Genomic DNA, 71,900 nt, shown 5'->3' with positions numbered 1-71,900 from the left:
ATAAAATAGGCAATGGGAAAAAAAACACAGAGATAGATGTGCTGGGGCTCGAACCCAAGCCGTCAGCGCCAATACTCAGTGCTCTACGTCCAGGCTACACAGCCAGAACGGCGGGTTCGTTTTAGCAGCCGCTCAAAAGAATAGCGCGCAGTGACATCACACATGTCACGTGGGTGCTCTGTACAGCGAAGCGTTTGGAAACACGCAGCCCGGCTATGCCAGGATATACGTAGCGTGAGCTAAGCTTCAGCTGGTTATTGTTACCTTTCGTGGTTGTCTACAATTAGCTTGATTACCATGGGATTAGCTTAATTATCATGCTTGCTGCTGCTTCAATGACACACAGATGGTATACGCTATATGTGACACATGTATATTTATTTTTTCTCAACGTCTGGCTGCTTCTCTATTGCCACAAAGGCGGCATAGTGGTTCGGCACAGCGTCAGACTTGGCTACTGCGCAACGGAGGCGCACAGCTGGGCACGCGCCTGCGCCAGTTCGTCTGCAGCGGCTGTGACGTCACTCCTCTGGAATTCGCAGATCGACGAGGCGTGCGCGGCGGCGGTGGTGGCTCCTCGCTCCAGCTGTGTGCCGTGTGACGTCACTGCTCCTCGCCGATGCGCATCACGGTTCTCCAGGAGCCACGCGAAACTGCTCAACCTCGGCCAGTGTAGCTCACGCTACAAAACAGCCGGTGTCCAACTGCAAGAAAGACGTGGAGGGGGAAACTCGGCCTGAACGGAGGAGGGTAGTGCAGCGCCCGAGGGGACAGAGAAAACCACGGGCGCATTCCAACGCGGGAACTTGTCAAAGAGGAAACACGGGAAGGGAAAAACTTACGCGTATACCTGTTTTGCTGCATACCGGTCGTCCAAAGGTCGTCCCACGTGGGAAAATTGAAATGACTTAAGCAAACCTCCATGGCGTTGATTTTAGGAGGAGCGAGACCGAAGGGCAAGAGGGTGAGAGGGGCCCGGGCGGGGGAGATAAGGCGGCATTTACGTGGCACGAACATCATAAGACTATCGTCTTTGGACGACCGGTTTCAGTGCTCACGTTCAAGATGTACTCCTGCAACTGAAGGAACAGGTCATTGATCATCTTAGCCGCACCACCCCAAAAGCAATACTGGCACTCGACGTCAAGGGTGCATTCGATAACGTCACCCATCAAGCTATCCTCGAAAATCTTAACCAGACTCACTGCGGATCCAAGGCTTTCAACTATGTGAAAGCCTTCCTTGGCAACCGTACAGCCACCATCAAACTTGGGCAGCTTGTGTCACCTACATTTAATACGCCTGCGAAAGGCACGCCCCAGGGCTCTGTAAGTTCCCCTCTACTTTTTAATATTGCGCTACTGGCACTTCCCGAAAAACTTAATGCAATAGCAAATCTCAAGCATGCATTATATGCCGACGATTTAACCCTCTGGACAGTCGAAGGTTCCAGCGGGGAGCAGCAGGACGCCCTCCAACAGGCAGTGGATGAAACTATTTCATACCTTCAACCAAGGGGACTGACATGTGAGCCTTCTAAATCAGCACTCCTCATCCTCAGGGCAAGAACGCGAGGACGCCCACCCCCTCGCACTCCGGACCCAGACGTCACAATTTTCGGGCAGCCCGTTCCCAAAGTGCGAACACTTAGAATTCTTGGCTTACCTTTCCACCATGATGGTTCGGGTTCGGCCCTGTTACCGCAACTTCACAGAACCGTGACCCAACTTACTCACCTCATACGCCGAATAAGAGGCCAAAAGCATGGTCTCACCGAAACTGACACATGCCGATTGGTACAAGCCCTTCTACTTAGCCGGATAACATATGCGACTCCCTTTATTGAACTCAAACCTCAAGAGATCAGCAAGCTGGACGTCCTCATACGGAAAACATACAAAACGGCCTTAGGCCTCCCCACTTCACCCCCAATGAAAAACTACTCCGGTTGGGGCTACACAACACTCTTCAAGAGCTAATTGAAGCCCAGCGAAATTCACAACTTCATCGCCTAACACTTACTCCTACAGGGAGGAAGGTGCTTCATGACATGGGAAGACCAAGCCCAACCACCAACGACTTACCTCAACGAATCCCGCTACACATACGCAAGAAACTCAAGGTTGCTCCCACTCCCAAGCATATGCACCCAGCCTTTAATCGAGGCCGCCGTGAGGCAAGGGTCCGCCAGCTTACGAAGAAATATGCAGACGACTGTCATACCCGATACACGGATATCGCTCAGAATCCCAAGATACCCGGCACCCACCTGGTCACGGTCGATTCCAAAGGAGAAATTGCCACTGCAGCAACGTACTTTGATTTATCCAGAAGATCGGCAGAAGCTCTAGTTATAGCCCATACAACCACCACTCACCACAATCAACCCTATCTTACCATCATCTCGGACTGTCAGGAAGCCTGCCGAATGTACCAAGCTGGGCTGGCACCACCCCAGGCCATCCCGATCCTACAGCGATTGCCTGAAGACATAGAAGTATCCATTGTCTGGACTCCTGGTCACTCGGGTCTTGCTGGGAACGAAGCGGCACACGCTTCCGCCCGAGAACTCCACTCCCGGGCATTCCCATCCTCAATGCAAGCTACCCTGAGGGGCACGGAGAGTGGAGCTACCCACCTGGCACCCCTCGACAACAGCTACAGCTCACTCTTGTCACATTACACCCACACGAGAAGAACATATCCTCCCCCCCACCACACGTTATCTAACTACGAGGCATATATCTACCGCCGACTACAAACTGACACCCTTTACAATCACACCATCCTCGCACACATATCTCCATCCACATACCCCTACAACTGCCCGCATTGCGACACTCCTCTCACAACCTATCACCTCGTCTACTCCTGCCCACGCCACCCTGACCCCGTCCCCTCCCCTTCCCCTGAGCAGTGGGAGTCTGCGCTGACCAGCTCGGCACTGGAGCGCCAAAAAGCGCTTGTACAACGGGCCCTGGAATCAGCAAAGGCTCGCGGCCTCCTGGACGTAGGAAGCTGACCACCACACCTCACTCCCGCCCTTTTGCTCAATAAATGTTTACTCCTCCTCCTCCTCCTCAGTGCTCACGTGCCATGTATTGAAACCTTTTTGTTACTGTCAGACTTTGGCGCTGGATATTTTAGTGCGCAGCACTTAAGCGCCCACTCCTGCGCTTTCACGGCGTCCCTCATTGTTACTAGCGTCAGTAAATAACCTACGCTTAAGAGTACCGCCACTTCGTGCACCGGGAAGCGTCTGGGAGCCATTTTGTTTCTTGCTTGCAGTGTTGCCATCTCTCCCAACGAAACCGCCGGCGGTTGTGACTGGCAGACTGTGACCGGCCGCTGTAGCTTTCGCGCAGCAGAGAGATAGAGAGAGAGAGAGAGAGAGAGAGAGGAGAGGCGCCCAGCACAAAATGGCTGCGCCCATACGTAAAGATATCACATGGTGACGACCGACCAATGAAAACCCTGGTGCACATATCAATGAGAGAAAAGAGTGGAGATATTCTAGAAGCCTTTATTTAGTGACACTATAGTTGTAACCGAGTGAACGAAGGGGACACTGAAGACAAACGAGATAGGGGGAGGAGGAAAGCGGAGGAAGAAAGTATGGCGAAAGTGTGAGGAGGACGGCGGTATTTCGAGGCAGCGCGAGACAATTCTCCGGCGGTGACGTGCTACGAGATCCGAGAGAACGAACAGGCCACCGAAGGTAGAGCGAGCAGGAAAGCGGAGGGTGAACGTTTGGTGAAATGCGGGAAAGATGGTCCGCCGCGGCGGCGCCCTACGAGGCAACGCCAGGGTAATCGCGCGTCTTCGTGCGTTCGCTGATGCGGCGATCACTTGGTGAGACGCAGCAGGCATGCGCCGTCACCAAGAAGGACTGCACACAAATTTTTGAAAATTCCAAAGGTTGCCGTACACGATCGTGAGGGGCCGTACACCTTCGGCCGTACGCACACGCCATCATCAGACGCTTACCGCGGACCCGGAAGTGCTCCCGAGACGAAGCGACGGCCATCCAGTGCGCATAAACTTGTTTCGTGGGCACGCGCAGCACTACCAACCCACGTATATGCACCGATAAACTACCAGACCTCCGCGGGTCAGCTTCGAGCACTGCATGCCGCAGCTAGTGGCGTTCTGAGCGACCCCCGCCTCTGTTGGAAGTGGACGCCAGCGTGCCAAAGTCAGTCCCTCCGTTTGAGGAGATTTCACAGCATGGAACTGGCTTCAGTTTCACAGGCGTAGAACTGATGGAGGCTTTTATGGGACGAGCCGTGGTAACGCGGGCTCAGCGATGTGGGGATGGCCTATAGCCAGTACCGGCCTTACCTTATTCGGCGTCCCATGCGAACTACTGCCAAGGCCGTCAAAGTCATTTTTACAGTGAAGCTGCCTGCGACTGGGATCCAGCAGACCCCCTCCGACTGCAGAGCGGTGTAGACAAGACTACCACACGAGAGTAGCGCCACATTGCGGCGCCCACCAAAATCCTTGGAATTATAACAGAAGTACGACGGGAGCAGAACCGGAGCCATGGCTGCCCATTACGGGGATTTACTGGCAAGGTAAATTGATGGGATGATGATGATGATGACTGGCGCATAGCCAGCGAGACATTTACAGCCTCCCTCGAGCGCTGTAGAAGCGCGGTTCAGCACACCGTACTTCCTAACTAGTCGACAGCTTCTCCGACTCGACCAAGCTGTCTCGACCAACCTGCGGAGACGTCCTCTACCACGTCTCCCTTTTCATTTGATGATGCTTTAACAGTGGGTCCGGGGTTTAATCACATGCTTGAGCGTCAGTTGGGCTCCTCTTAGCACTACGCGCCGATGCCGTTCTTCGACATTTCTTGAACGTCTCCGTACTACGACGCAGCTTGAACACGCGGATCTGGTACATTGGAGCTTCACAACTCTGGAACTTTCCTCTGCGGCCCGGGCTGGGAGTTCACCATCCTCCGGGCCTGCAAGATAGTTTATGGTGAGTAACCAATAGGTCCATAATCCTACATTTCATTCCCCAAGGTTATTCCTCGTACAGCTGTCGGCAAACGCTGTCCCTTTTTGTCTCCAGCGGTGCTTGCGGCGTCTTTCCGCTTTTATGACTGCCAAGCGCCGACACGATGACGCGGACGACAACCGAACTCTGCGCCCTGCTTCTCGAAAGAATTCGTGTCCTTCGGGCTTGCTGCAATTGCCCTGAAGGTGAGGGCGGGCAACCTGGAGTGGCTTGCCGTCTGGCGGTGTTCTTAGATCAGTTTTGTGCCTTGCTTGGGTTCTCTTTTCAGTTACTCCCCTCCCTGACGAGAGCATTTTCTTGATATGTGTCAACTGACAACAAGGCCCTCCTGCTTGCCCACCAGGCCTGGCTTTCTCCGCGCAATGACAAGAAATGGTCAGCAAAGGTTGTTCACCCTTTGTGTCTTCAGGTACACGAAAGTAAACATATTTGTGTTTGGATGCAACCTCCAGTACTACGTCTACGATTGGAGCCAATTGGCTTTCCCGAACGTCCGGTAACAATTCACCCCCCCCCCCCCCCATAAAGTCGGGAACATGTAGGATGTACTCGAACTCAAACTCGCACGGTGGCAGCTCGATTCTGTCGTTCGCGTCCTTTACTTCGCGTGTTTCGCTGTCTACTTGGGCGGGTCAGCTGAGTTGTCCTTGAGAGAGGCTGGCGTAGCCTCGCGTTTTTCATAGTTGTTTTCCGCTGGAACGCTCGACGCTACCTCGTAGCTGGCTCTAACCTGCAAGCCTTCGCGCTCAGCATCGTCTTTGGCACTTTGGAATGCTGAATCCTGCGCTGCTGCGAGACGTTGCTGCACAAATTGCTGTCAATCGTCGTTTCGTCTCCTCGTAGGGCTGAAGCCAGTGAGGGCTCGGAAGGATTTGTTTTGCTCCTTACGTTGACTAGGTCGCGAAGGATCAGGTTCTTCTGGGACGTCACGACTGACTTCGGCAGGACGACTCGCCAAGTCGACGGGCGCAAGCCGACGTGCGAGGGGTCGTCTGGGCGGGGTGAAGTGCCCTTGCCGGTAAATTTAATGTCGGGTGCCCGTAGATCGTTCGGTCGATCGCAGCCGACTGAGGGCCCCGCGTATCCTTTCCCGGTACTGCAAAACGTCGTAATAATCGTGTTGAAACTCGTCTCCTTCCAGCAGCTCACCTATCATCTCGTTCAGCAGGTTAGGTTCGGTGTCTTTTAGGGGCGAAGCTCCTAAAGCCGTGGGTCTGTCCATCCCTTGTGTCTCGTGGTACGTGACCGCCTAGTTCGATGACTCACTCGCAGGTGGCGCTACGTGACCGCCTAGTTCAATGACTCACTCGCAGGTGGCGCTGGTGTGAGTGACGTCATGATGAAGTCACTCGCACGTGACTGACACTATAAAAGGCAATCGCTGCTGACGCGCTTCCTCTTTCGCAACGAGTCACCGGGTGGAGGAGGTGGTTGTTGACAAGGCTGCGAAGCGGAGGGCGCGCAGGGCGGCGGTAGCGCGCGCTCGCCGACAGGATCCCGCCATGCGCGAAAGAGAGGCCGAAGCATCTCGTCTAGAAAGTCGCGCGCTTAAACCGCGCGTCGGCAGCTTCGGGCTGAGCTCGCTTGATGCGTTTTGCAGCCGCCTCACGACCTCTCACTGAATCGGGGTTTGCCTGCCGATACGAGCGCTTGCTTGCAGCCTCACGAACCCTACAACAACAACAAACGAACAAGAACAAAATAAAAGAACAAAATAAAAGTTGATTTGTACAATGTACGCACACAGTCTTACGTCTTTCTTAATGATGTAATGGGCGAACTTTCACGGGAGAGTTACGGTTACCGATGATCTCCCCCTCTCGAGCTTCGCCCCACTTATCATCATTCATTGCGTGGATATGGCGTGATTTTTTTGTTCGAGTTCGTTGATTGCCTCCAGCAAGTCGAACGCAGATGGTAAAGGGGCCTGCCGAAGCTCGGTTAGTGCCTTTAGCAGCCTCGTAACGGCTGCGCGAAGAGCCTTCCGCTACGAACGCAGAGTTCCCTGGTCGTCACCTTCTTGGTACTTGGGAGACGTACAGTGGATCCCAAGCATACGTGGTACCCTGGACGTGGCGTCGCGTGTCTGCGTCCTGATGAAGGTTCGGGTCGATCGTAGGGGAGCAGTCAGGGCCAGTCATCGCTGAGGGATGGGGTGGGCGGTCAACGGCGGTCAAAATGGCGGTCAAAATGGCGGTCAAAATACTTCATGCCGCAGGGGACGACCTCCTTCGTATCACACATTCATTATCCCGGGCTTAACAGCACCAAAATATAACGGAAGAACGACGAGAGCGAGACCGGAACCATGGCTGCCCGTTACGGGAATGATCAGTTTACTGGCACGGTAAATACACAGGATGATGATGATGACTGGTTCATAGCCAGCGGGAGATTTACCAGGTATCGTAAAACTTTGCGCCACACCTTCAGCGCAAGGAAAGATTCATAAAACTAACAAAAACGGCCGGAGCCTTTCATATTTTGATATAACACGGCTTATATTGCCCCTGAAGAGATGTCTTCTCAGCAATAATTTTGTGCTTAGAGGTGCAGACGACTTTATTGGTCCTTAATTGTTGATTGATTGATTGTAGGGTTCAACGCGCAGACGCAACGCAGGCGACGCAACGCACGCCGTAGTGGAGGACTCCGGATTCATTTTGACCACCTGGGGATCTTTAACATGCGCCGAAATCTGGTCCTTAATTGTAAGCTGGTTTTCCGCGTTGTGTTCCACAGTGAATCATCTCCTTCTACGGGGGGACTATGAGCAGAAAGAACGGCTAAACCTCCCGTTTCATTGAAACTATATCAAAATCCCAAATTTCGTTTACGTTTCAAAATTACATACTTCACAGTGAAGTTGTAAATATTTTGAAATTCCCGCCTGCTGCCAATACAATGGCTTCTACGGGACCGAAACGGACGACCTATGCTTGTCCGCTGGAAGAAAAACTGTAGTCGTTCCGAGTTTCATTACGGTAATTAACTAGGAAGTATGCTCAATAGCATTTTGAAGGACTCTGGTGTGAATTAGTTAGTTCATGTACATGAAAAAACCCCAACAGCGCGAGTGAAACAGGACCGAGGAAAGAAACACGTAGAACACAAACGGGCGCGAGCTGTTTGGGTTTTATTATGCTCAATAGCAAATTGCAAAACACGTGCTTTGTTTTGCGCACTCCTTGACTGCGTCCCGGTGAAAAGATATTGTCGCTCCCGTTGAGGCTCGGCACCACCGCCTCGCAGGTCATCCTCCCCCACAGAGAGGAAGGACACTGAACTTTAGGGACGAAGCACTTTGAGGCCGAGGCTGTGTCGGGCGCCCGTGCTCACGGCACAGCATTGTGTGAATCGAAACATCTGTGAACAAAAGGTTCACAAAAGGTTAACAAGAACAAAACAAAAGGTTCACAAAAGCTTAGAGAGAGAGAGCCGTGCTGCGCATGCGCGAGGAGCATTGAACTGGATTGAAATAGATTGGATTCGTTGATTGATTGTAGGGTTTAACGCGCCGACGCAACGCAGGCGATGAGGCAATAGATTGGATTCGATTAAATTGAATTGTAGTGCACTGGATTGGATTGGAAATCGTTTCAGCAGCAGTAAGTACTCTCACGGGTGCTTCGCCCACTCGTCATGATTTACTTTTCTTTAAAGCGAGAGCTTTCTTTGTGGGAGCGATGATGGCGTCCTGTCAAACATACAGGGTGTTTCAGTGAACACTTACAAAATTGGGTGGAGCTAGGAGATAGGCTTGGAGCTACGCTTTTGGAGCTAGGCTTTTCAAGAAAAATAGGAATTTCAAAATAGGCTTTTCAAGAAAAATAGGAATTCGCTTAGGGAACAAGCTATAAGGTTCGGCGGACATCAGCAGCTATAAGAAACATGCGATTACATAGTTAATTAAGTAAAATTGTCTAATTAACTTCTAATTAGCGAAGTTTGGCGGTTATTGCTAATGGCGAGTTTGTAGCCACGGAGACGACGATAACCGATCAGTTTTTAAAGCAGAGAAAAAGACACCCTGTAGAGCCCTGCAGCCCGCGAAAATCAAGTATTTTTCCCACATGAAACCGAAACGAAGCGCACATGGTGCGCCAGAAGTCTTGTGCAAACGCAACATCGGCTGATGACGTGTTGCTTGCTGTGACTGTGTCGCCCAATTCAAGAAGGCTGTGGTGGTTCCCCACGCGAGGGAATCAGCTGATATCAACGCCATCGCCTCCTGTATTTTTTCAATGATCAACGCTCACCTTATACCACGGCTAGCGTTATCTTTTCTTTCGTTGGTACGCGCAAGAAAGAGGCTAGACATTGCCCATTACACGGTCGTCCGCATGGAGGAAAGAAAAGGTATTCTTTCCTCCATGGTCGCCCGTTTCGGGAGCCCTAGTGGGCGTGGGCGACAGTTTTGCTTTTCTTTTTTTTATTGTCTCGACCACATCTGGCGTGGCTACCAGACGTGCAAGATGTGAAACGGCATTATACGTTCATTTTTTTTTCGTTAGGTTTATCTGCTGTTCGTTTATAATCGCTGCGTGTTAGAAAGCGCATCAGACAAAGGAAAGGTTTGTTTGGTGGGTGAGGAGAGCTTTCGCGGCTGTGGCTTCATGCTGTTATACGTAGTTCTTGCGGTTTTTCCCTTTAAAATGCTCCGTTAAGCGGTGTGCGTGCGACATAGCCAAGACCTTAGCACTAGTGTCACCCCGTCCATTTGAGGATCAAGGTTTCAACGCCACAGCGTTATAATTGTGAAAATGGCCGCGTCAGCTCAACTCAAGTACTCCGTTGTACTGGCTTATGCGAGCGCGCAAAAGGACCCGCAGCTGGCATGGATGCTGCCCAACATCCTGGCCGTCATGTGCCAGCTCGCCCCACATTCGTATCGATATTTAATCGGTTTAGGACGACTGGATCAGTCCATGCGCAGAAAAGGAAGCGGCCAGCCAGTGCAACCGATGTTTGACATCGATGCTACGTCGTTGCTGCAGGCCGGAAGCAAGCGTAAGGGAAATTGTAAGCACATATGAAGCGAGCCAAGCTTCAGTTTGGGGGTAACTTTCAAGACACGGTTACCACCCATATCATGTGTGCCTTCACCAACAGCTGAGACCAAGCGACTTTCAAAAGCGGCTTGATTTTTGCCACTGATTCCTTATTCAATGCGACGAAGATCCGGAATTTCTCAACTCACGAGGCCCAATTTTCAAGGAATCTGAATGTCAGTGTGCATAACCCATATTATTGGTGTGATCAGAACCCCCACTGGCTCCGTGAGCATAAGCACCAGGTAAGGTGGTCAGCAAATGTATGGTGTGGCATTTATAACGGCCGTATTGTTGGGCCTTACTTCATCGATGGAAAGAACTACACAGGGTGCGTCTTAAACGGCGTCGTCTCCCAGTTTGCCTGAGAGTTGCCACTGGCTGCGCTGAAAAATATGTGGTTCCAGCACGACGGAGCCCCGCCGCATTTTTCTTCACTGGCTCGTAAATTCATCGATGAGTCCTTCCTCAACCAGTGGCAGGGGCGTGGTGGAACCACCCCATGACGCCTAGGTCACCCGTTTTGTCACCCTTAGACCTCTTCCTCCGAGGATATGTTAAAAATGAGGTTTTTAAGACGGAGCTGGCCAACCTCGAGGATATGAAGCAACGTGTGAGGATCTCCCTCGACAACATCGCCAGACTTGCTTTTATCCATTATGAACTCCATGAAAAAGCGCCTTCGTCTGCGCATTGCAATGGACGGAAAACAATTTGAGCACATCATGTAAAATATTCTCTGTTGCCGTCCAAAATATTACTTTTTGGAGTGCCCAGATAGGCCTACAACCAAATGAAACATTGAAACAAACCATTTTTGTTCATTGATATTTGTTACATGACTCAAAACAGTTAAATAAAGTACGAAGTCAAGATTTCCTAATACTGTGCCAGCACTTGTTACAACAAATGGAAAGGGAGCAGGTACAAAACAATGTCGCACTACAATTCCAAAAAGTTATGAGCTACGATTTTAGCTGTAAAGCCGATATTACGTAAAAAAACTCCAGTGTTGCATCCCAGAATAGCAGCGTCCCAAAGCAAGCTGTGCGCTGTCACAAAAGCGTGCCTTTCATTTCATTTATTTCATTTATTGCATCCTTAAAGGCCCGAGGGCATTACATAAGGGGGGGCAACACATACGCTGTGAGGGTGTACAATTCAATATGAACAAATTATTATAAACAATACAGTTCTAAATACGCATATGGTAGTTTGGTCACGAAGGACAACAAAAACGAGTCAAGCAACAAACAAAAGAAACGCTTTGACTGGGAATTAGAGTACAAACAACTTGGCAAAAAAAAATTATACATACAGTACGCTGATAGGATATATCTACAGCCACGGGTTATTGGGTGGAATCAAAGTGAGATTCCAATTTTGCGCGGAATGATGTGCGGTCAGGTGTGGCAACAATGTTGTCGGGGAGGTGATTCCAAAGTGTAATTGCTTGGGGGAAAAATGAGTCGTTCATTGCGGATGTACCGCCGTTGATTCGTGCCATAGGGTTAGAATGGTTAATGCGAGAAGAAGTTCTGTTAGGTGGCTGTAAAAGTTCGTGTCTTGATTTCGGGTGGAAAAAGAAACTGTGCAGGAGGCATAGGCGTGAGATTAGGCGCCGTGACGCGAGAGATGGCAGTTGGATTGATTGTTTTAGGGCGGTGACGCTGATATCTCTGGAGAACTGTGAGGTTATAAAGCGTTCTGCGCGGTTTTGGACTGATTCTAGTTCGTTAGCGAGATATGCCTGGGATGGATTCCAAATGGACGATGCGTATTCGAGCTTTGGGCGTACGTATGTTAAGTATGCTAATTTTTTAACGTCAGGAGATGCAGATTTTAGATTACGGCGTAGAAAGCCAAGCGTGCGCAGAGCGTCTGAAGAGATGGACTGCACGTGCGGCGAAAATGAAAGAGATGGGTCCATGTGCACACCGAGGTACTTGTATGAGGAAGCCGAATCGAGAGGAAGCGAATTGATAAAGTAGGTATGATGAACAGTGGCGCACTTACGGGAAAATGACATCGATTTGCATTTGGTTAGGTTTAACGGCATCGATGAGTCTTGGCACCATAGCGCAACTGTGTCGAGGTCTTCTTGTAGTTTAGTACTGTTTTCAATGTTGTGAATGGGGGAGTATAGGACACAGTCGTCTGCAAATAGTCGTAGTTTTGTTTGAATATTTGTTGGCAGGTCGTTTATAAATATTAAAAATAGAAGAGGTGATAAGCCTGCGCCCTGAGGGACGCCTGATGATACGTTAGTTAAACAGGAGTTATGATTATTGGCAGAGGTGAATTGTTTACGGTTAGAGAGGAAGTGTTCAACCCAGGAGACAATATTCGGTGCAATGCCAAGTGAATGAATTTTGCTAAGTAATAGATTATGTGGTACGCGATCAAAAGCTTTGGAAAAATCAAGGAATATGGCATCAATCTTAAGGTTATCGTCCATGCTTTTTAGTAGGTCGTGGGTAAACTCGGCCAATTGTGTCTTGCATGAGAAGTTCTTTCGGAAACCGTGCTGGTTGTTATAGAAGAAATTTATTGATTCAAGGTGAGTCGCGATGTGAGAAGATATAATGTGTTCCAGTAATTTAGAAGGAATGCTAGTCAGGGAAATCGGGCGGTAGTTTGCTGAATTAGTTCGCTCTCCTGTTTTAAAGATCGCTACTATTCGGCCTATCTTCCAATCGTCTGGAATTTCGCTTGTTTCAATGGACTGCATGAAGATGAGGCAAAAAATCTGACTAACCACTGTGACGGTGTTAACTAAAAGTTTGGGGGTTATTTGGTCACATCCTGGCGCTGAAGATATCTTAAGACCAGTGATTAGTTTAACGATTCCTTCAGGGTTAAATGCTATTTCGGGGGATACAGCGCCGGGGGAACGGGTAGGTAGTCGTGTGGACTGTGCAATGTTAGGGGTAGAAAATACAGATGAAAAGTGGTCATTTAAGGCGGTGGCAACGTTTTTTGTGTCTATTGGTTCCCCGTCTGGGTCTAGAAGATCTACGTTAGTACTTTGATTTTTGTGAGAGAGCATACGCCAGACTTTAGTAGGATTTGAGCGGAGGATAGATAGTAGGTCACAAGAAAAATATTTATCTTTCGCTTTTTGTAGTTCCTTAATATATTTTTTGGCACACAGGTGATATTTTTCCCATGCCAAAGGGTTATTGCAGTGACTGGCGGTCCTGTAAAGACGTTTTTTTCGATTTAAGAGACTTTTCAATTGTTTGTTGAACCAGTGATTATTGGAATCCGATTTTACGCGGATGGTTGGAATATACTGTTTTTCTAAGTTTAGTATCGTGTTTTTGAATATCTGCCAGTTGGCGTTTACTGAACGGGTTTGATATGATCCGCGAAAACTGTCAAGAAAGGAACCAAGTTTGTCATTGATAGCGCCAAAATTTCCTCGTTTGTAATCAGTTATGAATTTTTCAGTTGGCGACTTTCTAATCAGAGGTAGAGATATGCAGTTGTGGATAAGGTTATGGTCGCTGAACCCAGGAAGTAATGTTGTGCGCTTTATGTCATCCGGGCTTGATGTTAGAAGAAGATCTAAAGTGTTATCGCCTCTTGTGGGGCATGTTATAGCTTGGTCTAGGTTAAAATCTACCGTCAGATCAAGGAATTGCTTGGATTAGTTAGACGGGGATGCACTAGGGGTTGAGAGTAAAGGCCAGTTTATTTGAGGGAAATTAAAATCACCGAGAAGAAAAATAGGAACTTCCGGAAACTTGTCTTTAATCCGGGTGAGTGAATTTGAAAGGAGGATGGAAAAGCCAGGTTCACAGTCAGGCGGCCGGTAACAGATGCCAAAAATTGCCTTTAGGGCAACGTTTGAGACTCGCACCCAGGTTAGTTCTAATGTGTCATCATGAGTGATAAAAGAAGATGATAGATTGTTTCTAATAGCCATGAGCACGCCTCCACCCCGACGATTAGTGCGATCATGGCGATATAAAGTGAAGCCCATGTTAGGCGGGAAGATTTCGTGGTGAAGTACGCCTTCGTGTAACCACATTTCCGTTAGAACGACAATGTCGGCTTCTACATCTTCGATAAAACTGTGTAGTCTGTCGAGTTTAGGCAGCACGCTTCGTATATTAGTGAAGGCAACATTTATATTTAGCGCTGATGATCGGATTGGTCGAGGGTTAGAGGTACAATGGACAGAGGGGTATCATTCGGTGGTTTTATTGCTCACACCTGATGATTCATCAGCTATGGCTTGCACAGTCCGTTTTTTGTTGATTTCTACAATTTTGTCAGCATTCTGGTCGTACATGTAGCACTTTTTGTCCACGTGAAGTCTGTCGAGACTCAGTTTAAATGCACATTTTTAGGGGCGGATGAACTGCAACAGCTTTGACCGCGCAATGCGGGTGGCAGCTGCGAAGTCGTCCCTAATGGCGAAGTCTGTGTCTTTAAGCATGCGACCGCAGCTCAAAATGCCTTCCTTCGTTTTGTAGTGGGCTAGTTTAACAATAACAGGCCGAGTTTTGTTTTCAGAAAAGGGGCCAATTCGGTGCGCGCGTTCCATCGCACCCGGTTCAAGAGTAAGTTTAAGCTTGTCGGCGCAAAACGTAGATATCTTTTGCTCCGACTCTTCCCATGTTTCCTTTATGTTGTCTTTTATACCAAGAAAGAGAAGTTGTTGCGTCGTAGGCGGTTGCTGGCGTCAATAGTTGCGGCTTTGAGCACAGAAATTTTGCGGCTTATCTGGGATGAATCGTTATTATCGCTAGGGTTGCTGGTTTGGGGCTCTGGTTTTTCTAGGTTTTCGAGTCGGTTGATAATTGAAGAAATTTGTTTTTCCTGGGCAGCTTGGGCAGTTTTAAGGCTGTCTATCTCTGTTCGAATAGTTCCTAAATAGTCCTCGACGCGTTTGATAGAATCTAAGACTGCGACTATTTCACTGCTTCTTGTTGGGCCAGGATTCAGTTCCACGTCGCCAGACAGCAGCAGTATTAATTGAGAACACAGACCAAAAGCAATCGCGTCAACACACAAGTTCAATATACTACGCAATTTAAAGTCGTTGGGACACGACACAGCAATAAGGAAGCGATTACTGCTTCTACACGATTCACAATTGTTCAGATAACTAACCTGCAAAGTCTGAAGCGGGTTGAGCATGGTGTGGCTTGCGGTGTCGTGCCCCAGGATGACGACATCGGCGGAGCGGTTTTGTAGCGACAATACCGGCCATGTGACCGGTGATGTCATCGATGGGATTGGTTGCCAGCCGTATGGGGTCCACTGGGCTGGTTTTGGCGGAGCAGCGGGATCCGCAGCGTCAAGGGGCGGGCCAGTTTCCCAGGCAAAGTTCCTGGGTGCAGGGGGCTAGGATGCTCCAGGCTTGTCTTGAAGGGACGGGCACACACCGGTGGCGGCGAAGCACACCAGCATCTGCAAAGTCAGAAGCGGGTTGAGCATGGTGTGGCTTGCGGTGTCGTGCCCCAGGCTGACGACATCGGCGGAGTGGTTTTGTAGCGACAATACCGGCCATGGGACCGGTGATGTCATCGATGGGATTGGTTGCCAGCCGTATGGGGGCCACTGGGCTGGTTTTGGCGGAGCAGCGGGATCCGGAGCGTCAAGGGGCGGGCCAGTTTCCCAGGCAAAGTTCCTGGGCGTAGGGGGGTAGGATGCTCCAGGCTTGTCTTGAAGGAACGGGCACACACCGGTGGCGGCGAAGCACACCAGCATCTGCAAAGTCAGAAGCGGGTTGAGCATGGTGTGGCTTGCGGGGTCGTGCCCCCTTCTTTAAACAAAGCTAGCGTATTGTAAATGGAAATAAAGGCTGCTTCCGGAGGTAAGTGCATTGGCGGAGCGCCAGGTTGGCTCCTAACAGCGTTTCAAAATCGGCAGCTACGTAGTTGGCGATGACTAGCCTCTGCCTTCCACCCAGTGAGTAAGCAAAAAATACCGCTGGATGCACTGCTGCCGATGCCTCGCGTCGAGGCTTCCTATCTAGGGAAAATTGCACTTACATTTCGAATTGGCCACCACATTCATTGAAACACGTCACCAGCGGACATTGCGTTAGCTCAAGATTTCCGGCGCTCCTCGAGCGCCGAGTTTCGTTTTCGCGCGAAAAACAACGGCAGGTTTCCTCGCGCTACAGGGCTTTAAACACCACCTTTTCGTTGTTTTAAAAACTGATATGAAATCGTTTTCTCCGGGGCTACAAAATCACCATTGACAATAACCACAAAACTCCCCTAATTAGGAAGTTCGTTAGTAAAGTTTAATTACTACATAACTAATCCGCACGCCCTTGGTATTACCTGACATCCGCCGCAGCTAGCAGTCTCCTTCTGAAGAGGGTTTCTTTTTTTCTCGAAGAGCCTATTTCTAAGACTTTTTGAAAGTGTTCGCTGAAATACACTGTATAATTACCCATATACTTGTTAACCGACCGAAAACCTCGCATAAAAATTTTTCAAGAACGTCTTAGGGCCTCTACATTTTGATATAGTGGCTTAAACTGTTCCTGAAAAAAGTTGTCTTCCCAGCAATGCGCTCCTGTTTTTTAAGCCGACTTTCAGGGTATCGGTGTTAGCTTGGTCTCTGTGAGTTGGCTTCCCCACACTGCCTGCTCTGCAGTGAAGCATGGCCATGTACGGAAGGAGTATGATTACAGAAAACGGCTCTGGCTCTTGCATTATCACAAGTAGCCACAAGACAGTTACCCGCAAGACGACTCTACATGCGTGAAACAGGGCTACTATTTGTCAAAAAGGTCAGTTGAAAATCGCAAGGAAAGAACGTTTCTGGATAGACAATTTGCCTATCATGAAGAAGTAGCACAATAGTATACTAAATCTCATAAATCACGTATCGCTACCCATTTAAATTGTTCGTAAATGTGTTTGCTTAGTGTGCCTAAAATCGTCGCTTTCGCGCTTCTCTTTAGGAAGGTATGGTATTTAATTACCTTTCTGCGATTGATTGATATTTTTATTTTTTACGAGATTTTTAATCGTAAAACAAAACTGTGCTTGACATTTCATTCCCGCGAGCTGTGTATTTCGGTGGGTGAAGCCGCAGCGGGGTCCGCGAATCAATGCGCCAGCCAGAATCAGTTACGTATGCAAGACGCCGCCTAAGGTCTGACCAGGTCACATACCATGTACATTTCAAGCAGATAATGCTGCTCGAAACGCACAAACGAAAAGAGGCTTGCAAGTAAAAAAAAGGTTAGCTGCATAACGAGATTGTCAGACCATTGCAGTCATGCATCAAGAAGCTTGCGCGCACTAGCGAAACCCCGATATTGACCAATGTGGTGATCTGGCCGTTGGCAGTCGTGGCGATATCGCTGTAGCAATATCGCACGCTCGCGTCCAAATCGCGCCTAGCGTGGGAATGGGGTGCGCGTCTTTAGGTGCTGGCGCGATTTTGAGTTCCCTGCGAATATGGTGGAGGAGTCGATGCTGGTCTCATGTTTCCGTTTGTTTTTTGCGAGTTTGTAAGGGTGTTGGTTATAGTCACAACAGAATGTAAATCGTTTTACTGTGTACCAAATACATTGGGCGGATATAAGGAGCGATTCTTGAGCAAAGTTTCAGGTTCAGACTTAGTGCTTAGTGTTTGCACGAAATTCACCCAGTTCGATCATGCGGTACACTTGAAGATGATGAAGGAGTTGGGGTGGTTTGCTAGAGATCGGAAGATGCGGGCCGTTGTAAAAGATTCGCTGCAAATTGTATCGCCACTCTTCGAGGCCGCACAAGCCTGCCGTGACTTTTCACATGCCTACAGGTATTACTGATGCGCTATGTACGATGCACCTCTGGAATGGCACACTCAATCGGGAATTGACCGCGAGCTTCCCGACGCGGATGCGTTTCTAAACGCCCTTCGCAACAGGACTCCTAGCTCCCGACTAGAAATGGCGAGATTCCTCCTGTAGAGGTTTAGTAAGTAAAAAGGCGTCGGCTATACCATATGCGTATAGTAAACCTCCTGGAGGTCCTCCCGCAATCAATGGTACGTCCTCGTCGGTGGCGTCATGCCTCGAGTTCAAAACTGCGCAGCGGAAGCAACAAGCTGCCTGCCTGTTCGGTGGTTCACATAATTTTCCTCCTGCCTGCCAGTTCTGCCTGCCAGTGTGAATCTTTTCGTTTTCTGGTTTTCTGGCGGGTACCTAAAATTCACAAAAAACTATGATTGATTCCTCTGTCATAGCAATCGGTAAAACACGACAGTGAAATGTGCAGCGAAATCTGCAGCTTAGCATGATTTGCTGGTCGGCGGCTGTCCTGTAAGTGTGCTTGGCGAGCTACGTCCTGGGTGCGGGTCGCTTCGGCAAAGGTGTACTGGCGTCATTTCCGTGACGGATATGATGTAAGTTAAACGTTGGTGTATGTCGGCATAAAACACTTTCGTGCTAAAATGTAAAACCCGAACACCAACAACCCTGAGTAACGTACAAGACGATTGATGATTGCTATTGGTTTCCCCTTTGTAGCGGGGTGATGACGTGTAGTAGAACGGACAATTGGGCTAGTTGGTAACAGTTCATCTTGAAAGTGGAGGCGCTCACCAAACAAGGACGAAAGTAGAAAAAGGAAGCGCCGTGTCGTCTTCGTTTTTCTACTTTCGTCCTTGTTTGGTGAGCGCCTCCACTTTGAAGATGATGACGTGTAATCTTACCAAAAAGGACATGCGTATGCGCTCTTCGTTTAATACTAGCACTGCTTAGGGCAGGCACAAAAAAACTTTTTAGGTACAAAGTACCTTTTTTTCCTGTTAAAGGTGTTAACTGTCCTATGCAATATTCTTCACCCTGCTTTTCGTCCACCAGCATTCTAATCTTCTTTTCGTCGCCTCGAAAGCCTTGAAGTTAATTTCTTCTGCACTACCCTTAACTCCTAGGGGTTCTGGAAGCCGAATACTTCCCTCATGTAGATTCGGATGGATACCCTCGCATTCTAAAACTATGTGACGCATAGTCTCTGTTTCTTTTCCGCAGACCCCGCATACCCCTACATTTTATGTACACTTCCCCACAAAGCTCTTAGTTCGCAAACAACCTGCTCTAGCCTCAAAAATCAAAGCACTGCGCTGGGAATAATCGTAGAAATTTTCCTTTCTGATGTCGAATTTCTCAGCCCTGTACATCTCTAACGAGCCGTTTTAGCTTCCATTTTTTCTCTCCATTTATCCGTTTCTATCTGTCTTGCCTCTTTTTGGGTTACCTTGGCTGTTTTGGACTCTCCACTGTTCTTTCCGTATTTCATGGTTAGCCTTTTCATCTTCCTTAGCCCCTGTGCGTCCACGCTTTTCATATATCGGTACCTAAAAACTTTAGCTGTCCACCTACGTTGATTTATTGCTCTCAACTTCCTATCAAAATATATATTACTCTGTGCTTCTCTAACTTCAAACGACGCCCAGCCCATATATCCATGCACTGCTTCAGTATTCGTTTTTCCATGCGCGCATAAGGCCATACGGCCTACTGTTCTCTGGTTCACTTCAAGACCTGATAGAACGTCTCATTTTAAGGAGAGTATAGTATTCGCAAATGTGATACCCGAAACCATTACTCCTTTCCACCTTCGTTTCCCTAATTCGTATTTGTTATACCCCCCCATAGCTCTGTGCTTCATTATAGCTGCGTTTCGTTTTTCCTTACCCTTAAGCTGCTCCTCATGAGTTCTTAAGTAGTTATCCCCTTCGTTTATCCACACTCCAAAATATTTATTTTTTGTACTCTGGGTAATTCTCAGGCTGGATAAACACTGCCTCAGTGGTAGTGTCATAGAAAACCATTATTCCCGATTTTTCTCTGCTAAAATTTAACCCGTGGTCGGTGGCTTCCTGGCCGCGATATTTACAAGCCGATGCGTATCGGTGTGGTTATCAGCTAAAAGAACAATGTCGTCTGCGTATAACATTCTATGTACCACTTCGGCTTGCAGTATATACTTTAGGTTGAACCCTACTTTATTTTTCCAGTTTCTGTTCTAACCCTGCCATGTAAAGCATAAACAGTATTGGGCTCAAAGGGCATTCCTGTTTCAGTACTGTTTCAGTACTATTTCAGCATCCCTATTTCAGTACACTTTAGTACTAAGGGTAGCTTCCCCGCAAGAAGACCCTGAGTTCAGGGGTGCACCTATTACGGGCCACTTGCTTCGATGAACTGGCGTCACCTCCATGACGGTAATGACGCCACAGAAATCTTCCTGTATCCGGGAATGAAACACTTTCGTAAAATGTGACCGCGCAAGCTAAAGCGTTTTGAAACTCGTTCTGGTCAAGAGCTTGTCATTCCCCTTGCAGACGAACCATACAACCTCGCCGGAGGACGCGGTGGCCAGCGACGAGTGGCCAGCGACGAGTGGGACTACGCTGCGGGCGTGGACACGGTGCTGACGCACTGGGACATTGTGTGCGGGCGCCAGTGGCTCGGGCGCCTGTACCGCGCCTCCTTCATGGTGGGCGACACGGCGTCCGTGCCCATGGTGGGGCTCAACTCGCACCTGGTGGGCCGCCGCCCGCTGCTGGCCGCCTGAGTGGCCCTGCAGCTGGCCTCCGGCACGGTCACCTCCCTGGCGCCCAGAGCGCTCGCCTTCATCGTGGAGCGCTTCTTCGCGGCAGCCGCGCCCAGCATCCTCGAGGTGGTCGCGTTCGTGCTGCTCTTCGAGTCCACTCAGCCGGCGCCGCGCGTCGCATTCTGCGCGCTGGCCATCGGCTGGCCCCTGGTGCTGGCGCAGCTGTACATCGGCCTGGCGGGGCTGCTGAAGCTCAGCTGGCGCCTGCAGCACGTGGCGCTGCTCGTGCCCAGCCTCGCCCTGGTCGCCGGCCTGCACGCCACCCAGGAGTCCTCGCACTGGCTCCAGGTGCACGGACGCTTCCAAGAGGCCCGTGCGGTCGCCCTGTGGGCGGCCAGGTTCAACGACGAGGAAGAGGACCTGGTCCGACGACGCCTTAACCAGTGGGCACCTTCTCCGCCCAACTGGGTAGGAGGCGGAGTTTTTTGGAGAACGAATTGCGCTCTCCTGCGCTTTCCGTTTCAGAGTTACAAGAGTGCAGCCGCAGGGAATACGTTCCGCTCCTAACACTTTTACATGGACTTTCTTGCTCCCTGAGAATGTACTCCATCCAATCCAAGTTGCATCAGTCGCATTCAGGCTCTAAAATTCACAATCTCGATGTCACCCTGGATAGTCTGCCGGTATAGTCAGAAGATTCTCCACGCCGTAGAAACGTTTTAGAAAAACGAACGTCGGATCGGTGAGATACGGGATTTACAGTCGAAGGGCTTCGTCAGAGGATATGGTACAGTTGTCGGCAAGCTTGAGCAAAAACATCGGCTAGCAGAAGGACAGTTTAAACTGAACAAAACAGCGTAAATAGTTCACAAATATCCAGTTTCTGAGACATAGGTACTTCTTCTGCCTGTGCGGAATCCTGTGGAATACGCGAATGTCAATGACTGGCGAATTAGGCCATGCTGATCAGTCGTATCACAGGTCAAACATCACACCTTCAGTTGCGTGCGAATTTCATCATGGCGCCGATGTTGAAACTTCATTTGATCCACTGTAATCCCGCTATACGCCGACACGCTGTGCAGACAGGGACAAGCTGTGTGATTGGATTCAGATCATCATGTTTCGGGAGGAAGGCCCCGGAGAGACAAACACCAATATCATGCCACAAAACTGCCCGGCACAGTATGTATATCACGTTGCGCAGTTCCAAATACCCGCACAGCACAAAAGACTTCTAAATTTTTTTACAACTCATTGAAGATGTCTGAAGTAGTTCTTTTTAAAGTCATATATAGAGGTGCCATGTTCTAATATAGATGTTGCTGTGCTCTGCTGTATTTGTTGGACAGTCGTGTGATCACGTGCAGCACATATAATAATTCCTTGAGGATCCATGCTTTCCTTCTATTATGGTTCCCCACTGGCACACAGAGCTGATGGCTTGGGACCCTCTTGGTGGTGTTTCCGATATGTCAAATGATTAGAGATATCGGTGAACTGGTGCAGTAATCGCCCATCTACTCCAGCTTTTTCTGCGGCTCTAACTTTGTCAGCTTCACGGCAATGGGACTTGTGCCGTGAAGCTCCTACGCACACGGACTAATACCCGTGCTACACGAGCGTTTCGAAGGCCTTTGAGTGGAATGTCATTTGACTCAAATGACACTTTTGAGCTGCTAGACGGCGTTTTTCAAAGGCACTTGGTTGAAATGGCATTTGAGTCGAAGGAGCACGACAACTGACCTTTGAGAATCTCAAAGGCCTTTGAAACGCGAACAGTCGTACCCTCGGGCGTAGTTTCTGCATGTGGTAATAGCAAAAACAATCATTTACGAGTAAAACTAGGTATTTAAAGAGCACGATCTTTTTAAATTTTCCATTCTGTTCGTTTTCTGTCACTCGCTCGACGATTGCAAGGTACCTTGGTACTCTCAACACCGGCGGTGCGTAAAAAAAACTCGCTGTCTTGTGCATGTTTTTTGCGCGCATGCAGAGTGTTATCAATTTTATCACTAATAATTGTCTTTTTGCCCATTTTAACTCCGAAAATAAAGTTTTGCCAAGAACGAAACAGGGCAGCAGTGGCGACCCCAAAACATGGCGGGCAAACGTGGAAACTTTCAACTGCCTTTGAGAATTGTCGTGTAGATCGGCGGAACTCCTTCCAGTTCGAATGGCATTTGAAATTTCGAAGGTCATTCGAATCAAATGACATTTTAAACGCTCGTGTCTCACGGATATAAGACTTCCATGGCAGCGATTGCGTAAAGCATACAAGGACAAGGAAGAAAAAACAAGGACGAGCGCACTCTAACAACTGAATTTCATTGGTTAATTGCGACTTTCGCCTTGCAATCAATGTATTCTACTTCCTAAACATACGCTTTTTCTGTCTACATAGTACGTACGTGTTATGTGTTGCTTGAGCTGTAGCTTTGTGCAGCCTTTCCTGTATCAAATGTACGGGCTATACGCGAGGATTTTTTTTCTTTTTAGGCGGGCTGTAAGTGGGGGTGTAGAGGAGGCGGGTTATGCGCAAAAATACGGTAGTTACGATGTTATGTCCCATCGTTTGTGGGTCGTTAGATAAAGTCAACGTGGGGAACATTGGAGGCCATATCTTTAATCCGTATCGTTAATCGCTTTGTCCGCATAACTGTTGGCAACGTGTCTCCGTAAAATATAAATCTGCTTCAGAATTATCCGGTGGGTGGAATGCATATCGTGAGTGCACCAGACTTACCTACTAACAATATAACAGTAAGTGAATGTGCACTTCGTCCTGCTGTGTCCAGTGAGAGACAGTGCTTGAATTGCACATGAGCAAGCGTCTCTCTCATGCTGCCCACGGATCAATGGGAGCCGCCATCTTCCTCCTGGCAGGGTCCGGGAAGCTAGCTGTTAAGGTCGAGCCAGCAGGCGGGGGGTCCGGTGGCGCCGTACCTGTCGCGGAACTTGCTGTCGCACTGCCTGGTCTTCTGCGGATGGTGGTTCCTGGTGCACGTGGCCTGGTACTATGACCTTGCGGACCATTTCGTGGACGAGACCCCGTGGGCCATCCTGGCGGGCAGCGTGCCCCTCATGGCTGTCGCCTACGCGGCCATCCGGCACTTCGGCCTCCTCCGGTCGCTCGTGCTCTCCCATCTGGCCGTGGCGCCGGTGCTGGCGTACCAGGCTGTCGCCATGGCGACGCGCGGCGGCGCCGCCACTCCTCCCGTGGGCATCGCACGCTGCTCATCAACGCCGCCTACATGCTGCTCAACGTGCGCACGGTGGCCACCTCCCCCACCCAGGTTAGACTTGAGGCCAAAAAGCTCGGGTGCAGCGCACGTACAGTGCGCGTCAGGCTTGTCTAGGGCAAGCGAACGCGCGGATTGGGAGTGTGCTGGCGACATCTGCTGATAGCGGCTGGGTTGGAGATAGCTTGCCATTGCGCGTGCGCCGATCTCGGACAGGGTCAGGCCGGTCTTCGTTTCGCATGTGCCGCTCGAATTTGCAGGCGCCACCACCCTCGAGAGGCGATTGTCTTTCACAGTGGCAGCCGGGAGCGTTGACAGGCCATATAGACGCGTCGTTCGACGCGGTGCAATAACCCATCAGGTGGTTCCGCAATGCTAGAAAACGACCTTCGGTAATCTTCTGAATCTCACGTTTAGCAAACGAAAAGCACGCAACAAGAACGCACTGCAGCGCTTTCCGTCAAAACATTTGTGCGATTAAGTAACGGCTGTACTGATAATGCATGGCATCAAATTACGCGCTTACCCCGTGTCACCGCCTACGATTGGCACTTCAGAATAAAAGCGCCCCTTGTGGGGCGTGGCGTCTCTAAGTTTGAGAGGCTCATGCTATAAGACGACCGACCCGAGCCTGTCCGAGATCCACGCACGCGCAATGGCAAGCTATCTCCAACCCAGCCACTATCAGCAGATGTCGCCAGCTTTCTCGGAAGCCGCGCGCTCGCTTGCCCTAGACAAGCCTGACGCGCACTGTACTGCCCTTAACCCCAACTCAGGTTAAGCTGGAAAATATGTTCCTCACTGCAAAAGCTTGTCGACTGGTGCATTGGTATACCAAATGTCGTCACCATTACGGCCGCGAGGGAACACGATGTCACACTACATACCACGCTTTGCACATCTACTTCGTTTTGAGCCGCTTCCTCAACTCTTTCTGGCCCTCTCGAGCCGCAAAGGTCACCAAGGGTTGTTTTGGCTTGGGCAGGAGTAATTTTCCGGTTCTCTTCCACCTCTGTGTTCAAAGCGGATGGTGATAATGCTTGGAGACTGCTCCTGCCTGCCCTGCGCTGCGTTCTGACGCAGCGCTGCGGCAGCGATGACGACGACTACCGGGAGAGATGAAAGCGAAAACTTCTGTATTTACTACAATTTTTACATAGTAAGCGTGTATTTGCACGAAGGATACTGAGTAACAATTGTTCGCTCTGTGCAGCCACGGATGCAACCCGTCAAAGATGAGCCCCGACCCAACCACCAAGACTGCAAAAACCTCCCACACTTTCAGCCGAAGAAAACTCTCAATTTCTCCCTCACCAGCGCTCTCTCCTCTCCCCCAGGCTGGGCTTGTTCCCAGAAGGAAGCCACGGGGAACCCATCGATGCCTCCTACGGCTCCGCGTTCGTTGCGGCCCCGCGTGCAACCGCGCGCATCTTCCGCGGTTGCCGCCGACTTGCACTAGGGGGTAGAGACCGCGGAATACATGGAGGGGGGGGGGGGCTTATTACGAAAGCAAGGACGTTGTCCTGCCACCTGCCCGGCCATGCGACAACGACGACATTGTCGGGCAGGCCTGACCCTCACAGTAAGTTTCACTGATCGGCCCGCTGGCTTGTCGGGGCCGACCGTACGGCCGTTGGGACCGTTATTATTCTACTCGTGAGCCATGTAATGGTTTCGCCTTAAAGCGGCGCTGGAACACTTTCGATAAACGCTTTCACCCTTTCCTTCACGTCTCGAAGCATAGTGGGAACGGCCATGCGTGATTTTCTTGCTAGCAGCAGATACGCCTTCCGTTTTTAATGGCATTCTTTAAAGCTAAGCTTTATACTTTCACCCAGTGGTTTCGCCGTGGAAGTGCAAGTTCACATTTTGACCGCAGACACACCCCCTGGGACACACTCGCCGGGCCCTCCTTCGGCGCTGTGCTGCAATGGGCCCCGTTTTCAGTCGTTCTGCTCAGCTAGCAGCGGAGGCCGCTGAATTGATAGCCAGCTGACCAACCCCGCCGCCTCCCACGCACGCACCGCTAGGCTGTCTCATGCTACGTGACTTGTATGGCGCCCCGCGAAAAGGAACGCCGCGTTCCCCGTGAGTGAAAGCGAGGCCGGACCTCCTCCTGTGAGCGGTGCACGGGGCCGAACGGCGTTGAGCCGTGCTCGGCAACACAGCTACATCAAAGGTTAAGCAAGTGAAACCAAAACTCAAGCAGACTAAGCCAAGCGTTTGCTTTGCATGTCCAAATTGGGTTAGCTTAGCTAAGCCGCAGCCATTTTTAAAGTGTCTACTGAATGCGTTCATTGCTGCATCAGAAGGAAAGCAGGCCAATAGCTGCTACACCTCTGTAATCACGTAATTCGAGCGGTCGAACAACGTCAAGACGGGGAGAAAAAAATCTTTTGAGCAAGTTTCTACGTTGTCTGATGGGCACAGAGCAGTATTTTTGGCTGAGGTACTTTAAGGTTCCCCAGCTCTAGATGTGTTGGTCGACTACCCAAACAACCACCGGATGTCCGCCGGCCGTCCAACGTATGTGCAATCCGGCTCCAGTGGACGTCTGCAGGACATCAGTTTCAGGGCTCGTGGACATACCATGTATGTCCGTCGGACGTCCGCACTTGAAACTTCACTACGTCTGAAATTGGACATATTTTCGATGTTCAGTAAAGATTTACGGAACCATGAATCTTTCATTAACGAGAACCTTGCGCTCCACCGGGCAGACAAGCATACACGAACACGGTAACCTTGTTTGACATGTTTCGTTAACGGTTCTCAATTCTTATATACAGTCGAGCCCGCTTATAACGAACACAACGGGAAACCGAAATCACTTCGTTACATCCGCTTTTCGCTATATCTGGAGAGAAAATCTATGTATACCAATGGTAACGGGAAACAAAGATTTGTTCGTTATAGCCGCTATTTCGTTAAAACCGGGTTCGCTATAAGTGGGCTACACTGTACCCTTTTGGCCATAAACCAGCAGGGACCAGCTACATTTTCTCTAGGGAATTGTAAAGTCAGTGAGGTGCTTCAAAAGAGTTAAAAAATTAGGCTTACCGTAAAATTCCCAGCGAAAGTCCAAACCAGAAACATCGCCCACTCCCCCTTGAGGGCTGAAATATTCCATTTACTAAAATACCCCAAAGATCGCCTACCGCCAAAACCGGTGGCTTTAGCGCTGATGAGTTAACAAAATAAACGCGACTCATGTGTGTCGATGCGGCCACTTATTTGTCCTTTCCGCGCGTAAGCTGGCAGTTAACCCATCGGGGATTTTTTCTTGATATCTCCGCAGTTCTGGTTGGCGGTGCGGCCACTTTTTGTAGTTTTTCGCACCAGACCCGAAAGATCGCCCATTCCGTATTTTTCACTTTATATCTCTGAAATTCGGGCTGGGCGTTCTTTTGGAACTTTACGGTAATCTCAGGAATGTACAGACACAACTTGCAATATACAAGTCTGGGATGTGATGTACAAAATCTGTTTAATTGAAAATTCAGAGCAGCTTTACTGTCTTTGCTTTTATCTTCAATTCACGGCAATATATGAATTTTTGTGGCAACTTTGTACGTCCACAGGCGGATGTCCTGCGGACATACGGACAAGTCCCTTGTATATCCGTTGTTAGATGTCCCCAGTACATCGGCAAATGTACATCCATACATGGATGTAGCGGACATACAGTGGCCATCCAAAATTAGCATTCGGCCATCCAAAATTAACGTTAGCGTTGAGCCGTTTGTTGGACGTGCCACGGACGTCCGTGGTTGCTGGGGTATACGTTCTGCAAGCATTTAAGATTCCAAAAAAATTTGAAAAACGTGTTGCCTTTAATAAAAAAACTTTTTAGCTTACAAAAGCTTTCTTTTATTCAGCTCTTACTTTTGGCCTGCGTAAGTCCCTTCGATATACTTAATTATAACAAATCCAACTATGACTTCCTAATTCATTTTCTTTGGTTAAAGTTTCAACAAAATACGCGTTTTTATTTCAGAATTTTGGTTTTAGCAGGCTGTCATGATCAGTGCGACAGAAGCATATCACAATGGGACAAAAGGACCAGCCAATTCCTACTTATGCACCAACACGCACAAAAAATGAATGCATGAAAGACATGCATGAAAGACGAAAGAGCAAAGCTATCAGGGGGGAACACAAGCTGATCGGCACTAGACGGACGTTAATGATAGACTTAAAGCCGAAAAATTGGACGGCATGCTATAGTTACAGGGAACATGTCAGATGTCAATCTGATGACGCACAAACCGCAGACACAGGTCATGTATGACAATGTTGACGCTCGGGCAAGTTGGTTTTTTATTTGTTGAACACCGTTCAACAAACACAGATGAAGGGAAGACGAGAAATCCTTGCGCCTGTATATCTGTCTCCCTAGCTGTTGTCCATGCTTGTTGGGCTGTAAATTCAAATTTATGACGCGTACGTTTTTTATAAGGGTCAGAAACTGGACCAGTTAGGGTAGGTTCATACTGATGCAACAGCACGAACTCCTGCAGTATATGAACGCTATTGTAGGCTGCAAAGAAGCTGGTATACAATTTGGATGTTGAGTTGGCGGCCGAGGGATTCCTTAGTTTTCCTCCTTTTTCTGGAGGTGAGCAGGCCTTGAAAGGCCTTCCAAGCGACATTTTCGCCGGTGTATTTTACGCCTAAGTATACGCCATCACGGGAGTGAAGTGCTTCCCTCCTCGTATGAACCACCGATGAAGTGGGAAGGGGATGCGGGGGTGCGGTTTCGAAGAAACAATTTTGCGCTGAGGCGCGACAACATCCACCTACGTTTGAACGGAAAAAACGAACCTATTTTCATGAAGGGACCCTGTGGGTGCGTTCGGAGCTAATGTAACTCGTAACCCCGCAGAGCTGCCGCCGAAACATAGCTCAATCGCTATTCCCAACCATTGCGCACGCACATCGAAGCGCACTTCATACACGTGCGTTCTTGTGTGCGCGCATGCCGTCTACATGGGCGGAGACTACGGAGAGGGGGGGGGGGGCGGAGGGGGCTGTGGGCCCGAGCCCCCCCCCTTCCCCCGAATTGTTCATAGGAGGTATGTAGGCGCCACCGGTATATAGGCGCCAACTCCGTCGCTGTCGGGCTGAGAAGAGGGGCGGGGGCACATCTGTCTGGCGGCCGCACTGCGTTGCTTCCACCATCGCGTCTCCATGAGGTGCCCACCAGTGTCCCATTACATGACAACCTTTACGACTTCTCGAGCGGTGGTGCAGCACCGTCCCGCCCTGCCTCACTCTCTTTCGTCCTCAAGTATCGCTTGATGTTGATGAGCCGCGATGCCTCTCCAAGTCGCGTTTAGTGTTCTCGGAAAACACGAGAACGCCGCGTCTCCCCAGCCTTCCCCTCCCGCTTTTAGGCTTCGCGGAAGGGCTCGTATCGTTCGATAGCGGGTAGATGGGGACTGAGTTTTGGACGTCCAGTGCCGCGGCCTTCCTCTTCCGAACTGCCTTTTTTAAAATGGGCCAAGGGGAGCACGCACTCATGCTCCTCATGAAAGACTTTTTAATTACATCGATACATTAACACGTATTTGACTGCGGCCATGATTGTGTGACGCCCTGATAGATTCCAACAGCGTGCAGCTTGCACGGGGGTGCGAGAAAACGAGTTATTTGAACTGTTTTAAATGCAGAGCATTTCTTTAACTCACGATGTCACCCGTTCTAGGCATCCGTAGTAGTCCGCAGCGCTCGCAGGTGCGCCCTCTTTCCCGCTCGTCCTCGCCTACCTCTCCCCCACTCTTCCGCCCCCGCATCACGCTACCCTCCTCGCTCTCAACAACAGCTCCGCACCCCTCCCCCTACACGATATAAAAAAAATACTTATCGGCGCCTGGTTTCGATTCACGACCCTGCGGGCGGAACGCAATGTACATGGTGCTCTACCCACTGCGCCACAAAGCTGACACAGAATGGAAGGCTACGAACGCGCCTTATATCCTTGACTCATTCAAACTACGTCAAGAAGCTGCTGATACAACGCATTCACTACCTGTGGGCGGAACGCGAGGTACATGGTGCTCTTCCTACTGCGCCAAAAAACCGACACAAAATCATAGGCTACGAACGCGCCTTATATCCTTGACTCATTCAAACTACGTCAAGAAGCTGCTGATACAACGCATTCACTACCACCAACTCCCCAAACACTAAACGTTACCGCAATACACCCACCCCCTATGCGATGCATTTACTCGAGTCCCCCTCGCGGAAAGATGGGCCCTTTTTTTTAAGTTAACTTCTTTGTTTTCGGGGGATGTTTTCTATACTGAATTTACCAGTTTTTGGCAGTAACGTTCACTGTTCCACGAGCGAGTTCGCAGCACGCGCGCAGACTGACACTGACGCGCTATTGAGTTCTCGTGCAGTGCTGTTGCCATAAGCACCGACTGCTTGCGGGCAGTGGGCACAGGCCAGAAACAGCAGCTCCTTTGTCTGGCAGGACCACGCTTTTTTAGTACGTTTCGTTGACCGCAGGCCGTACGGAGACCGCGCTATGACAAGAAGTAATCGTAGGCTGGTTCCGGACACTTCATCGAACGCTGTTTCATTGAACGCCATTTTGTAGAAGCCTTTTCATCGAACGCCGTTTCATCGAATAGTGTCTCATCGAACGCCGTTTCATAGAAGACTTTTCATCGAACGCCGTATCCAATATTTATTCTTTCCCATAAAAGAGAGCTATAATAGCACAGTGCAAGTGTTTGTGCAAGCTTGCTGCCAGCGACATGGAAACGCTTAATAGATAAGACTCTACAAGACTTATGTACCATACTCCCAAGCATGCGTGCCCGTTGTCCCGACGTGCACATGCCTGTCACGACAATTTGCATTTGTTGCGGCGTGGTGGCGTTTCGCTATCGTGTGAATGGCAACTATGAACGTGTTTGGTTATATATATATAGCCGATATTTTACACCGAAAAGTTATCATGCGCGCAATGGTGTTCCCTACGACAAGCCATGAAAAACCAAAGCTCTGCTTAGATGGTCACGCTCACGTTTTCGGAAAGAAAGTTCTGCAGAACTTTTACTCAAAAGTGGGAGCATTACGGACCTTGCAAGGACCGCGTGGTAACTCTCTATGACATGGATTTGGGAGGGCACGATTTCAAAGTCTTCAAAGAACACAACCATGTTCCAGACAGCACTAGTGTTGAAACTGTGAGAAACAGCGCTAAAGGACAGGACGTAGATTAGACGACAAACACGCGGCGCTGAAGGACAGGACGTAGTTTAGACGACAAACACGCGGCGCCGCGTGTTTGTCGTCTAATCGACGTCCTGTCCTTTAGCGCTGTTTCTGACATTTTTAAACATGCACCAACCAGCCCACTTGCTCCCCGTTCTAAGATACATTTCTAGTGTTGAAGTGCTGTAGGCAAATCAAGAAATCAAGAGGATGACTTCCCCCAGCGGTTTTGGAGGTAGTTGCGTGGATTGAGACGAATTATTTCGTGGAAAAAGCACATCAGCTGCTGGGCGGTGTTGTAATTCGGACGCCGCCATGATTTCAAGTTGTGACCTGCCCAGCCTTTGATAGCTGCAGGGAAGCAACGGGTGAGCTGGCGGAGCCGCTTTCTCAAAGTCGTGGGCACGCCGGTTTCAGTCGTTTCCTCAGCCGCCTTTAGCAGGAACATCTAGCGACTGAAGACAAAATAGAAACCTTGCTACAAAGCCAGAGGATGCCAAACAAAAAAAAGGCAGTCGCTGCACAAAAAGAAAGCATCAGGCGCACTTGCTTGAATCACCGACAAATGCCAGTCAAAGATTTCTTAAAAGCGATGGCTCGTAACCTGAAGGATTGGCTGAAACATTGAATGCTTGAGTGGGTTACCTGTCCATCTTTCGCCCATCATGCGTCATTTTTACACCACTCATTTTGTGTTAAAAACAATTTATTGTATGCTTCTGTGTAATCGTTGGTGGTTTGCTGCACCAAACCGTGTTGGCAGGACACCAGGTTATCATTAAGGACTCTGAACTGGGCAAGAGTGAGGAGGGATGAAACCATATCATATGGTCTGAAAGTAGCCGCAAGGTAGCCCAAAAAGTGTCAAACATTTTCGTGCACCGCTCACAGGTGCGCGCTTTTCGACGAAACGGGCCCCGATGATTCGATAAAACGGCGCTCGACGTAACGGCTTCGATGAAACGGGCATGCCTTCGATGAAATGGCGTTCGATAACACGGCGTTCGATGAAGTGTCCCAGACCCTCCGCTGACTTGCACGTAATTGACACCATAACACTCAAAATCGTTAAGTTCAAGAATAAGGTGAAGGAAAGTTTCAAGAGTGAGAGAATCGATAGATTTGTCACCCGCCGACCACTCATACGCACATGCAACAGCGGTAATTCCATCCGCATGCGGAACTTTAGTATATAGCGACACGACATCCAGGGTAACAAGTAAACAGTTAACAATTTCCATCTTCATAATATCCGAGAGAAAATCATTTGTATCCTTAATGAAGGATGGAAATCTTCGGGAATGTCGCCAATGAGAGAGTCGACAAAGCGCGAGAGTTTCTCGGTGACAGTACCAATGCCAGAAACAATGGGGCGACCTGGGTTGTTATTTTTATGAATCTTAGGGAGAAGGTAGAATCTACCTGCTTCTGGGCTTAAGGGGATAAGAGAACGAGCAGTTCTTTCAGTTATTTCCTGATTTTGAACCAGCTCAGTGAGTTTATTTTTGAGAATTAGCTCATAATCATTCGTGGGATCCCTAGGGAGTACTCTGTAGAACGTAGATTCGGATAGTTGTCTATAAGCCTCGTTGGCATAGTCAGCTTTGTCGAGAATCACGATGGCGCCTCCTTTATATGCCGGTTTGATTACTATTTCGGGGCAACCTGCGAGTTCCTCCAGGGCTTTCTTTTCCTTGCTTGTGATGTTACGGCGGAAAGAGATTTGCTTCTAGTATGCTGCTCGTACAACGCGATGAACGGCTTTAATGCACATGTCGAGGCATGTAATGCGCGGCGAAGGAGGGGTCCAGTGCTTATGACTAGGTAATGCAGTTCGGGCTTCGTCGGTTGGGGGACGGTCCTGGAAGTACTCTCGCAGTCTCATATTTCTCGCGAAGTTATCTAAGTCTTTAAAAAGTTGAAATTCGTCGAAACCGCCAGTTGCCGGGCAAAAATTGAGACCTTTTGAGAGGGCGCTCATCTGATCTGGTGACAGGGTAATACTAGAGAGGTTCATCACATTTCGGGTGAGATTTTGGTTAGCGTTGATAGCCTGGGGAGAGCTGACAAAAGGGGAATAAAAATTTGGGTTTCCGTTAGCAGACTGACTAGTACCGGCGCTAATGTGAGCTGGTGAATGGTCAGTATTTGGCGAATTATTCGCGTTAACGCGGTGATTTTCATGTGCATTCCCAGATAATGAACAGCCATTAGTACAGGGACTAACTTTATTCTTACGGTTGTAGTCGTCGCTAGGAATATTATCTCGCGAAAATGTACGGACTTTTGTTTCGGTTATGGCGGATGGCCTTTTGGATTCGTAGCTGCGAAGAAGGCCTGATTCTCTTTCGCTTAGCTCCTTACTAAGAATTTCTTCTTCCTGGCGGAGGGAATGGGACATAGTCTCGTAGTGATTTAGAATTATCTGTGTTAATTGCAAGAATGCGTTGTCTAGTACCTGTTGCAACTTCTTCAAGTTGGATGGGGCGAGTTCGGCAGTTAGAGGTCTCAGCCTAACCCTCAGACCCATTGGAGCTACCTCGACAGACAAATACTGTGAAAGTGCGGAAACGTGCAGTTGGGAACGTATGCATTTTTTAGTAATCTTTCTGAATTTTAAGAACTGTTTTGACCCTGAGTAGGAGGCTGCATTACCCGGTTTTTGGAGTCCTCGTCACTTCGTCGGCGCAGAACAGAAGACACTTTCTTGCGGAGGTTGTAGGGGGCATGGGCTGGCTTTTGGGCGTCCCAAGGCAGTGCGGATCCGCTGCTGGCGATTTCCAGTGGCTCGGTCGTGGTTGAGGCTCCGGTGGCCACTGTAGATCCCGAGGGTGGGCGCGGCACTCTCGGGGTTGGGCTTTAGGCGATGCGTCGGTGCTCCATGGCCGTGGTCGCAGGAGCACGTACGGGTTGCAGGCTGCGGCGGGCGTCCGGGGACTCTGGGTGTAGGTCCCTGGCGCTCAGCTGAAGGTCCGTGGCCGCGGTGATCACGGCGGCATCCGAGACTGGCCGGTTAACCTGTGTGTCCTGTGACGTCGTGGAGGGCGTTGGGCTGGACGGGAACAGAGGCAGCGGTGGGAAGTCACGGTCGTATGGGGACACTGCGGGAGCTTAGGTGGCGGTGCATGCCACCTCGCGCCATCCAGGAGGGTTGCAGCACTGTTGCGTGAAGCAAAGCTGGCGAATGTGGCTAGCAAGCAGCGCCACATCCTCGTAGCTTGGATGCAGGACATCAGCAGGAAGGACTCGGCGGGCGGGAAGGTGCTGGAAGCCGTGATCAATGAAGCGGACACAGCGAGAGTGGCGGCAGAATTCGCGCAGAAGAGACTTAAAGCGGCGTGCTTTTTTATTGCAGCCAATGGCAAGGCGGGAGATGCGGTAGTCACGGCGGTGGTTAGCAGAGCGCGGAATAATCAAGCTGGCGTAGATGGTGGAGATGTTAGGCCGAGATTGAAGAGTAAGGTCAGTCAGCGAGCGGTAGTCACAAAAGCACATCCAGCAGAAGAAGAGCTCAGGTCATTTGTTCTGACATGCAGGAAAACTGTGTTAGAACAAGCAGGTATGGAGTCAATGAGTAAGCGTGCGTCAAAAATGTATGCGCCGGGTTGCGAAATAAAATCAGGGATTCCTACACAGAGCGTGTCAAAATATTCAAAAATGTACTTAGTCTGGGAGTCGCCGATTACAATACAAGACGGTGCGGTCTGCGGGAACTTCCAGATGGCGTCTTTCTTCGTTGTCCTGGCAGCGCTCATGGTTGAAGATAGTCTGCAAAGATAAAAACTCACACAGAGCGCAGAAAAATAAGGTTAGTTGAGACAGAGACACACGAAAAAGACAGAAAATAAAAATGTTTACTGACGTTTCAGGAAGAGGACTTCCTTTCTTCAGAGTACAGAAAAAGTTGGTTTCAGGGTTATATATATACAGAAAATGTAGCAAGGGTGAGGGCAAGGGAAGAAAGAGTTTGTACAATCGGATCATGATTGGTGGGCAGCAAAATATGAGAGAAGTGGAAGAGGGAGGGAAAAGAGAGAAAAAAGAATAAAAATATAAAAAGGATAACAAGACCCCGCAGTCACCCGGTACGAACATGAGAAAAAAGATCCAAACAAGAAAAACAAAATTAATAATAAAATACAAGGTAATGCCGCCTTCTACCATTGCAACAGGGCTGAAAGAGGGGTCAAAACAGGATATGCGCATGCACGTGTTTGACATAATAGAATGCTTTGTTGGGCGTGTGTGTTCATGGCTTCAAAAAATTAAAACGAGCGCAAAGGACGAGGACACAGAAACGGAGTAGACGTGTTTGACATCTGCGAAAAAATCAGTCACGCGGAATCAAGAAGGTGCAAAGAAGATACGCCCATGCACACAAAGGGCGAACATCTGCCAATCCACACCCGTTCTAAAAATCAGGGTTAGGCGATTGAAACATGAGACACTTGGCTCCTGTTTCTGGGAGGCAAGGGTCGCGCCCAAAAGCAGTAGTAAAGGCAGTTTCGACAACAAATGAGCGTACATGGGAATACAAAGAGAGGAGGAGAATAGAAAAAATCAAGGTCAAACATGTCATGAAAAGAAAGAAAACTGAAGGCCGGTGCACGCGTATGACGCTGCACTGGGCGGTATGCATCTGGTGGCGCATGGTACCAGTTAAGGGAACCCCGAGGCGGTCAGCAACGAATATAGAAAACAGCAATACAAAAAAGAAAGGGGTGAGTAAAGCAATCACGCTCGCGTGCACAAATTGATTACAAGGTGAGAGTGTTAAAGCTAAGAATGGTACCGCAGCGTTCTACCCAGAACATAATGTCCAGACTTACTGTTCAGAAGAATGATTAGGAGTGTTTATATGCTTTGATAGAGGCAAAGAAGGGGAGGTTTTTGCGTGAGAGCGGTGATTGTTAAACCTCAAACGAAAGGGAGTTTCAGTCTGGCCGATGTATTGTTAAATGTGCACATCGAGGGTGTGCAGGCTAGATGAAGGCCTTTTGAAGCGGCGTGCTGGTTGACGCATGTTTCCAAGTGAGCAGCATGCAAATCAAAGCGAACACGCTTGTCGAATAATTTCCTAATTGACAAAAAAGAGGGCGACAATGCATGATCAGGGCAAGCCGTACCTGTCTCCACTGCAAGTCAATTCTCAGCCTCCCGGCTTGGTTGCGACGCCGCCTTCGTGGCCAGGCGTGTCATGTAGCGGCGTTCTGGGACGGGCGGGGCTCGGGAAGGCGTGGGACGGGGCGGACGTTGTGGACACGGCAGGCACGGTGGGCACGGGGGACAGGGGGGCAGGCCGGCCAGGGGAGACGCTTGGTCATGGTTGTCCGTTTCTTCTGTTAGTCGAGGCGCGGAGGCCCAACGCGGGCGATGATAGCGCAGGCGCTCCTTGAAGTGTTGTGCCAGGACCACGATGCCCTCGAAACTCGCGTGCAGCCCGTCGGCGGTGAGGAAGCGCCAAGGGGGAAGTGTCAGGAACCCATGGTCTATGTAGAAAATCCGGGGCCCCAGTACCCCTCCATGACACAGCTGTCGAAACTCCCGGGCGTAGCGATGGGCCTCCGCGTTTGCTATCACTTTTATTGAACATTGATGGGAAAAAAGGTTGTGGACCCGACGGGATTCCCAATGCGTTTTTAAAGCACTACGCTGAATCAGTGCGTAAATACCTTTTTCTTATATTTTACAAATCGCTTAAAGATTGCCAGGTTACATCGGAATGGAAAATTGCAAAAATTCTTCCCATCCACAAAACTGGTGACTCGTCTTGTCCGTCTAATTACAGACCAATTTCTATTACGTGTACTTTCTGCAAAATGCTTGAGCATATTATTCTAAAGTCCCTTACTGATTACGTGGAAGAAAATGCTATTCTCCATTCCAATCAACACGGTTTTAATCGCGGCTTATCTACTGTCACACAACTGGTTGAGACCTTGCATGACCTTGCCAATGGCATTAACGATCAATCGCAGATTGACGTAGTCTTTCTAGATCTGTCAAAAGCTTTTGACCGCGTTTCCCACCCCAAACTGATCCAAAAGCTTACCAGTATACTGGGCAACGGACCTATGACCAAGTGGATCGAAAGCTACTTGACCGACCGCTACCAATTAGTTCAATATGGTGCACATGTGTCCGAAACGGTTCCAGTATTATCAGGAGTGCCCCAGGGTTCTGTTTTAGGCCCCATGTTGTTTCTTCGTTTTAAAAATGACATCGCTGACGTAGCCGAAGTAAATATCAGATTGTTCGCAGACGATTGTATCCTCTACCAGCGAATAGACAGCTACCAGGATCAGTTAAAACTAGATGAGTCGCTAAAAAAGGTCGGAACCTGGTGTCGAGAGTGGCAAATGGAAATAAATACTGAGAAAACTGTCGCCATGTCAATAACAAAGAAAAAGACGAAGGCAAATTTTTCGTATTCGCTGGGAAATGTCCCACTTCGCAACGTCGCTGTCTGCAAATATCTCGGCATCTTGATATCGTCAGACCTAAATTGGACTGCGCATGTTGAACATATTACAAAGAAGGCTCTCAGCAAGTTATTTTTTCTTAAGCGAACCCTTCGTCATTCGACACCCAAAACAAAACTTCTAGCGTATACCATGCTTATCCGTCCAATCCTCGAATATGCGAGTGTGGCCTGGTTTCCTTTCACAAAAAAACATGTAGCCGCGCTTGAAAGAGTACAACGTAAAGCAGTTCGTTTTATCTATAACCGCTATAGGCGTACCGATTCGCCATCTGCTCTTTTGAAAAGAGCGGATCTGCCCACCCTGGCGAGCCGCGCCAAGCTTCATAGTCTGAGATTTTTGTATCTGGTGCTACACAACTCTTAGAAAATAAATCCAGCTGGTTATGTTAAGGCTAACTGTAAGCGCCAAACACGAAATAAGCATTGCCACCCACTTGATGAGTATCCCTTCAAGAACAATGTTTTTGGCCACTCTTTTTTTCCACGAGCCATACGCGCTTGGAATGCCCTGCACCCCACTGTGTTGACACAGCCGACAGTTGACAAATTTGTTATTAGAGCGAGTGAATCTGTACTTACTTTTATGTAGCCGTGATTTCCTGAGTTGACGATGTTGCAAGTTTTAACTCTGTCTGTGCAATTACGTTTTGTATTTGCTTTTATTTGCTTGCCCCAGCAATTCAACCGATGTTTATATTCATGACGACTCTTTGCCTATCACTACTCCGAATTTTGCACTACGTCCGGGATATATGCCCGAAATCCCAAGAGCTTGAAACATGTATTTTTAGTCTGTGTATTGTTTGTTTTTACAATGTGACACCACTCCTGTAATAATCCCATCACGGGATTGACAGTATCCTGAAATAAATGAATAAATAAACCAACGAACAAAGTTCCGGTTGGCACCCCCTCTGCGACGGTTGGGGGCGCGCGGAAGAGGGAGGCTGAGAAGGATGGTCTTCATCTCCGGACGACGTTGTCGTATCCACTCCACTGTTCGCTTCAACTCCGCCACCGCCGCCGCCGATCCGCGCCGGGCTATGTCCACCGTACCCACGTGTAGGACAAGGGTCTCAACTCCGGTCGGAAGGTACTCCAGGGTGGCAAGGACATCCTCGAACATCGCTCCGCCGTAGGACACAAATCCCGGTGCAGAGGTATTGCTTGGGTCGAAATGATTGAAGACATGTCTGATGAGTGAATCACCAACGATTGCTGTTTTGATTTTGAATTTGGGAAATCTCCGGGACAGACGTTCAGTCGCGGGTTTGCTGGCAGCCATAGTTAAATATAGAGATCATGAGGTTCGATGGGCCAGTATAAAAATAGTGAAAGAAGTCGACTGACACGTTTCCCGTTTTTGGTGCCAACAGTTTCGGAGTTAGAAACTCCTTCTTCAGGGCTGTATTTTAATTTCTCACATTGCGTCTTTATACAAAAACTTCTGTGAGGGAGGGTTACTTCCCTCATCCCTGCAGGAGAGGTCGCGGATGAGGGGTGTTTCAAACAGTTTGAGCAAGTGAGGCATTCCGATTGGCTAGAAAGGTGGAAGGTGAGGTAAGGGGAAAGAACACGGACGAAAAGGCAGCACGAAAACACGTAACAAGAGGCACACAAGCAAACACAAGATCAAAAACAAGAGTGAGTCCTGCGCGCTCCGCAAATAGTGTAAAAGTAGTCAGCGGGAAGGAAAAGGGGCAAAAAAAAAAGGGGGGGGGGATGAAGGGAGACGGACATAAGATGGCGGCACAGGCATGGATCTTCGATTCGGTCAAACTGCAAGCCGCATGCATGCACGGCCCGCCCAGTCGACGCATGGTCCCCGCGCCATACTCGGAATTTCCTGTCCCATTTTCGGTTTTGTTTTACTACTGGTTAAACCTACAGCAGCTCTCGTCTTGGCGCCGCTTCGACGAAACCGAGTGGGGCAGCAAAGCTTTGCTACGCGGCCAGCGAGCCGCGGAACAAGTCACACTGGGATTTGGTTTCATTTGCGGCGCATTCTTCGGCCCTTTGTCTGTCAGTGGTGCGGCGGTACTATACTATACTATACTACAGAAGGTGGGAAAAAGAGGGAGAGAGGACCTTCCTCTCTCCTACTCTCCCTCTTTTTCCCAACTTCTGTAGTATAGTTACGACATGTTTTTGTTACTCTCCCGCTCTTTTACTCTCGCCGCGAGATCTCATTGGCGAGGGTGAGGAGAAAGGGAAGCCCTCGGATCCAAAGTGTGTAAAAGCGTTTTTCTGTCTATTCTAAGACAACCCCCGAAGAAGAAAGGTCCTCCTTTCGAAACTGTTGGGTATTATTAAATAATCTGAGAAACTGGACAAACGCTATCGTCTCCCTCACTATGATATATATATATATATATATATATATATATATATATATATATATATATATACATATATATATATATATTGTAGGGATTCTCTGAGCCATCGCGTCGCTACATTGAAATTACCGCGCGCCACCTCTCCTGCCATCTGTGAACGAATGGCGTAAAGACTGTGCGATTGAGGGGGGCGTGGCACGCTTGGTGCATACTAGATAAGCGCAGCGGTGCTTGTAAGCGGGGGGAGTCGCCAGCGGGGAGTCGCCGGCCGGTAGTGCCGTAAGCCTTCGGGCATTGAAGTGCCTTGGTGATGTGCTTTGGTGATTGTATCTTCTGTGCCCTTTATATTTCGTTCCACTGCTTCAGTAAAGCCCTTATTCCTCTCGCAATGTTCTGTGCCGTAATGTTTTGACTAGGGTGTTGCCTGAACCCCCCTCGGTAGGCAGAATTACCTACAATATATATATATATATATATATATATATATGTATATATATATATATATATATATATATATATATATATATATATATATATATATATATATATATATATATATATATATATATATACACACAAAAATGGTTTCGACCACGGTAAAAAAAGAGAACAGATTTAATAACGTTTCGGCCGAGGGACCGGCCTTCGTCAGATACAGTGATGGCATTGTCGTACAGCTTATATATGTTTCAAAACTACAAATCAGCTACAGCAGTCGAATGAGGAAAGGGAAGAAAAGGAAAGAGGCAAACACGAGATACAGGCGCTTGTCTAAATCATTACATAGACGCTATGTTGCCCAGAATTATCAATAAAGGTTTTCTGCACGATGTGTGTGCTTATACAAAAGCAAGGCTATCTCTACAGGGTTGTCTCTATAAACACCAAGAACAGAGCAACGACCCTTAACAGTGATAACATGAACAATTGCCTATGAATATTCAGTTCAACAGCAGAACTCAGTGTTATAACATTACTGCGTGTTCAGGCAGCTTAATTTCCCCAGACTTTCGTTTAAACCAGATACTAAGGTGTTAAATTTGTAAATTCGGAATGACTCGCGCACTTCTCTATCATGGTGGGTACGAAAACCAGACTGAAGGATGGTGGCTTTGATATGATCAAAGGAATGGCCTGTAACGTTCACGTGTTTGGATAGCGGAAGATGCGGAAGGGAGGTTACATGTGCCCTGTGGTTATTGAAACGCAGTCTAAACGATAGCGCCGTTTGACCAATGTATTGCAGGTTGCAAAGAGAACATTCTAACATATAGATTACGTTTTCACTGTCACAGCAAAGATCGCTATTTATTTTTAGGCAGTACTTCGAGGCTGAACTGGTAACCGATCGGGTAGTAGTCATGTGTGCGCAAACCTTGCAATGGGGCTTGTTGCAAGGATGGCACCCAGATGGAGCCACACGTGTGGTTTTTGACGAAGTTAGAATATCACGAAGGTTTCTAGCTCTGCGGTATACTACTCGTGGCGGTTCGGGAAAAATTTCTTGCAGCCGATCACTCTGCTTGAGAATATTGTAGTGTTTACTTAAAATGTTCCTAATGTTAGGCATTGACGCGTTGTACGTAACCACGAGGTTAGTTTTTTCGGGGGGTGAAGGCCGGGCTTGAATATCGAGGAGGTCATTGCGGTCAAGAGCATCGGCGCGCCTAAATGCATCGTCAAGAATTTCGGCAGGGTACTTTTGTTTAGTGAGGGCGTCGCGAAGTTGTAGGCAGTTGGACTGGAAGTCAGATTGCTTAGAACAAACTCTTTTGAAACGGATGGCTTGACTATACGGGATACTAGTTTTGCAATGCTTAGGGTGGCTACTGTCAAAATGGAGGTACTGTTGCCTGTCGGTTGGCTTGCGGTAAATTTTAGTCCCGATTTCACCGTTATCTACAGTCAAAGTAAAATCAAGAAAATTGATGGTTGACTGGGAAAAAGAATGGGAAAATGAAATAGAAGGGTGAGCCTGATTAAAATCATTAATGAAAGACAAAAGAGCGGCCTCGCCGTGTGTCCAAATTAAGAAGATGTCGTCAATGAAGTGTTTATAGTACAGAGGTTTAAGAGCACAACCGGCTAGAAATTCGTTCTCAAGCAAGCCCATGAAGATATTAGCGTAGTTAGGACCAATGGCGGTGCCCATTGATGTACCACTAACCTGAACGTAATGGATTCCATTGAATTCAAAATTGTTTTGCTCTAATATCAGGCGCAAAAGAGTAGCTAAAGTTTGTCTGTCCAAGGTCTTATTGATATCTGATATCTCGTATGCTAGTAGTACAGATCGGATGCCGTCGGTATGCGGTATGTTAGTATACAGAGACGCCACGTCTAAGGTAACCAAGAGGGCGCCTTCGGGGACCTCAACAGAAGTGATATCAGTTAAGAAATGATTGGTGTCTTTAACGTATGAAGCAAACGTTGCAGGAATGTGGTTGATTTCCGTATCGACAAAACGGGAGATATATTCAGTTACAGTTCCTGTTCCCGAGACGATTGGACGGCCAGGATTACCATGTTTATGTATCTTCGGTAGGAGGTAAAAACGGCCTGCGACGGGGCTTAGAGGAATGAGCGACCTAATTAATGAGCTATCCAACTTTTTTTCGGATGCGAGCGCGGTTAGCGCACTTGTTATGACAGACTTAAAATGTTCAGTTGGGTCTTCATCCAAACGTTTATAAAATGACTGATCGTTAAGTTGCCTCATCGCTTCTTTAAGATAGTCTATTTTATTAAGCACTACGACTGCGCCCCCCTTATCTGCAGGCTTAATGACTATGCTGTCACGGGACTCAAGTTTCTTGATTGCTAAGGTTTCCTTTGGGTTGAGGTTACGTTTAAAACAGGCTTGATTGCGGGATGCTTCTAGGACGTCTCGCTGTACTGCGTTAATGTACAAATCTAGACATTTGTCACGTTGGGTGGGAGGCGTCCAGCGCTTACACGAAGGAACTGCTTTAGATGTATGGTTAGAATCATCTCTGCCATGAAAATATTCTCGTAGTCTTAAACTGCGGGCAAAGTTATCTAAGTCTTTCATTAGTTCGAATTCACTGAATCCGCCTGTGGCTGGACAGAAACTGAGTCCGCGTGACAGCACACTTATCTCCTCGTCTGACAACACAGTTGATGACAAATTTACGATACAGCTAGGCGCGGTTGAAGACACTTCAGGTGTTACGTTTAACGGTTCTCTTGAGGAAATTCCAGAAATGCAGGGCAGTGGTACACCATCACGTAAAAGTTTCTTATGCTTCGTCGCTTGAATTTCGCGTATCTTTTTCTGCTCGTAAGCCGCTAGAAGCGTTTTTTCGTCAATACTTAAGTTGTGAAAAGAAAGAAGTTGCGTTTCCTTGTTGCGCAACGACTTAAGGGAAAACTCGTGATGCTTGATGATGATGCGCATAAGGTCTAGAGAAGCGTTTTTTAACACACTATTCCATTGGGACAGATTATAACTTGACATATTGTCTACAGCTGGTTTGATTGATAATTTCAGACCTTTGGGCACCATAGAAGCCTGTAAGTAAGTGCGTAGAGTTAAGATATGCTGGTTGCAACGAATACGCTTTTCAACGGCTTTCCTAATTTTGAAGTAACCACTAGAAAGCATGCCATCTTCTGCAGTACAATTAGTCACGAAGTCTAGTCACTTTGAATCGTTTGATTTTTGCACTTCAAAATTTCTCTTACGCAAGTCGTAATGGGGAACTCCAGGTCCGGTATGAAGCGGGGATGAAGATCTCGGGGTTTTGCGGCGGGCGCCCAAACATGGTCCATGAGGGTAGGAAGGCAATGAAGAGGGGTGCTGATTCATCGCCGCCACTGTAGTCATCGTCGTCGTCGATGTCGCCGTCATCGTTGTCTTTGTAGCCGCAGGCATCGTTGCTGCCAACGTCGTCGTCGTCGTCGCCGTCGCCGTCGCCGCCGTGGTCGTCGTCGCCGCCGCCGCCGCCGCCGCCGCCGTCGCCACCGTCGCCGCCCCCGCCGTCGTCACCGTCGTCGTCGCCGCCACCGCCGCTGTCGCCGCCGCCGTCGTCGTCGCCGTTCTCGAAGACTGGACCAACACCGCCGCCCGTGCCATCGCCGCCGCCACCGCCGCCGCCGCCGCCGGAGACCGCACCACCGCCGCCGCCGGAGCCCGGACCACCGCCGCCGACGTCGTCGCCGCCCGCGCCGCCGCCCCCGCCGCCGGAATCGCCGCCGCCGACGCCGTCGCCGCCGCCGTGGTCGCCGCCCGCGCCGTCGCCCCCGTCGCCGGAATCACCGCCGCCGCCGCCGCCGCCGCCGCCGCCGTCTGAGACGTGACCGCCAAGTCAAACAAATGGTCGGGAGCGTGGTCACTCCAGGACATCAATGAATTGTCGCTGACCCTTGGTACGAGTAGCTCCTTAAAGTGGCTCGCGAGCAAAGCTGTGCCCTCAAAACTGAGATGAAGACCGTCCGCGGCAAGTACGCGGATGGGAGGAATAGACTCGAAGCCATGATCCAAAAAGTAGCAAAGCCAGGAGCGTCTGCAAAAATTCCGCACGAGGCCGTTGAAATGGTAAGCCTTTTGGTTGAAAGCTTGGATAAATTGCCGGTTGTGGTTGCCGCGACGCCGGTCTCCAGCTCTGGGCAGAATGAGGCTAATGTAGATCCTCTTGATTCCAGGACGTTCTTGCGCGACACGTTGGAGAAGCGTCCGGTAACTGTCGAATGCCGACAGTGCAGAAGTAGATGGCAGGTCATTCGTACCGATGTGGACTACAAGGGTGCTCGTCGAAGGAGGCACGAAGTCAAGTAAGCTGCGAAGATCATTGATGCGAGCCCCTGACTGCGAAACGAACATCGGAGTACCGTCTTGAAAGGGATTGAAATGCTGGTGAAGATATTTGGTCTGCGAGTCCCCTACGATTGCAGTCGACGCAGTGGTCTTGGGGTGATCTTCATCCCCGAGATCTTCATCCCCGCTTCATACCGGACCTGGAGTTCCCCATTACGACTTGCGTAAGAGAAATTTTGAAGTGCAAAAATCAAACGATTCAAAGTGACTAGACTCCGTGACTAATTGTACTGCAGAAGATGGCATGCTTTCTAGTGGTTACTTCAAAATTAGGAAAGCCGTTGAAAAGCGTATTCGTTGCAACCAGCATATCTTAACTCTACGCACTTACTTACAGGCTTCTATGGTGCCCAAAGGTCTGAAATTATCAATCAAACCAGCTGTAGACAATATGTCAAGTTATAATCTGTCCCATTGGAATAGTGTGTTAAAAAACGCTTCTCTAGACCTTATGCGCATCATCATCAAGCATCACGAGTTTTCCCTTAAGTCGTTGCGCAACAAGGAAACGCAACTTCTTTCTTTTCACAACTTAAGTATTGACGAAAAAACGCTTCTAGCGGCTTACGAGCAGAAAAAGATACACGAAATTCAAGCGACGAAGCATAAGAAACTTTTACGTGATGGTGTACCACTGCCCTGCATTTCTGGAATTTCCTCAAGAGAACCGTTAAACGTAACACCTGAAGTGCCTTCAACCGCGCCTAGCTGTATCGTAAATTTGTCATCAACTGTGTTGTCAGACGAGGAGATAAGTGTGCTGTCACGCGGACTCAGTTTCTGTCCAGCTACAGGCGGATTCAGTGAATTCGAACTAATGAAAGACTTAGATAACTTTGCCCGCAGTTTAAGACTACGAGAATATTTTCATGGCAGAGATGATTCTAACCATACATCTAAAGCAGTTCCTTCGTGTAAGCGCTGGACGCCTCCCACCCAACGTGACAAATGTCTAGATTTGTACATTAACGCAGTACAGCGAGACGTCCTAGAAGCATCCCGCAATCAAGCCTGTTTTAAACGTAACCTCAACCCAAAGGAAACCTTAGCAATCAAGAAACTTGAGTCCCGTGACAGCATAGTCATTAAGCCTGCAGATAAGGGCGGCGCAGTCGTAGTGCTTAATACAATAGACTATCTTAAAGAAGCGATGAGGCAACTTAACGATCAGTCATTTTATAAACGTTTGGATGAAGACCCAACTGAACATTTTAAGTCTGTCATAACAAGTGCGCTAACCGCGCTCGCATCCGAAAAAAAGTTGGATAGCTCATTAATTAGGTCGCTTATTCCTCTAAGCCCCGTCGCAGGCCGTTTTTACCTCCTACCGAAGATACATAAACATGGTAATCCTGGCCGTCCAATCGTCTCGGGAATAGGAACTGTAACTGAATATATCTCCCGTTTTGTCGATACGGAAATCAACCACATTCCTGCAACGTTTGCTTCATACGTTAAAGACACCAATCATTTCTTAACTGATATCACTTCTGTTGAGGTCCCCGAAGGCGCCCTCTTGGTTACCTTAGACGTGGCGTCTCTGTATACTAACATACCGCATACCGACGGCATCCGATCTGTACTACTAGCATACGAGATATCAGATATCAATAAGACCTTGGACAGACAAACTTTAGCTACTCTTTTGCGCCTGATATTAGAGCTAAACAATTTTGAATTCAATGGAATCCATTACGTTCAGGTTAGTGGTACATCAATGGGCACCGCCATTGGTCCTAACTACGCTAATATCTTCACGGGCTTGCTTGAGAACGAATTTCTAGCCGGTTGTGCTCTTAAACCTCTGTACTATAAACGCTTCATTGACGACATCTTCTTAATTTGGACACACGGCGAGGGCGCTCTTTTGTCTTTCATTAATGATTTTAATCAGGCTGACCCTTCTATTTCATTTTCCCATTCTTTTTCCCAGTCAACCATCAATTTTCTTGATGTTACTTTGACTGTAGATAACGGTGAAATCGGGACTAAAATTTACCGCAAGCCAACCGACAGGCAACAGTACCTCCATTTTGACAGTAGCCACCCTAAGCATTGCAAAACTAGTATCCCGTATAGTCAAGCCATCCGTTTCAAAAGAGTTTGTTCTAAGCAATCTGACTTCCAGTCCAACTGCCTACAACTTCGCGACGCCCTCACTAAACAAAAGTACCCTGCCGAAATTCTTGACGATGCATTTAGGCGCGCTGATGCTCTTGACCGCAATGACCTCCTCGATATTCAAGCCCGGCCTTCACCCCCCGAAAAAACTAACCTCGTGGTTACGTACAACGCGTCAATGCCTAACATTAGGAACATTTTAAGTAAACACTACAATATTCTCAAGCAGAGTGATCGGCTGCAAGAAATTTTTCCCGAACCGCCACGAGTAGTATACCGCAGAGCTAGAAACCTTCGTGATATTCTAACTTCATCAAAAACCACACGTGTGGCTCCATCTGGGTGCCATCCTTGCAACAAGCCCCGTTGCAAGGTTTGCGCACACATGACTACTACCCGATCGGTTACCAGTTCAGCCTCGAAGTACTTCCTAAAAATAAATAGCGATCTTTGCTGTGACAGTGAAAACGTAATCTATATGTTAGAATGTTCTCTTTGCAACCTGCAATACATTGGTCAAACGGCGCTATCGTTTAGACTGCGTTTCAATAACCACAGGGCACATGTAACCTCCCTTCCGCATCTTCCGCTATCCAAACACGTGAACGTTACAGGCCATTCCTTTGATCATATCAAAGCCACCATCCTTCAGTCTGGTTTTCGTACCCACCATGATAGAGAAGTGCGCGAGTCATTCCTAATTTACAAATTTAACACCTTAGTATCTGGTTTAAACGAAAGTCCGGGGAAATTAAGCTGCCTGAACATGCAGTAATGTTATAACACTGAGTTCTGCTGTTGAACTGAATATTCATAGGCAATTGTTCATGTTATCACTGTTAAGGGTCGTTGCTCTGTTCTTGGTGTTTATAGAGACAACCCTGTAAAGATAGCCTTGCTTTTGTATAAGCACACACATCGTGCAGAAAACCTTTATTGATAATTCTGGGCACCATAGCGTCTATGTAATGATTTAGACAAGCGCCTGTATCTCGTGTTTGCCTCTTTCCTTTTCTTCCCTTTCCTCATTCGACTGCTGTAGCTGATTTGTAGTTTTGAAACATATATAAGCTGTACGACAATGCCATCACTGTATCTGACGAAGGCCGGTCCCTCGGCCGAAACGTTATTAAATCTGTTCTCTTTTTTTACCGTGGTCGAAACCATTTTTGTGTATATTCTACCGGCGTCCAGGAAAACTTTGTTGCTGTCAATACAGTCAAACCTGGTCATAGAGAACTGCAATATGCGCCGCGATTAGTTCGATATATCCAATAGTTCAAAATAGCCGAACCCGCCTATAACGAGTTTTTTGTTACGAGTTCGCAATACACGGGACCCCTTCACTCCACCCATCCTCCTCTTCCCATCGCCGCATGCAGAAACAAACACAATAAAGTATGCCATTACCATACACAAAACTATAAATTGCAATCAATAAAGCTGCTTTCCGCTGTAACTACCTACTTTCCCAAAACGCGGTGCTTTTTGTTGCCAGTTTCGTTTTGGCGGCGTCAACTAGCACGGCATTCTCTACATAAGACATCATTTGCATTAGTTGCAGTCCGTGTCCTTCAATATCGAAGCAATTTTGGTGGAGCACCTCGACTGCCGAAAGAGCTTGATTAAGCGTCAAACGGATTTCACTCGCGACGTCCTCCGCCTCTTCGGTGCCTCCAGCAGCGCCAGGAGCCATGACATCGGTGACGAATTCGGCGTCCGAAAGGCTCACAGTGAAGGCAACGTCGTCGTCGACACTCCGGCAATCTTCGAAGGGTACTCCTTCAGCACAACATCGGAAACGTTGGCAAGCTCTTCTCACAGTTCGCCGATGCTTCCATCTTGTTCCGGTATTGCTGATTGGGAGGGTTTAATTGTGAGTCAGGCGCGTCGGAAACATTTACAGAAAGTGCCGAGAGTCACGTCGCTCCATGGTAGGCTCAACATTTCCATCGCAGCCAATCAACATCTCTATCGTAGTTCCGATACCATGCATTTTGGCGGCAATTCTAGGCGCCCCGCGTTCGATATATCAGATGTCAACTTCGTTATAAGGAATGTGTTTCGCGTGTATTTTCGTAACTGAGATTTTTTTTGTTTGATATATACCATACTTCGCTCTATCCGGGTTCGTTATAATCGGGTTTGCAGTATATTGCCTCTTGTACTATCTATATGCACTCTGCCGTTCGTGAATCGTGCGGCGTATCTAGTTTGCGAAAACCTAAAAAAAAAACTTTCATCCGTTTTCGATGCGGTGCCAGGCCAGCAGTGTTAGCTGATTCGGCTGCTCTTCTCACGTCCGCTTGCATGCTCCCGCTAAAACAACCAAGCTCTTGCAGTTACCTCAGGCTATAGGCGACCAATTACGTTCTGTGTTTATGCTACTTGAGAACTTTCCTCTGTCGGCCGTACGCAATAAGGAAGAACCATAATTTTCGTTAGGAAGTTAGGCCACCCGACCTGGCGATACTGACCCACGTCGCGTCAATCGCGACAGTTCGCTCAAAAGGAAGCTAATAAAATGGCTTGTACCGGATGTTATATTGTTTAGCCTTCGCAACTACAGTAAAGCCCGCTTATATCGAACAGCGCGAGGATTGTAAAATAGTTCGATATAGCAAAAATTCGATGTAGAAAGCGGAGCAAAAAAGAAACTTATATGAGACCAATCTTGCCCACTGAATCACGAGCTAACACTGAGATCTTACCACCCTGCAGTTCACTATTGATACGACACTTTTTCTGATGGAAAACAATAATTAATTGGGGCGGAAGAACTGCGTGAGTGTAGCCTGCTTCTTGGAGCGCAACGCGTTGCTGGTGACGGCTTGCTCCCCGGTATCTAAACAGTCGACAAGCACAAGACCGCTGCTCTCAATGGCACTGCAGTATCGCCGTAGCAGGGCCACGGCAGGGAAGGCTTGGCTCGTGCTCGGAAGCGCTACGGAGTCCTCGGCGTCTTCGACAGAGCGGAGACAAGCATGGACACAAGCCAATAACGGCGAACACGGCGAACCCAGCAAGTGGCCGCTGCGAGTGGTGCGGACTTGAAGTTCGGTGACACCGCAGCCCGCAGCGCCTTATGTGGCGCTTTCGGCTTCAACGGCATGCATGCGTGGAGCTGGTCCACCCTGCCACGGCCGGTTTCGACGCGCCCGTGGTCACGCGGGAGTCGCAAGCGACACCAGTGCCACCACTGCGCGCTGAACTATTGCGGGAAAGCCTGCCGCATGCCTAAGGAGAGCGAAAAATCCCGCGCGGGAGAGTTTGATATATCCATTGTGAGCATAATCGCATTCGATATAAAAAGTTTTAAATGTATGTAATTTTTACCAGAATTATACAATGGTTCGATATAGGCAGTAATTCGATATATCCGTGTTACATATAAGCGGGCTTCACTGTACTTTAAGAACTATTTTTTTCAGCATGCAGTTATTTAAATGCACCATAACGCGAATAAATTAGTACAACCAACCTTCGCTCTGATTTCTAATTGAAAACACACGAAGGGCGGCGAAGGTCGCCTGCTTTTGCACTACCCAGACGCCTCGGATACGATGGGGCGCTGCATGTCGCCAAAACTCCAGCGCAGCAGCCGTATGGATGCAACACAAAAGCGCGCGTACGCTCGTAGGTGTGCGAGCGTGGTGTGCTTTTCGTATACTTATTGATTTGCAAGGTGAATTGTGTGAAATAGTGGTACAGCTATAACAGCCAGAGATGACATTTTTCCCGCACCGGATATTTGGAAAAATCCCGGTCCTCCTCCCATTTATCATGGGGAAAATTGGTTATCGAGGATGTGTGACGGGGGAAAAACACGGAGTGAAAACGAACTTCGAAAGGAACTGCACTGCGGTACCCAAACCCACGTATACTTGCATCCCGGAATGTGGAGGCTTCAAGAAACGAAGCGATGAGAGATAAAATATTTACATCAACGTGACGGCCCGCCCGAAGAGCATATTGTTGTGTCGTGGGCGACGGCGAGCGGCCTCGGCAGCGACGGGAGCGAAGGCCGGCCGCCGGGCCCACCCACAAGCCCAAGTAGAAAGAGTGCGGCCTGCTCGTACCAAGACCAGAACCCCAAAAAGAACGTTTATTGTTCGACAAGACGACACCGAGACGCATACGCACGTGACCCGTCACGTGCGACCACAGCAACGACATCTAGTTACAATTAATACAACCAAGCGCACACAGTGAGTGGGCGCTCCACTAGAGGGCGCCACTACACCACATCATCTTCCCGTGCAAAAGAAGTTCGCACACTCTGCGAAATACGCCACTACACCACATCATCTTCCCGTGCAAAAGAAGTTCGCACACTCTGCGAAATACATACAGCATCTTAAATGCACACTCCACATCATTCTCCCGTGCTTTGAAGAATGTCTGCATCTTCCTTTCACTTGACTCACACAACAGGCTATCAAGGGCCGCCGGGCCCACGCACAAGCCCAAGAAGAAAGAGTGTGGCCTGCTCTTACCAAGACCAGAACCCCAAAAAGAACGTTTATTGTTCGACAAGACGACACCGAGACGCATACGCACGTGACCCGTCACGTGCGACCACAGCAACGACATCTAGTTACAATTAATACAACCAAGCGCACACAGTGAGCGGGCGCTCCACTAGAGGGCGCCACTACACCACATCATCTTCCCGTGCAAAAGAAGTTCGCACACTCTGCGAAATACGCCACTACACCACATCATCTTCCCATGCAAAAGAAGTTCGCAAACTCTGCGAAATACATACAGCATCTTAAATGCACACTCCACATCATTCTCCCGTGCTTTGAAGAATGTCTGCATCTTCCTTTCACTTGACTCACACAACAGGCTATCAGTCGCTCACGACAGTTCTATAAGTCTAAAAAAAAAACCGTCCAAAACACTTTCAATGATGATATACGATTCAACACAGACATGACACGTTCAACATGACACAAAGCATGAACCGTACGTATACCCCTTACTGCACATATTCGCGAAGCCACTGAGGCTGCTTAGTCTTACGGCGCGGACGCGTAGACGTTGAACTTGCATTATTTGACGATCCAGAAGCCCCCTCATTTTCCCTTGTGTTGTCTACATGGCTATTTGGATCTGTTTGTTCACTATTTTCTTCCTGACATTCTAATGGTTCCCGAGGGACAATGGATTCAGACCTTGCACTGGTAGAAACCTCCGACAGATCAGGGTCTGTCTGAACACTGGGGCTTGTCCCTTCTGACAACTGTAGACTAGGGGACTGACTGTCACAAATGTCCAAGTTAGACAAAGAGTACAAAAACTCTTTATGCCTCGACGAGAGTTCAACATTGTCAAAGGAATACGGTGCCGAGCCAATCTCAATTCCTTTCGGAACGACTGTGAGTTTCGAAGCGTTCCAGATCTTTCCATCACTGAGCTTAAAGGTGAAAGGTGCAACTTGAGCTTGCACTGTCAACGGCTTACGGCTTCAGAAATCCTTGCTTACGGAATTTTACCTTCACGACATCTCCCACCTTTATGCGGGTCTGCTGCGCACCTTTCCTTCTGTCAAAGTACTGTTTAGCTTTATGCTGCTTCGTGAAAACCTGATTCCGAACATGAGGCAGGAAATTGTCCGATTCTGCTGCCTTTTTACGTATCCTGAAGTTGCTAATATCCACTTTGGAACGAGGCTGACGTCCATGCAGCAAAAAAGCTGGAGAAAGACCTGTCACTGAATGTGGTGTGACCCTATACGACCCAAGAAATTGTGTAATGCTTTTCGAAGCATCCCTGCCTTCAAGTCTGGCTACCTGTAAATGTTCTTTGAGAACTCTGTTAAACCGTTCAATCTGGCCGTTAGCCTGAGGGTAATAATTCGACGAGAACACGTGGCGGATACCTTTTTCCTTTAGATACTCTTGCATTTGTTTGGAGACAAACTGGGGTCCATTATCCGTCACTAAAACCTCAGGGAGCCCTTCCCGACTGAAAGACCAGTCCAACAACTTAATGACATCTTCAGTTGAAATGGAATTTGTGCCCAGAACCTCAGGCCACCTAGAGTAGTAATCGACTAGTGTAACAAGAAATCGGGGGTACGACACATCTAACGGACCGACGATGTCCATTCCCAACTTTTGCCAAGGCCCTTCAGGCCATTCCACTGGCTGCAACGGAGCTACATGAGGCTTAGCAGACTTGTCTGCCAGCTGACAAACGTGACAATGCTTTACATGTTCTTCAACATCGCGATCCATTTGAGGCCACCAGTAACGTTCCCGGAGAAGTTGCTTCGTTCGTACTATTCCTTGATGATTTTCATGTGCTAACTCGAGAAATGTAGGTACCAGTACACAAGGAATGACTACACGGTCATCACGCATGAGTAATCCGTCCACAACAGAAAGTTCATCCCTTACATGAAAGTAAGCTGTTAAGTCACTGTGTACCTTTTTCTTATCAGGCCAACCCCTTGACACATACTCTGCTACCTTCTGCAACGTCACATCGGCCTTCGTTGCCAGCTGCACGGTTTCTTTATCGACTACTGATGTTACTAGTGACACTATCTCTTCCTCCTTAACAAGTTCTTGACCGGTCTGAATGGGTAATCTCGATAGAGCGTCAGCCACCAGATTTTCTGACTCTTTGCAATACTCGATGTCAAAATTGTAGTACAGCAGACGAGCTGACCACCGTGAAATCCTTAAAGGTCTCCGACCTGAGCTGCGGCTAACAAAGCAACTACAGCCTGATGGTCAGTTCTAAGTGTGAACCGTCTGCCCCAAAGAAAAATGTGCCACTTTTCGCACGCGAACAAACAAGCCAGCGCTTCGCGCTCTCCTACAGAGTATTTTCTCTCAGTCTCCGACAAAGTTCTAGATGCAAAGGCTATGGTTTCAAGCCGAGAACCATACCGCTGCTGTAGTACCGCGGCAATTCCCACATCAGATGCGTCGGTAGTTACTACTACAGGCAAGTCAGGATTAAAGACTTTCACAACCGGAGAACATGTGAGGCACGCTTTCAACTGATCGAAACTGCGCTGAGCATCATCAGACCAACAAAACGTCTGACCCTTCCTGAGCATGAGGCGAAGTGGTTCAACTATCTCTGCATAGTTCTTTATGAACTTAGCATAGTATCCTGCAAGACCTAAGAATGATTGCAGTGACTTTATGTCCGTAGGAGCGGGAGCATGAACTATAGCTTTTACTTTGCTCTCCAAAGGTGAGATGCCCTCAGCCGAAATCTTGTGACCCAAAAAATCAAGTTCCTTGACCGAAAAAAGACATTTGTCGTTCAACTTCATGCCACTGTTTGCTATACATGTTAAGACTTCAACCAGGCTCGCGTCATGCTCAGACTGAGTCTTTCCCCACACAAGAATATCATCAAGATAGCAAACGACATTTTTGCAATTTTTTAAGATCTGAGACATCATTTTTTGAAAAACCGCAGGCGCCGACGCCAGACCAAAACACACCCTCTTAAACCTGAATAAGCCTTCATGAGTCACAAAGGTAGTTAGGTCCCTACTTCCCTCTTCCAGCAACAACTGATGATAAGCCGACGCTAAGTCGAGCTTAGAAAAACAAACAGCACCATGAAACATCTGCAACAGCTCTTCAACATGCGGTAAAGGATACCCATCAATGATAATTGCCTTATTCGTTTCCCGGAGGTCCACACACAGCCGAATGTCCCCGTTCTTTTTCCGGACGACGACGAGTGGCGAAACCCACTCCGAGGCGTCGACACGTTCAATGACATCATTGTCCTCCAGGCGTCGCAGCTCGCTGGACACTGGATCACGGAGAGCAAGAGGCAATCTTCGTAGCTTAGATGCAACTGGAGTCACACCTGGCCGCCGTTGGATCTTATGCGAGACGTCTTTGACAAGACCCAACTCGCCGTTGAAGAGATGTTCGAAACCCGGGGGCACGTTCACGGGACACTGCACTGCACACACCGATGCTAGTCGACACGTAAGAGACGCACCGTCGATCTGAATGCCCAATTGCTGGATGGCGTCGAGTCCCAAAAGCGATGTCCCTTTGTCTGTGACGTAGAATGTGACGGAGCAAGACCGTTGCAAGACGTGAACAGGAGCTTGGAATGAGCCGCGGATGCCGATACGCTGTTTGGAAAAATTCCACAAGTTGACGGAAGCCTTGGACAGCGCATGCTGTTTACTGAAATGACGCTTGAAATCTTCGGCAGCCATCAACGACACAGATGCTCCGGTATCGACCAAGAGTTGCATGGTCACTCCGCTGACTTCGGCTTGAACGACTAAGTCCTTTCTTGGAGAATTGTTGACGCTGACTTCCGCTTGGACGACTAAGTCCTTTCTAGAAGAAGTGCTGACTGTTAAGACGGAAGATCTTGCGGGTGCGTTGATCTCCGTGGATGCTGGATGCTCTACAGGTTCCGGTGTCGAAGCGGATCCCGTAGCTTCCTTCGAAGAAACTCGATGCACTGGTGCCGGCTTGCGACACATCGACGCGAAATGTCGCCACTTGTTACAAGAGTTGCAGCGCCGATTTCGGGCTGGACAATTTTGAAATGCTGAATTATGCCATTTATTTCCGCATCGCTCGCATAACTGAAGCTTGCCTGCAAACTGCTTCTGCTGAACTGTACCGCGGAACTCTACAGCTGACTGCGGATGGAAACGTCCATCTTGGGGGCCACCATCTTGTCTTCCCGAACCCGGTGGAATGACGTCACGGCCTCCCCGGCTGGCCAGGCCATCTTGAATTCCTGTGCCGCCATCTTGAGCGCGCCGGCCTCCCCGGCGGCCCATGCCATCTTGATTCTCCACGCCGCCATCTTGAGCGTGGCGGCTTCCCCGACTGTCATCTTCCGCGACGCCACCTTCTCCTCGTCGACCTACTGCTTGTACTTGATGATGCGAACCGAAGGCTTGGTTCGCCAACGACAAAGATTCAAAACTCCGACCAATCTCTTCAGCTTTCTCCAAAGACAACCTTTCGCCATGTGCGAGCAGCTTTTCTCTAACCTGGGGGTTAGACGTTTCATGTATGATTTGATCTCGGACGCGCTCCGCGTACGTCAGCCCGAACTTGCAACGTACGGCTTTCTCCTTTAGAGCGGTCACGTATTCTAAAAAACTTTCCCCCCGAAATTGACGACGGCTTGTGAACTCATGTCGTTCAACAAGCGTATTTGTGGACGCAGCGAAGAGCCGGTCCAGCTGCTCCAAAAGTTGGTGGAATTTCGAAATGGCCGGAGCCGAGGATGCGGTCACACTACAGTCGGTCGCGGAGTCGGTCACGATAGGGCTGGTTACATTAGCGTCGGTCACGTTACTGGCGGCGTCCCTCCTTGCTTCGTCCTGCTCCGCCTCAGCAAAATACCTTCGTTGCCCCTCCCTACCCAAAACACTGACGAGCGCCGACGCGCGTCGTCCGTCATTCCAGTCGCTGCCGCCAGCCGCCTCGAGATGGGCCTGAAACAATTTTTTCCAGTTATGCCAGGGAATCGGAGGCGGCCCCGGCAATTCGAGGAAAACGGGCAGGTTATCGAAGAGGCTCATGCTGCCAAGCAGGAAGGAGAGAGATGCAGGAGCAGAAGCAGAAGAACGAAGTAGGGCGAGGCCTAAACGACGGTTCGACAAGCGTCAGCACAAAGAACGCTAGGCCTCGCGACGCCAGACGCGCCGGACAGTCACACTCGAGCGAGGTCAAACGCACTCACGTTTTCATTCTGCCGGACCCGTCGACGATGTCGTCGCAGCAGAAGAAAATCATCCCATCCTCGTCGCCAAAAAGATGTTGTGTCGTGGGCGACGGCGAGCGGCCTCGGCGGCGACGGGAGCGAGGGACGGCCGCCGGGCCCACGCACAAGCCCAAGAAGAAAGAGTGCGGCCTGCTCGTACCAAGACCAGAACCCCAAAAAGAACGTTTATTGTTCGACAAGACGACACCGAGACGCATACGCACGTGACCCGTCACGTGCGACCACAGCAACGACATCTAGTTACAATTAATACAACCAAGCGCACACAGTGAGCGGGCGCTCCACTAGAGGGCGCCACTACACCACACATATGATGCACGGCTTTTGCCGTGCACTTGTTTTGCCGTGCACCACGGCTTTTGCCGTGCACCAGATAATTCACCAGTATTATCAACTGCGTCCAAACACGAAACGCAAGTATCACAAAAATTCAAGGAAAAATGAAGCGAAAAAGAGTGTCTTCACCAGACGTCTGGTGCCACGGTCCGACGTGAGGCAGCCCAGGGAGGCAGTGAGGGCGTGCTGAAGCGTAGCGGGCAGTCAGGGAGCGCAGGAACGCTGCCCGCAGACAAGAAATACATGACATTTTCGCGTCGCAGCGACGACTCTCAAAGCCAAAATGGTTCTTCGTCCGAGCTCACACTCAGGGGCGTGTCCAGGCACCCTCGCAGCCTATAGAACTGCGGTATGACGAGGCCTCGCGCTAGCACGGCGGGCTTTCCGCGAAGGATAGAGCTTTACACAGGTCGGCTGGAGCCGTACGCGATGGTCAGTCCAGGCGTCCTCCCAAAGGCGCAGGGTCTTCGCTGATCTCTAGACCTCTCCCTGAGACGGCGGCCCTTCCACATCTGCCAATGAGGCGACCCCGGCCGCGTATTTTCAAACGCTTCGCTGCACAGCGCACCCAAATGACATGTCGGTTCACGCGATGCAGAACGGTAATTAAATGTAGCGATTGGCAGCGCCCCATGCCTAAAGCAACCTAGAACATACCAAACCAGTATTTTCAACAAAAGCAACACGTAGATTTATGTTGTTTTAAAAAAATTAAATTTAGAAAAATAGGGAAAGCAATAAAAAAAACTAAGTGACCTGCTGGAGCTCGAACCCAAGCCGCCAGCGCCAGTACTGGGTGCTCTACATCGAGCCACAGAGGCCGAACGCCACGCTCCTTTTGGCGGCCACTCAAAAGAGTAGCGCGCGCAGTGACATCACGCATGTCACGGGGGTTGTCTGTGCAGCGAAGCGTTTAAAAACACGCCACCCGGCCTCACCCATGGCTTTGTTTCATTGTTGTTCTTTGGTAGGTTGGTTGGTCGGTTGGTTGGTGCATACCCAACTGTCTCGCTCAAAATTCCGACCTCTCAGGAACCTAGCAAAACCACTTCAGGAAAGTGATACTTGGCGTAAAGCAAGAAGTCAACGTGAAGATGAAAACACTCAAACAAGTGTCCTGGATTTGAATATTTTCTATGGGATAGTTTCCAAGGCTCAGGAACCTAGTCCCGCAACGTGCGAGGCTTGAAACTACGCACATAGCGAGTTTGCACCCCTAACATTAGCTGCGCGAAAAAAAGCGTTACATTTTGCTAAATAACTACAGGGTAATCACTGTTGAAAAGAGTGCCGTGAGCGGGAAAGCTGCACATGTGAAGCGAAGAAAAACTGCGCGTACCCGCTCTGGGGGATTGGCCGAGTCGCATTGCGATCTCAGAAGGGGAAGGCGAATAAATCGATGGAGGGACGAAATAAGAAAGTTCGCAGGCAAACAATGGATTGGAGCAGCGCAGGACAGGAGCGGTTGCGAGGTCAGTGGGAAAGGCCTTCGTCCTGAAGTGGACCTTAGAAGGCTGATGACGATATCTGTGATGGGGAGTGAGGTGAAGAAATAAATCTAAGGGAAAATCGAAGTGGAAAAAAGCGGGGGAAAGGATGATGACAATTTTGAGAAACTAAGAAAAAATGATAAAGTACGCATGTAACAGTAGTTGCATAGTCGAGCTCCTCCCGTTCTACACGTGTGGGTTGTCATTTCTCGCGCAAAGCCCGCGTTTATTCACCGAACAATAGTTACTTTAACGTTGAGGAGAAATAATGTATACTTTATGTGTTCTGCTAACAGGATGAACGACCTGTTTCGGCAATAAAATACAAGGTGTGACAAACACGCGAAAGCCCGTACACTCGTTTTTATTTCCTGCACCACGTAGCAAATCCCCCGGCTTCCTCTCTTCTTCACACCGCCGCTTTCTACGGCTAGTCACTTGAAAACCTCAGGTACCGCTGGAAGAGAAGTTTATGCCAAACTCGCTTGTGCGAAGTATTGATAACTTCTTTTCGTTGTGGTGTGCCACCACTTAATCGGTATTTATTCAGGGCAAATCTGATAACCACCCCTTTGTGCCACTTTTGCCAAGAAATTGAATCCGAAGAGCATTTCTTTCTTTTTTGCCGCCGATTTTCCAACCATCGGAGAAGGCGGCTGGAGATTCCCCTGCTACGTCTTGGACTGCCTTTAACTGTACCGGTGCTTTTGTCGTTTGGGGGGACTAGGCTGGGCCGATAGCATAGGGACGTATGCAACGCCAGCCACTCCTTCATTTCGGAAACAGCTCGTCTGCAGTGTTAAAAACATTCCGATTAGGCTGATTTTTACTATAGTTTTCCTATTCTTCTCTCTGTGGTTTTTTTTTCTTGTGTTTTCTCTCTCTCTCTTTCATTAACCTAGACCAAATTCTTTCGTCTACTCCATTATTTTGCCTCGCTTGATTGATTGTAATGAAAACATAACTCTTCTTGGCCAATCCCCCTAAGTGGGTATGCGCCATTCTTCGGGCCACCACCAACACCACCACCCCAATCATCATCCTGATCATGCCCGCCCGAACAAGTGTGAGGCCAGCTAACGATCGCCTGCAATTTGAGCTCCGTGGCACCGCTTCTTCTGGACCGTCGAAGCGGCCGTCAGCCCGTGCGCGGGCGGTTCTGAGCAGCGCGGCGTGCAAGCCCGTGGCCTAGCGAAGCAAGTTCATTGTGGGCAGGTGAGCGTTTGAGTGACGTGTCAAGGGGCCAGAATTTGTGATCGCGCAGCGCTACCGAGTTCCCTTCATTAATTCGGCCTGCCCGCAACGTGTCTCGCAGTGTGTCTGCAGCAGTAGCGTTAGGCGCTCGCCAGACCTTCGTCGACATTAGACACAAATTTCGCTGGTCTCATAGAATTTCCCTGTTTAAATGCAGAGCATTTCAGTAACTCACGATGTGACCCGTTCCCGGTGTGCCTTGTCCGCTCCCGTCGGCCACTGCGCCCTCTCCCCCGCGTCCTCCTCGCCTGCTCTCTGCTCGCAACACTACCATCCGGGCGCCCGGTTTCGATCCCTCGACCCTGCAGGCGGAACTCAAGGTACACGGCGCTCTATCCACTGAGCCACAAAGCCAACACAGATTGGGACGCTAAAAACGCGCCTTATATCGTTGACTCATTCAAATTACTGCTGACGAGCGCTCTCTCGTCAGCAGTTGCCACAAGTGCAACTACATTAACGTAACGCAAACTAGTTAACGTCGTGCGCCCCCGAAATGCTCTGCATTTGATCGTGCCCCTCGCGAGAGGGATGTTTCAATGCGTCTTCTCTCGGTCGCGGGACCCGTGGCGCCATCTGGCGGAGGCGCGGCACAACTCGTTTGCTGCACCTCGAGAGCGCGGCAAATATGAAATAGGGATGTCTTTGAGACATCAGCTTAATTGAAAATTTCTGACGTTTGGCGTCTATTTCTCGTATTGTGTCCTTCACTGCAAATAGTCTACAGATGATGACCCCCCCCCCTCCCATCGCGCCGGTGATATGTCTCGCATTTTGCCTAGCCTCGAAGGGATGCACAAGCGAGCAAATATTCGCTGTGAATGAGCTTCTGTGAATGCACGCGTAGTGAGCAATCTACAAAGCAAGAATTTAAAAATTTAGTCCAACTGCCATTCCCATTATAAATTTGAATTCTACAACCAACTTGTTTCCTTAGCACAGGATTGGGATAATTGGAGATCCATGGGATATGCCTTCGCCTGGCAGTGACGTAGATGGGCTGACGATGATGATGATGATGATGATGATGAAATTGTTCGAAAGGCCTCTGCCGCTCCAGTGTAGGATGACAGGTTGATGACTGTGTCGGCGCCGATGTAGTGTGGCTGACCCCACATTTTTTAATTTGGTCGCCAACCTTTGGTGCTACCAGGGCCGGTTGCAGTGCGAGCACTCGTTCATTCATTCATACATCCACACGTGCGTTCATCATCCTACCCCTGGGGCAGTATTCTCGTGTTTGTCCGCTTTGCGTCCGTTTTGTTGGGATGTACTTTCAGTTGTAGGCGAGCTTTGGGTTGACTCTTGGGCAACTGTTCTTGTAAACACATTTTAAAGGCTAAACCTATTTCAATTTATCTTTTATGTATTTATTGTTCCGCCAGCGAACCAACAACAAGGCAACGAAAAATCGTCTGCTCCAAATCGTCTGCTCCGAGAAGCCGCGGCTCACAGAGCTCTTCGACGCTGCAACTAACACTGGCGGCGCAACCGCGTGTTCCCTTTTAGCCAATCAGGGCCTACTCAAAACGGACACTTTCGAAACGGACACAAAACGGACAAAACACGTGAATACCGCCCCTGGCCGTATCAGGACGAACGCCTTCCCAGATATGAGAGTTTCAGCCGAAGCTACACCAGAGAGGCCAGTCTAGCTCTGCAGGTGACGAAGACCTTACTCGCGCCTCAAGGAATGTTCCCAACATGGTGTACTGGTCTAGTGAAGTCTTCCTTGCATGTCACACCATGCAAGACTATATCGCATTATAACCTCGAAACCTCCTCTCAGATAGCCGAAAGTATCCATTTTCAAACTACGGGAAAATCGTTTTTTACAACTGAGCTGTTAAGCCGCTTTTCGCCGCGGTCGCGATGGATGACCGAAAACTCCCTGCGACCTCAGTGCTTCAAAAAAATTCTCCAGCCCTTCCACTGTGTGATAATGAGCTCGTGAAAGTCAAGGACCCGCTGCCCGATAATCTTTTCCCCGGCGTTGTCTATCGCATGCCCCGCGCCGATTGCAACCAGGTTTACATCGACGATCAGAAAAGTTCCCCAGAAGGATGAAAGAGCACCAACGCGACGTGAAAAACCAAAAATTGACCTCTAATGCGTTTACCGAGCATACGCACAAGCAGCGGCACGATATTGACTTTGGCAACGCTACTATTCTGTGCAAAGAACGAAACGTGACATCACGTCTTTTGCTGGAATCATCGTTCATACAAACGCACTCCGATACGATGGATCCGTCGCCACTGGTGCGGTTGCTGCGTCACAAACTTCACTTTTAAATTCGACAACTTGTCCATTTTTGCCTCATTGTGAACAAGGAAACCCGTACGGGTTCCGAGACGTCTTTATACTTTCTTTGACTTGGTCAGTGACTGCATTACTGTTTCATCACTCTGTGATAAAGGACGAGCAGCGACGCTGTAGGGGGTTTTACCTCAATCGATGCATAAACAAAGTATGAACAAACGAACTGATACCCTCTTTCCGACCGCCGTCTTGATATAGCGTACGAGAAATTCTACCGGCGAAGCTTACCGGCGAGTGAGCGCTCCCCGATCTCGTGCGCGCTAGGTCGCAGACCTATTACCACGCATAGGCCCCTCGCAACCTGTCTTCACCCTGTCAGTAAGCCGAAGCCGTCGCGTGACCCGGGAACTCGGCAGATTTCGTGGGAGCTTTTACCAAGCGTTCAGCTCCTTTAGCACGTCCCGAAGTGCGGAAGCTGCCGGCGTGCATGACCTGACCAGGGCTAGTTCAACGTACTGAATAATGTGATGCGGTAAACAACGGGGACCAGAAGAAACACGTAAACATAGACAAGGCGCCACTTCCAACTAAACTTTGATAGTGAAAAAAACCTAGGGTAAATACAGTGTTCGGACGTCATGAAAACGTCACACCAACAACGTGCGCAAACCTACACGTGTCCATCTTAGAACTCGAGTTCTTTGAGTGATAACTGATAAGGCGACCGACGGTGTACTGATGCACTTGTTCCCCGCCTTATGAATGAAGTACGCCTCCACAATCTCTCTTTCTTGCCTATCTCTGACCCATTTTAAAAACTAGGCCTGTTTGAAGAACGGAGTGCAGTTAGTACCCTGCAGAGTGCACCTTTTGCAGTGCTCTGTCATGTGTCCCCCAGCGTTGTTCTTTACAGTGCCCAACAGTGCTCGCGCGCCCTGTCGTTGAAACATCTGCCTTTTTGAACAATATAACACCTCTAACAACTCCTGAGAATCTCTTAGACAACTCCCATGGTGCATTCCGTGTATAATTCGCCTTCTTTCTTGGAGCTCGATTGCCGCTTTCTTGGCGTTTTTAAAATGGGTCAGAGATAGGTAAGAAAGAGAGATTGTGGAGGCGTACTTCATTTCATAAGGCGAGAAACAAGTGCACCAATGCACCGTCGGTCGCATTATCACTCAAATAACTCGAGTTCATAGATGGACACGTGTAGGTTTGCCCACGTTGTTTGTGTGACGTTTTCATGACGTTAGAACAGTGTATTTAACCCAGCGTTTTTCACTAATAAAGTTTACTTGGAAGCGGCGCCTTGTCTGTATCTACGTGTTTCTTCTGGTTCCCGTTGTTTACGCCTCAAATTATGCAGTATGATCTGCAGCTGCCGAGATGGTCAGGCGACGGTGCAGCCATAAGGGAGCGTGTAGGGGCCAGGTACAACCACGCCCTGTTGTGGTCGCAGACGGGACCAGCGACGATGGACAACTCCGAGGCTGTCAGCTGGGTGCTCCTGCCCAACGTGGGGGGCCTGGCGGGACTCTACATCATCAAGACCAAGCACGACGAGCTGGCGCAGGTAGACACCCCCTTGTCCGCCATCCACACTGAGTCAACGACATCCTGCTCACTGTGAAGTCGCTGAAACTGCTGAACGAGAAGTCGAATTCATTTAGCGAATGCAACCAGTGGTACCTTTTGCGCACTTGATACGGGGACACAGAAAAAGATAACACGAAGACAAGCGCAGTCTTCTGTGTTCCCGTATCGAGTGAGCAAAAGTTACCGTTAAGATGTCAAACCAACTAGCCCGCCTATCCGTGTTGCAACCAGTGCACGGCCTTTTTAGAATACACACGAAAGAATGGTGGTGAGACAAATTAAAGCCAGGCACATCATTCTAGCCTGCTCGAGGCGATGAAGCAGCTTTTGTTCCCGGTCGTATTCGTGTCGTCCTCACTACGAGGCGGAGTTTCACGTGTCAGAAGTAGGTTGTGGCACTGATCAAGCCTGCCGCTGCATTTGCCAGACGTTGCGAAAGCGACAACTACCTCTTAAAAAGTCCGAACTGAAGTGGCCCGCACGCTCTACACTCTTGGTCATTTCCACCATTCAAAAAAGAAAAGAACTACGGATATCTCGGGGCACAGACACGCTGGAAGAATTCTTCCGACTAATGCTGTGTGGAAACACGACCGCCTCTAACTTTTCAATACAAACATACCCACTTACTGCAGTCAACAAAAAGATAATTATCCAAGTTTAGTTAATTGGGCTGCTGGCAGCGGTAATAATCTCACTCTGTGTCCTGCTGGGCACAATTAATTTCCACAGTTGGTGTTCGCGTGCCGCCCAGTGCCTGATTTTAAGGAAAACGTAAAACTTAATTTTGAACACCCGGTATATATATATCCCTTAAAAGCGCACTTAACAGCATTGAAGCGGTCACTAAGCAGCTAATTATCTTAGGTTGATAAAAACATGCGCTTCACTCATTTGAAGAAGAAGACTTTATTTTTCAGCAGACGGTGTTACAATGCCTGCTGACGGGGCAGGAGCTAAAGGCATTGCGTGCCTAACGAGGGCTCCTGACCCTCTGGAGTTCACAACAGAGGACACGCTTCAATCAAATATGCGTGCTTAGCAATAACTTCCACCAATGCCGAGAGAAAAAATAAATTAAGAAAACATACAAAAAATCGTGCATTTCCTATAATGAGAATCACAAGTTATACTCTATACATAAAACTTTTTTTCTGCAATACCTGTTACTAGCAGATACAATAGAACACGACACATTTCTTGACTGATTGTCTGTTATGTCTATAGAAAAAATCACGTCTTCACACAATACAGTTTAAATTCCTTAGAATGAGACATGGCTACTGATTGTCATATCTCACTTTCTTTTCTCTAAACATCGCCTTGGTTTCAGTCTTAAATACGGTTGCACTAGTGTTAAATTTTAAATTATCCGCTAGGATGTTCAAGACTAGTGGTACTTGCTAGGTGGCCAATTGTTTGCCGTAGTTAGTCCTAGTTTTAGGTGTACGTCTGATTGGTCGCCGTACACAGTAGTGACGTGTTCCTTCGTCGCCATCTACGTATAACTTGTTTTTGTGTACCATCTGGACAAGTCTAAAGTAATGCAGCTGGTCATCTCTAAGTATTGAGTGTTTTGAAAACAAAGGTGAAGTTGGCAGATCTTGGAATTTCCCTTGAAAATTTTTGAAGCACCGTACTATCTTTTTTTCCAATACAACAAGCTTATTGTAATTATTTTGTGAGGTGTTTCCCCACACAAAGATTCCGTACGTTAGTTTTGAATAGAATAGAGCATACATGTTTCTTTTTAACTATTGCGGTATTGAGTGTGATATTTTGCAAAGGCATCCATCTGTTCGTGTCAGAGCCGTAACTAAATGATTTACGTGTAGTGACCAGTTTAACTGTTCTTGGAACCAAACACCAAGGAATATTTATTTATGTACCCGTGAAATAACATGACCTTCGTATTTGAGATTTATATTTTCGTTTAAGGGCTTATTGATTGGGCGCAAAATTATATGATTGTCTTTGTGGCATTTAATCGCAGCTTGGTTTGTTGTAACCAAACTATCCGTACACCTACAAATTCGAGCCATGAAAGCCGGCGTTGATTGTAAGTTTTCCTTTGTCGCTCGGACTTGTCTATTCATCGAAAAGTAAAGAACGTATTAAAGCATTATTACTTACGCACCAGCACTCACGCATATTTATTTACAGATACCTCAAAGATCCCAATGGGTGGGGTTTTACATGAGGGGTGTTGAAGCACGAAAATTACACAACAACCGGACAACAAACGGAAAAAAAATACAACCGAACAAGCGCATCACGAATACAGAGGGTATCAAGCACGCTCTGTTGATAAAAAAGCGTACAATGCCAACCAACGAAGTAGATCACACCACTAAAGATAATCGCATACACAACACAAAAATAATCAGTGCAAAAGTTTTTCTACGGCAGCTTTGAACTGAGTCGGGTTTGTTTGGATGACGACACTTTCGGGAAGGCTGTTCCATTCGATGATTGTCAAAACAGGAAATGAATTTAGATAGGCGGTCGTGCGTGCGTGAGGTGGGTATACTGCTTTTGAGTGGTTGAGGCGATTCGATGGGTCTTGAGCAGTTTTTATACAGAGGCTTTCGCATGATAACGAGTTGTAGAATTTGTGGAAGAGGCAAAATCGGGCTGCTGTACGTCGTGTTTTGAGACTTTGCAATTAGCTTTACGTTTAAGATGTGTTACGCTTGTGTGGTATGAATAATCGGAAAAGATGAATCTGGCTGCATGGTTCTAGACGGATTCAAGGATGGTACATGAGTTAGCTTGCGGTAAGTCCCAGACTGCACACGCGAATTCTAGCTTAGGGCGAACAAGCGTTTCGTAGGCCAATTATTTAACTGTGGACGGAGCCAGGTTTATGTTACGTCGGAGGAAGCCCAGCGCGCGATTCGCGTCACTGGTAATGCGATTTATGTGGGATGTTCATTTAAGGTCATGAGAAATAAGAAGACCTAGATATTTAGTGGACGAGACAGGAGATATAGCGGAATATAGATATCTTTGGCGATCGGCTGCGAATTTATTTTTTCGTTGAAACGGACGGGGAACACAAACCCCTTTGGAAGGGACCTGTCTCCAGTCATTTGGAAATCCGTTGATCAGTTCTCGAATTCATAAAATGTTCGAAGTGGTCAAGCTAAGTAAAGTTCACACACAGAAATCAACGCCATCCTCCGCTGTGAACTAGATGAACAGCAGATATGCAAAGGCCCTGTCGCTTAATTAGTAACAGCGGCCACAGTGGCTTTATTGTCGCTTTGATTTGCACTGGTCGGCACACTCGAAACTAAGGACACATTTTCGGGGAAGGTCGAATCTATTTGCCAGCATCCAGTATCCAGTAGCGATTGGCCAGTATCCAGATCTAAGATGGCTGGATGAAAAATTGGACGCGCCATTCAGGCAATTCAGGGAGTCATAAATACGTGGAAGCCGGAAACCGTTTTTTTAATGGGCAATCAACACAGAAGCGCCATGATCCAAGACTACAGGTGATGCCCATTGGCTAAAGGATGGCTCGATGACGTTCTTGCTTCTCGGCTTCATTAGCATGGGATGAGCGAATAGGGCTCGCATCGCCCGTATTGATGTGAGTGACCGTCGATGTCTGAACCAGAGGACGGTCGTTGAAGTGGAAAATGCCCTGATATGACTCAAAACGGTAGTGTAGCTACTGATCGCAAAAGGTCAAACGCTGTGATTAGTGTCATCAGCAGCAGTCGACGATGAGTCCTGCTTGTCGTCTGTGGCGTCCTAGGAGGTGCCAGTATTCACAGTGGAAAGCTCGCATTCTCCCAAGGGCAGAAGTGCGGCTATGGTGGCAATCCACAAGGAAGGAGTTGGCCGGAGAAACCACAGTTTAGAAACGGCATATTGATTTGGTTCTCAACGCCCGTCACGACAGCATGGGAAAATGCGACGTTGCGCAGGATCAGCACGTCGGTGACAGGCGAAACTAGATAATCACCGCCTGGTACAGGTGGGCATAAGGGGGTGTAGGTGGTAGTTATGAGAGTCAGCCGAACGTGTTTTTTGTTTTTCAAACCAAATCAAAATTATTATTCATGAGTGCATACAGAGGTAAAATGGGCCTTCCAAAGCCTACAGGTGGGCTTGCGCGGCGTCGCCCGGCAGCATTGGCCTTCACTTCTGTAAAAAGCACTCATTGGCAGCGATAACTGAATAGAGAGGTGAAAAAAAAAGACAAGCAAACCAACAAAAAGAGAAGAACAAAAAATAAAAGGCAGGAAAAAAAAGGAAAGCAAAGAATAACAGACAAACAGAAAAGACGAAAAGAAACAGACAAACAAAAATACAATAAATCAACATGGATTCTAGCTACATGGGTGGCATTTTTCTCATCCCCAATAAGCAAATTAGAGAACAAAGAAATAACAAACTGTCATCGCACAAACATACATACTTCCGCAGAATTCAAATTTATGCTAGAATAGCAACACGCAAGGGTTTCCGCATAGTTGAAGACAACAATTCGTCAGGCAATTCGTTGAAGATAGCAGGTACATAATATGGCCTTGCAGCCATTCCGTAATGGACACGGACCCTTGGCGCCATTTAGCGAGGTATGTGCCGCAGAGGTATAGGTTTAACATTGGGAGTTCGGTAATTTGGTACACCAGGAGCACGGCGATTTGCTTAAACAATATATCGAATGGCGGTAAACCACTTGCCTTAATTACGTACACTGTCCGAATCCGCCCGGTCGTGCGCTTAAGCATCAGTTATGCGCCTCGCAGATACCGCAACCAGGTTGTCGGAACGAAACGAAAACCGGCACCGAAAAACAACAACAAAAAACTGTGGCTGATTCCTCTGTCATAGGTATCAGTAAAACCCGAAAGTAAGTGAAATGCGCAGCGAAATCTGCAGCTGAGCATTATTTGCGGGTCTGCGGCTGTCTTGTCGGTGTGCTCGGCGAGCGTCTTCTCGCCGGCGGGTCGCTTCGGCAAAGGTGTACTGGCGTAATTTCCGGGGCGGATATGACGTCAGTGAAATCTTCGGGTACCGCGGTGTAAAACACTTTCGTGTTAAAATATAAAACCCCAAAACGAATAGCCGTAAGTATAACGTGGTCTTAGTGCTAAAGGTTGCTTCTCCGCAAGAAGACACTGTGTGCAGGGGTGCACCCTTTACAGGCCGCTTTCTTCGTTGTGCTGGCGTCAATTCCGTGACGGATATGACGTCAGCGAAATATTTGTGTATCCGGGAAAAAATATTTTCGTGTTTTAAAAACGATACTTTTGGTCGGAACGAGCACTAAAATGTAACGTTTATTTATTTATTTATTTATTGTTATTTTGTGAATAAGATGCCAACATTAGCCCTACAGCATTCACGTTGGCTCCTATTACACATCAATAAACACAAGTATAACAAAACACGACTCGAAAACAAAGAATAAAGCTACAATGTTTGGCGTGAACACCAGAATACACGACCAGCAGCGAGAGTTTCAGGTTACTGCCACAAACTCAACGGAAACAGCTACAAGTCATGTAGCCCTTGCACGCAAATGCTACAAAAACGCAGCGGAGAAAATTTAATACGGAACGGAAATAACATTACCATGGCTGGCATTTCTGCCTTCAACAGAATCGTTACAAAAAAATGTTTGGAATGTGGATATGCGCCATGACAATTAACCAATTTTGTCGCTATTATCCCTTCGTTTGGATGTATACGTGGAGGGCGAAGGTAGTGACGTTGGTTCTTTGCTACCTCCTCTGATACAATCTATTTTAAGAAGCAACACTGGAGTTTTAGAGAGTTCCATGAGACACAGCGTATCAAACTTGTAACGATAACATCACAAGTATACGAGTTAGTAACGAAGCGCCCAGCCGGATTTTGAATTCTCTCAAATTAGTCATGAGAATTTTAATGTTCGGGTCCTAGACCAAGGTGGCAGACTTCAGAATTGAGCATATACGTGCGCAGCACTGTTGTGCCAGAGCGTCTGGCCCAAATGCGTTGCACGAGGCAACGCGCCGACAGCGATGCCGAGTCACGCCTCGTCCACACCGGATCAAACCGCCAAGGCGCCTCTCCCTTTCGTCGCGGCGGCGCGGCCGAATCCCGCATCTGAGAACGACCAAATAAGGGCATGTCGCTACGCCTGGAGGCGAGGTCACGGAGACGGCGTGGGCGTCGCCTTCCCCTTCCCCATTGGCGGCGCAGCTGACTCACCGCTTCGCTACCATTCGTCGGAATTCAAACTTCAGGCAGCGAGAGCCCTGATTGGAGCTATTCGAACTTCTCGGGGCCACAACGAACTTCCCGGGGTATGAAACAAGCCCGGAGGCTCTCATCGTCGGCTTTCCTCGGCGGCTTCTAACTAACAAGTTACTTGTCCCACTATACACTAGGTACTTAGTAACTGGCGGTTGTAAATGTAGCACTTGTCAGAATTACTAACCGAAGCAGGCAGTAAGCACCACTACCCCCACTAGTAAAGTCCCAGGGATAGCACTCTTCTGAGCTACATGCCTTTACTAACTGGCCATGCACAACCTAGTCATAAGCACGACCTTAATCTAGCGCATACTACTTCCTACACTCAGTTAATTTACTAACCATGCAGTTGTTAGTGGCATGCAGAGCCTACGTACAAAACCACGGGGTAGTAAGGTTCGTAGTTAGTAAATAAGGCCGTTACTACCTTTTTACGACCTTTTTTATTAAGAGTGAAGGACACGTGTTCTATCTCGGCCGTGGTGGAATCGTCGTAGTCCAGGGTGGCGTCTTTGCACCAAAACACCAAAATTTGTATTTTCGCGGTGACGTTTGTTCCTGGGTCGCACGATCAGCGTATTGCAACTTCTACTACGCCGGGCTATATCTGGCACACCACTGTCCGTACATTGCCACGCATTATTGTTCTTCATAGTTATGTGTTTGTCTTCCTCTTCCACTGTGCCGACTCGTTCATAAATGTCCGTTTCCCGACTGCGGTTGAGTCGCTTGTCCTTTTTTTCCGCAGCGGTGTCCGGCTGCGCGTGTCTACCCGGGCAGCGGCGGCCAGGTGGCACTGTGGGCGCTGTTCAACAGCGCCATGGGCTACGCGGCCTTCCTGGTGTTCCGCGAGGGCCGAGGCCTCGAGGGACCTGCCAGGCCGTGCGTGGCCGTCTTCGCGGTGGGGCTGTGCCACAACTGGGCGTGGCCGCCGTTCTTCTACTCCCGCCAGAAGTACGCCGTGGTAGGTGCACTGCTGTTTGCCGAAAGCAAGGCGTCGCATTGTGCAGAGCCCCGCGTTCTTTTATCGCTCTGCTTTGCAAGGGAACTACGTTCCTTGACGCCAACACCTTCCGGGCGCGCGCTGGCGTTGAGCGGGTGCTTATCACGACGCCATGCGTGTCGCTTCTGGTTTGTGACGCCATTCGTCCGCTGACGGCGTAGCAGCAACGGCAACGTTAAAGAGCGGGGATCCAAAATGGAGCCTTGAGGGACTCCGAGATCGAGATAGTAGCAGGACAGGCCGCTGCTCTGTAGTTGAATTGATCAGGCTTTCACGAATTTGAGAGTCCAGTGAAACGACGCTTCCTCTCCATGTAATTAGCCACTCACGAGTAATCTCAAAAAAAAACATAGTAGACAAACATAGTAGACATAGTAGAAAGCTTACCATTAGGTAAGCTTTCGCGAAACACCTTTCGCAGACGAGGGTGCATCCAACACATTGCTACTCCGTTGTCATATACCGAAACTGTTCCTTTTTTTATGATTGGAGGTGTTTCGCGAAAGCCTACCTAAATCCTGGTCAGATTGGAGAGAATGTGTTTCTGCTTGACCTTGTCAAACGCTTTCTTCGTGTCGACTTGCCGAATGTGTTCTAGCGGTTCCCTTCATGCATTTCCGTTCAGGAGCCGCAGAAGCAACCGGAGGTATTTGTGCGTTCCCATATTGGGTCTGAGCACGTACTTTCCCAGCGAGCGGCGCTTCCAACAAATGTTTTGCTAGCCTGGCGACCACGAAGTGCGTCAAGCTGGCTACGCGTCCCTGAGATGTGGGGCACAGATGCGCGCCCAGCGACAGAGCATGCTTGTGGCTTGCCTCGTCTACGGCCTGGGCTGTGCGGGACCCTTCCTGAGAGCACGCCACGAACTAATTTAACCATGGCGACTAACCTAGCAATAACTGCACCGATAACAGACACGTTTAGATCCGTGGAATGGCTTTCGTCGGACAGAGATTCGTCCAGTAGAATATTATATGAGGTATTGCAGCGAGGTGAAGTTGAAAAAAAAACTGGTTGATTCCTTTCAGGAATCGGTGAAACACGAAAGTGAATATGCAGCGAAATCTGAAGCTGTGCATGATTT

At 48.7% G+C, this 71,900-nt stretch overlaps 2 protein-coding genes and 1 long non-coding RNA gene across 3 annotated transcripts in view; 2 read left to right on the top strand and 1 right to left on the bottom strand.

Annotated features, from left to right (window-relative positions):
* The first annotated feature begins 15,890 nt into the window (after window positions 1-15,890).
* On the top strand, window positions 15,891-24,972 carry LOC144143335 (solute carrier family 22 member 16-like). The gene is made up of 5 exons (XM_077675104.1): window positions 15,891-15,915; window positions 20,397-20,599; window positions 20,642-21,076; window positions 23,531-23,827; window positions 24,934-24,972. The coding sequence occupies exons 1-5, from the start codon at window positions 15,891-15,893 to the stop codon at window positions 24,970-24,972; spliced, it is 999 nt and encodes a 332-aa protein (XP_077531230.1).
* Window positions 24,973-55,125: 30,153 nt separating this feature from the next.
* LOC144142016 (uncharacterized) lies at window positions 55,126-56,695 on the bottom strand. Its single transcript, XR_013316793.1, has 2 exons — window positions 56,573-56,695; window positions 55,126-56,324 (listed from the first exon to the last, which is right to left on the bottom strand). It is a non-coding gene; the product is annotated as an uncharacterized LOC144142016 (long non-coding RNA).
* Window positions 56,696-63,418: 6,723 nt separating this feature from the next.
* Window positions 63,419-71,900, top strand: part of LOC144142015 (translocator protein-like) — an 11,074-nt gene continuing 2,592 nt past the window's right edge. The window contains exons 1-2 of the mRNA XM_077673445.1: window positions 63,419-63,529; window positions 70,562-70,777. Coding sequence (XP_077529571.1) covers window positions 63,431-63,529; window positions 70,562-70,777 — 315 coding nt within the window. The 5' untranslated portion in view covers window positions 63,419-63,430. The remainder of the gene's footprint in view (window positions 63,530-70,561; window positions 70,778-71,900) is intronic.

The sequence above is a fragment of the Haemaphysalis longicornis genome, unplaced genomic scaffold (assembly GCF_048455015.1).
Source record: "Haemaphysalis longicornis isolate Haplotype H1 unplaced genomic scaffold, Haemaphysalis longicornis Haplotype H1 scaffold_6, whole genome shotgun sequence".
Lineage (NCBI taxonomy): Eukaryota > Metazoa > Arthropoda > Arachnida > Ixodida > Ixodidae > Haemaphysalis > Haemaphysalis longicornis.
This window is presented reverse-complemented; position numbering and strand designations above follow the sequence as displayed.

Excerpts from the sequence above, each read along its gene's own strand:
- LOC144143335 (XM_077675104.1), top strand. The coding sequence starts at position 15,891 with ATGGAAATAAAGGCTGCTTCCGGAG. Across the intron at positions 15,916-20,396 it reads AATAAAGGCTGCTTCCGGAG|ACGAACCATACAACCTCGCC; the intron begins GTAAGTGCATTG and ends TTCCCCTTGCAG. Across the intron at positions 23,828-24,933 it reads GCGGCGCCGCCACTCCTCCC|CGCTGCGGCAGCGATGACGA; the intron begins GTGGGCATCGCA and ends GTTCTGACGCAG.